The sequence below is a fragment of the Engystomops pustulosus genome, chromosome 3 (assembly GCF_040894005.1).
Source record: "Engystomops pustulosus chromosome 3, aEngPut4.maternal, whole genome shotgun sequence".
Taxonomy (NCBI): domain Eukaryota; kingdom Metazoa; phylum Chordata; class Amphibia; order Anura; family Leptodactylidae; genus Engystomops; species Engystomops pustulosus.
In genome coordinates, this window is record NC_092413.1 from 205,159,716 (window position 1) to 205,230,122 (window position 70,407).

General features: G+C 45.5%; 2 protein-coding genes across 3 annotated transcripts; both read right to left on the reverse strand.

The window, feature by feature from the left end:
• Positions 1-9,308: 9,308 nt before the first annotated feature.
• Positions 9,309-30,826, reverse strand: MFSD2B (MFSD2 lysolipid transporter B, sphingolipid). Its single transcript, XM_072143630.1, has 14 exons — positions 30,727-30,826; positions 24,924-25,046; positions 23,721-23,845; positions 19,810-19,933; positions 18,502-18,580; positions 17,493-17,671; positions 15,912-16,002; positions 15,179-15,300; positions 14,806-14,892; positions 13,713-13,793; positions 11,527-11,636; positions 11,296-11,439; positions 10,713-10,889; positions 9,309-9,724 (listed from the first exon to the last, which is right to left on the reverse strand). Exons 1-14 carry the CDS (start codon positions 30,805-30,807, stop codon positions 9,688-9,690), a joined length of 1,560 nt encoding a protein of 519 aa, XP_071999731.1. The 5' UTR covers positions 30,808-30,826; the 3' UTR covers positions 9,309-9,687.
• Positions 30,827-37,598: 6,772 nt separating this feature from the next.
• On the reverse strand, positions 37,599-56,871 carry UBXN2A (UBX domain protein 2A). 2 transcript variants are annotated; one of them, XM_072143634.1, is made up of 8 exons: positions 56,749-56,845; positions 56,503-56,604; positions 47,387-47,447; positions 46,171-46,285; positions 45,914-46,023; positions 43,415-43,552; positions 40,865-41,014; positions 37,599-38,844 (listed from the first exon to the last, which is right to left on the reverse strand). In XM_072143634.1, the coding sequence occupies exons 3-8, from the start codon at positions 47,428-47,430 to the stop codon at positions 38,655-38,657; spliced, it is 747 nt and encodes a 248-aa protein (XP_071999735.1). In that variant the 5' UTR covers positions 47,431-47,447; positions 56,503-56,604; positions 56,749-56,845; the 3' UTR covers positions 37,599-38,654. The 2 variants fall into 2 exon arrangements, with proteins under 2 accessions (XP_071999735.1, XP_071999732.1); XM_072143631.1 differs by lacking the exon at positions 56,503-56,604 and having other exon boundaries at positions 56,749-56,871.
• Positions 56,872-70,407: the final 13,536 nt, after the last annotated feature.

The following is a 70,407-nucleotide window of genomic DNA, read 5'->3' on the forward strand; positions in this document are numbered from 1 at the left end:
TCTTTCTTCCCTTATCAAATGGAGGAATAAATATGTACTATTAATATGCACCATACCTGGAATATGCTGTCCAGTTCTGGGCTCCGGTCCATAAAAAGGATGCCCTGGAGCTGGAGAGGGTTAAACGAAGAACCATAAAAATGATAAGGGGTATGGAGGGTCTTAGTTATGAACTAGATTTATTTAGTCTGGAAAAGAGACGACTACGAGGAGACATGATTAATTTATGTAAATATATGAATGGTCCATACAAAAAATTAGGTGGTAAGTTGTTCCAGATTAAATCAAATCAAAAGACGAGGGGGCACTGTCTCCGTCTGGAGAAAACAAGGTTTACTCAGGCGCTGGTCACAGCAGGGAGCTTCAAGAAGGGTCTAGATGCCTTTTTACACCAAAATAACATTGACCTAAATTGGAGAGTGCAACAGACACACGGAGGTGTTAACTGAGCCTTAACGATGCAGCCCTTTCATTGTAAGCAACTCCCACTACCGTTTATAGAGTCGTATGAGGACTTATTTTTTGTGGGGCAAATTACACTTCCTATTGGTACCATGTAATATTCTTTTTAATGTAATTGGAAGCTGGAAAGAAATTTCTTATCCTAATTCCTTATCAATAAGATCACAGAGATAACAAATTAATTTAGTCAGAGCCGTAATTAGAATTGATTGGGCCCTTTAGAATACTATTATCTGCCTCACCCCCAATCCTCGTCACTGAACGTTTTGATGTGCCAATATACCGGGAACCACAGCAGGCAGCGAGTTTTTGCAGTTGATGTTCATGGTGTCTCTATGTGTGTACAGTTACACCACTGGGCAAACCCACAGTGTATGGTCAGTGGAGGCTGGGGATAGATCCTATACAAGGACATCCATGCCTTATAGCTTCTTTCAAGTGTATACTGCTTCATCTAGCATGAAGCAGGATTAAAAAAATATAGGGGGTCATTTACTAAGGGCCCGATTCGCGTTTTCCCGACGTGTTACCCGAATATTTCCGATTGGCGCCGATTTCCCCTGAATTGCCCGGGATTTTGGCGCATGCGATCGGATTGTGGCGCATCGGCGCTGGCATGCACGCGGCGGAAATCGGGGGGCGTGGCCGAACGAAAACCCGACGGATTCGGAAAAAACGCTGCATTAAAAAAAAAACATCTGTCGCAGAGCATGCACTTACCTTCACTCAGCCCGGCTCGGTGAACTCCAGGAACTACCTTAATGAATCCCGGCCAGACCCGAATCCACCGCAGAGAACGCGCCGCTGGATCGCGAATGGACCGGGTAAGTAAATCTGCCCTATAGTCTACAGCGATATTTCATCCCAGGTTTCCTTCTGGATGCTAAATATATTATATAGACTTCACCTGCCAGTATAAGTCTATGGACACATTTAGCCTTAACGCCTGGAGCTTTCCCGTTGTACATGCTGAACATGTCCAACAAACGGGCAATGCACATTGCTAGTCCTCCCTCCTTCGATCCTATTGCAACATCCCCCACCGGGGCCTTTTGTGGTGGCCTGGAGGCAGCCAGGGCCCAAAATACCGGAGTGGCTGGCTAGTGCGGCCTTGGGCACGCTGTGGTCACAGTGCTTGGTATGGGGACCGGAGGGCTGTCCTACAGCCTGGCAGGTCTCCAGCGGGTGGTGTGTGCAAGAAATATGGAGTGAGAGGCTGATGCAATGATTCCTCCCTTGGGCAACCCCTGAGGTGTCTGTAGGATGAGTCTCTAGTGATGGATGGGGAAGCCCATGATGGTAAGCAGCCTGGATCGAGGGATTAGGCAGAGGCAACGTTGTGCAAATCAACTTACAGTTCTTTATTCAACAGCAGGCAACGGCCAAACGATAACAGCAGATTTGCAAGCTGGAAGAGTCATGGAAAACTGGTCCACAGGAAGGTTACACACAGCCTGCTAGTAGCTTCTGGCTGAGCTGGTAGAGATGGAGTCCAGATGGGGGACCTCTGCTCTGGGGCTTAAGTGTCCGGACTTGCCATTGGTGCAAGACAGGCACCCGAGGGACCTATGGTTCCTGGTATTACGACATTGGCTGTTGCAGCACATACATGTGCTATTCTCTCTCCTGCTTACTGGAGCTGACATGTGTTCCAAGTCCCTCACTCTCCTGTGCTCCCACCCACCAGGGGTTTATATACTCCCTTCGTCAGCTGGTTGCAAAAACCTATGGAACCAATCTTGTATGTAACCAGGGGACTGCCTGTGTAGTCTATTTGGAGTACCACCACTTATGTTTTTTAATATGTGTGTTATTTATATCTATTTTTATGTCTTTTTTTTCTTAGTAAAGTATTGATTTAATTGGACCTGAATACAGACAGTCCCCGGGTTACATACAAGATAGGGTCCGGAGGTTTGTTCTTAAGTTGAATTTGTATGTAAGTCAAAACTGTCTATTTAATAATTGTAGATCCAGACAAAAAAATGTTTGGCCAATTAGAGCTTAAACATTTTTTGTTGTAATGGGACCAAGGATTATCAATAAAGCTTCATTACAGACACTTTACAGCTGATCATTGCAGTCTGGAACTATAGCAAAGCATTTAGAAAGCTTCACCAGAGGTCAAAGGGGTCTGTCTGTAACTATGGGTTGTCTGTAAGTCAGGTGTCCTTAAGTAGGGGACCGCCTGTACTCTTGATTCTTTTTTGGTTTTATATTTCTATGTAAAGAGTTGGTCATACAGATTTATAGAAGGGACATATGTGTGCCAGCCTATCTATATATAATATGTCCCTGTAATAATTGGTTGAGAAGCCTTGGAAATAGACTCTAGTGGCCTCCAAACTGGGTTGTTTCTTCTTGACCCCATGGGACCTGAGTGAAGTTGGCCCCCCCACCTTGTTCAAATCAAACAAAATTGGTGTCGAACGTTTGTGCTACGTTTGTGCTGGTTTGTGCAGCAAAAATTTTCGTTTGTGCCGCTATCGTTTATAAGATATTAATGAAAGTTTCTAGAGGTCATCAGAGGTCAACCAGCCCCTCCACATTGCCTAAACCAAACAAAACTGGTGCCGAACAATTTTGCTACGTTTGTGCTGGTTTGTGCTGCTCAAATTTTTGTTTGTGCTGCTATTGTTTTGAATATATGAACAAAAAATTAAAAGTCAAAAGTTCAAGCAGCCCCCCCCCCACATTAACCGAATTGAACAAAACTGGTGTCAAACGTTAGTGCTACATTTGCGCTGGTTTGTGCAGCAAAAATGTTAGTTTTTTGTGCACAAACCAGCACAAACGTAGCACTAAAGCTTGACAGCAGTTTTGTTTGATTTGGTTAATGTGAGGGGGGGGGCTGCTTGAACTTTTGACCTTTAATTTTTTGTTCATTTATTCAAAACAAAAGCAGCACAAACAAAAATTTGAGCAGCACAAACCAGCACAAAAGTAGCAGAATTGTTCGGCACCAGTTTGGATTGGTTTGGGCAATGTGCGGGGGCTGGTTGACCTCTTATGACCTCTGGAAACTTTCATCAATATCTTAAAAACGACAGCGGCGCAAACGAAAATTTCGGCTGCACAAACCAGCACAAACGTAGCACAAACATTTGACACCAATTTTGTTTGATTTGAACAAGGTGGGGGGGTCAACTTCACTCAGGTCACCGTGGGGTCCAGTATTAGGTTAGAGCCTATTGGGTTAGACACGTGCAACACCCCTACCGATGCATAGGCAGAGGAGTAGTTGCGAATAAGCCCCTTTGTCTGTGTGTCCTCAGTAGGAGAGCCTGTACAACTCACTTCAAGGTCATATAGTTAGATAGAGGTAATTACGCAGCGGTAGATTCTGCCAGGACAGGCAAGGGTTAATTCTGTTTAATGTTATTATCCAATGATGTTCCACCTTTGTAACTTGCGTGTGATTGGAGAGTGAGACCACCTGACCAGAGTGTAACAAAATCCCTGGACAGGAAATGACAAGTCTCTCTTTAGGCCCAGCTCTCAGCACATGAGGAGCTCTTAGGCCCCAGCTCCTGAGACAGGAGCATCTCTTCTACAACACTGAGTGACCAGGGACAGTGTGAGATACACCTTCAGTGTCTCACACAGGGCTACCTCATAGGATTAAAGCTGCAGCTTCCAGCATTGGACACAGCTACATCCCAGTCTGTATCTGCAACCAGGCTGGTGACCCAACTCCTGAGGTTCACTCTCCATGACCACTCCCAGTAATCCGGACGATCTAACAATCCGGCCTCTGTACAGAATCGTATGGCGCGTTGCCTGCTGTTGGTTGAATAAAGAACTGTAAGTTATTTTTGCACAATGTTGCCTCCGTCTGGTCCCTGCTACGGCTGTCACCATCAAGGGCGCCCCATCCATCACTCAGGGACTCATACTACAGACACTAAGGGGCTGCCCCAGGGAGAACCAGTACCACAGCCTCTCCCTCATCTAATTTCTTGCACTCACCACCTGCTGGAGACCTACCAGGCTGTAGGACAGCCCTTCGGTCCCCATACCAAGCACCGTGACACTAGCATGCCCAAGGCGGCAACCGCCAGCCACTCCGGTATTCTGGGCCCCGAATGCCTCCAGGCCCCAAGAAAAGGCTAGGCCCCGGTGGAGGATGTTGCACATGGTAACTTCTCTGATTGACCAGTCCCACACTGTTTACCTCTCACTTAAGGCCGATGTATTGTGCTTTCAGGTGGCTTTCCAATTTACATATCAATTTAAATATCAATAGAGCAGAGCAAAACTATTAATAGATTTATTTTGGTAAAATGCTGCCAAACCCCCCCCCCCCACACCCCCCCACACACACACACTTACAAACACACTACAAAAAAGTGAGGTAAAGTGCACAACCCTTTTAAATTTTGAACCTTCAGCTATGAGACATTTCAGCCCTATCCATGGTATAAGTGTACATAGCAGGAAAGCCTCTTTGACCATGTATTTTGTCAAATATTTTCTAGATTGTCTGAGGCAGAATTTATTTCCCTTTTTCTCTGGGACTCCTGTTCCCTCAAGCTACGAATCACTGACGTAAAACAAGCCAGGACGCTCATTGGAAATTCATCTTACAGACATGCGACTGACACTTACTAGTGCAAACTAAAGTCTGCTCAACGGCCCCCATCCTACAAGCCGCTATTGCATGTGACCCCCCCCCCCTCCATTATATATGATATGATGAATGTACTCATTGGAAACTCGTGGGAGGTTGCCAGGAGCTAAACATCTATGCCAAGTATCCTGAGACGCTGCGTGATGCCTCAGGATGGGAGGAAGTAGAAGTTTATTAATGTTATTTCCCGCTGATAAGTTATGAAAGAGGAGAAAACGGTTATTGCTGAGCAAGCGTCACATCCTATACTGTGTGCGAAATATTACAGGTACGGGCAAGTTTGGGAGAATTAGAGCATCAGATATATCATCTGTGGGTCATCGGATATATCTTCCCATTCATGTAATTCAGTTCTGGAACCTTGAGATATGATGAGTCACAATATCTGAAGCTTGGAAGTGAATCAACCATAAATGTGAATGAGCAATCTGCAAATATAATAACGTTTTAAAGGAAAACCCTGGCCTAAAGGGATTCTTATAAGATTAAAATATCAATAGCCTATGCTCAGGATGTAAGCCTGAAGAGGGGGCAATGGCTATGCTGCGGCAAGTGAATGAGGCTAAGCTGCAATACCAAGAACAGCCACTGTACAATGTATGGCGCTGTGAGCAGTGAAGAGGCTTTATCGCTCATCCATCGCTGATTAGTGCGGGTGCCAGGCATCAGACACCCGCTGATCTGGTCTGGTGGTCTAGTAGGGAATAAAACAATAAAATAATAACAAAGGGCCCGATTCGCGTTTTCCCGCCATGCTACCCCAATTTTTCCAATTTGCGCCGATTTTCCCTGTATTGCCCCTGATTTTTGGTGCACGCGATCGGATTGTGGCGCATCAGCGCCGGCATGTACGCGACGGAAATCGGCGGGCGTGGCCAAACGATAACCCGATGGATTCGGAAAAAACGCCGCATTTAAAAAGAAAAAAGTGTCGCGGGACTCGCGCTTACCTATATATAGGATGTATAGGATGGTGCATTCCGGCGGACCTCGGGGAACTTCAGCGCAGCAGCGACACCTGGTGGACATTGGAGGAACTGCCTTAGTGAATCACCGGAAGACCCGAATCCACCGCAGAGAGCGCGCCGCTGGTTCGCGAATGGGCCGGGTAAGTAAATCTGCCCCAATATGTCACAAAAAGATATTAGAACTTTATGCACTGATTAACCCTCGGTGTTGATGGAAGCAGAGCAATCCGGTATGACTAACTCTTTTATGCTTAAGAATAGGGATGAGCAGACCTGTTCAGCTTTGGGGTTTGCCAAGTGTGTCTGAACCCGAACCTAAAAGCTAAGTTCCGGTAGCTTTGCCAGCTTCGTTTCAAAAAGCTACAAATGTCTCAAGTACCAATTGAGGGCGTTATTGGTGAGGGTAGAACTTGAACGCCTGGTACAGGAACCCACATTGTTCAGCATGGACCTTAATGTGTGGGTTTAGGTCCTCTCAACCATACTGTTGTAGCACAGTTTGTAGTTTTGCGATGCCTCAGTTTGCACAGTAGAATATCTTGAACTAAATTGCATAAGAAAGTGATTCAGGCCATGATTTTTCAGGGAAAGGAATATGCAAATAAGATTTCCTGGATGGGAAAAGGAAACTCCGCCTCCAGTGGTATATTGATGAAGGCAGTTTCCTTGAGGAGGTGGATTCCCCTTTCTGAATTGGGACACTCCAGTTTTTGTAACCCTGTTTTATTAATGAAAATATATTACATATGTATACTATATGACTAACTGGTTTCCCCTTTGTACAGTGCCATGAACAGGTTTGAACAAATTTAACTGTGGAGACTGGAGTTAGCTATGATGCTACGACATGTATTACCTGAAAATCTGTATATAGTACTACATACAGGGGGGAATAAGACTGTCCTGGGCTGTATGAATATTATAGCCCCTGCAAGTCTAGAATCATTTCCTACATATGGTGCTAGAATTAGCTTCTTGGGGAATGGAGAAGGAAGGTTGTACGAAGCCTGGTAGTAGCTTCAGGCTGGGTTGACAGAGATGGAGCTAAGTCCTGGTGGTGGACCTCTGCTCTGGGCTTAAGTCTCCTGACTTGCCCTGGGTGCTGGGCAATGGATTGAGTCACCAGTGGTTCCTGGTATTAGGAAATTTGCTATCGCAGTCAGACAATGGGGTCTGGTTCTCTCAAAAGACCATGACTTTAGAACTAAGACCAAGACCAAGTGCTCCCGCCCACCAGGGGTTTATATACTCCCTTGGTCAAGTGGTAGCACTTGTCCAATTAGCTTCCAGCTTGCTTTACAAGAACATCATTGGACAGTAACATCTCACAGTGTTAATTATTGCCTTACCAGGCAGTGGCTACAGCTGCCATCACTAAGTTCTCCTAGCAGTAGCATCTGGATGAGTTGTGCAGGCTCACCAGATATATCCTGACAAGGAGAGGGCGCTATTTGCAACAACCACCTGGCCTACAAGGATTTCATGGGTGAAGTTCATTCTCAGTATAGAATATGGTGGGTGGCTTGGGTGACAATGGGCCCCCTAGAAGGCTTGGAATTGAGGGTACCGCCCCAAACCGCCTATATTTTAATCCACTATTGACTACGTATATCTGTATACAGTAGAGGAAGAAAATCTTCTGAATTCATTAGCGCGGACCAGATTCCCAAAATATGAGTTTAAGAAGGTCCCAAAACAGATAAACATTCATATGCATAACAGTGATCAGACCATACAAGATATTTCAGCATCTGGATTTACCATATTACTGGTTTATAGTCCACATGACTTTTGGTTTACCAGGGACCATAGGAGCTTCCAGTGAATATAATAGATAACTACAGGAGGCTCCTGCAACCAAAAAAAGTGATAACATAATTCTACCCCACAGTTCTTATGTCATGTCTTGTCTACTCATATATTCTCAGTCTCAATTTCTGCTGCTTTGAAGGTATTTTATATTTCAGAAATGAATAGGGCAAGTGATACTATTATATTTTAAAAGTAAAGCAGCTTCCTGGTGTCTTTTTTCTGATTCTTTTTCCTGTAGTGAGCAGTGGCTCTGCAAGCCTTCAGAGCTCTGCCCACTTCAGACAGATAAGGAGGCTAATATTTAATTCTTTCCATACCTAGAGAATATTTCCTCTGGTGATTCAGCTCTCTGAGGAGACTACACTATCCAGGGACTGGCTGTAAAGATTTAAGTCATTATACACTTTATCAGATTTTTTTTTAACTCTCAGGTGGCGGTGGATATAGGAGAGATCTGATTTACACAACCTGCTTAGATATGGAAAAATGGCAGAGGGAAAAGAAGGAGAAAGGAACAGATTTCTATAATAAAATATATGACAAAGTTTACTATTATCATCCGCACTATGGATTTTCCAAACATAAAAAGTTTAGTTCCACTTTATGTTTCTAGAAAACAATGCAATGTCTACCAGACCCTTAAGTGGTTATCTTAAAGGGGTTTTCATAATGAGACTGCCACCTAAATTTATAGCTTTTAAGATTACATTCAGTGGAGCTTTTAGGGTAGAAGAGCAGTAGACCGCTGAAGTAGCAGGGTTGATGTAACAGAACTGTTGTACTTATGTTGTGTTAGAGTTGATACATTAGCAGTCACACATCATTTTCAATCTTCCGCTCACCACAGTAACACATCTGCCTGCCCCTGAAACTAAACATTAGCCCTCACCTGCAGTTATCAGCCCACATTACACATCAGCTCGCCCCTGCATTTACACCTCGGCCCGCCCCTGCAGTCGCACTTCATCCTGCCCCTGCAGTCGCACATCAGCCTGCCCCTGCAGTCACACATCTGCCCGCCCCTGCAGCCGCACATATGCCCGCCCCTGCAGTTCCACATCAGTTTGCCCCTGCAGTCCCACATCAGTCCGCCCCTGCAGCCGCACATCTGCCCGCCCCTGCAGCCGCACATCTGCCCGCCCCTGAAGTCCCACATCAGTCCGCCCCTGCAGCCGCACATCTGCCCGCCCCTGCAGTCCCACATCAGTTCGCCCCTGCCGTCGCACATCTGCCCGCCCCCTGCAGTCCCACATCAGTCCGCTCCTGCAAGTGCCCATCAGCCCGCCCCTGCAGGCGCACATCAGCCCGCCGGTCATACATCAGCCCGCCCTTGTTCACTATGAACATTATAACTCATAAAAAACAATATGTTGTTTTATTTTGAATTAATAAGACCATTAAAGGTAAATAGATAATAATAAAAATTGCCCCCCCCCCATTTTATATATAATGTCCAAGCTGCCTCAGAGACCTTCATCATTGGCTGTGACTCAATGCGATAAATATGTTTTTAGATGTCCCTCAAATCTTGACAGAACTTGTCCGTGATGTAAATGTAGCCCTGATGTAATAATTGTACCGGTACCCAAAACTGACGTCCATATATTATCTTCTAGTCAGATTTTAGGCACTAAAAGTAATCTCTTCATGTTTCTCCATGTCGGCCTCTAACTGGACTAGAAGGGTGATGATAGCGCACAGCGGCCACGGCTGATGGTTTCCATACTCCGGTTACTCCATGGACGGAGCAGATGGGGTTCATGGTGATCATGACAAATGTTAGACTTGTCCATCTAGTGCAGGACATTCACGTTATTATATGACAATAAGGGTCGAGCGTCGAGTCTGTAACCTGGAAAATATAGATGAGGTGACATTTTACATTACATTATGTTATAGAGATAGAACGCAGCAGAGAAGGGAACGGCTGTCATTTCATGGCTACTCCTGCAACTTGCCTATAAGGTCCTACTCGGGGGTGAGCAATAACAGCCCTGGAGGCTAGTGGCATCAGTGCGAGTACTAGCTGGGTGGTCAGGGGGCACTCCGAAATTACATGATGGCATCCGTACAGGAATAGGACAGGTCTGTGATGAGAGGAGAAAAATGCTAGCACCTCAGGAACCTGTAAGGGGTCTCTTCCCCACATATGGGATATTATAAATCGTCTATATTATGGGACCTGATGCAAATTTTGCATTGAGATTAAGAAGATTTTTACACTTCTTTTTACACTGTTTTCTTGATTATGTTATTTTTATACTGGAATAAACACTAATGGTGGATTTAAAACAAACACATTGCTGCACATTAACCAAGGGTCCGTGGAATGCATTTCTGTCGGGCTTCCCGAATTTTTTCGATTTCTGCCGGTTTTGGTGCACGCGCTCGGAGTTTGGCGCTGGCTTTCATGCAACACAAATCGGGGGGCATGGCCGTCAGACAACCCGACTGATTCGGACAAACCACGGAATTTAAAATTCAAATTGTGCCTCAAGTCATGCACTTACATGCACCAGGAAGAAGGTGGTGGGACGGGACAGGTAAGTAAATGAATTCCCCATTGTGGGAATTCATCTTTTTTTGCACCAATTTTAAGGTGGTTTCACCAAAACTTTACATTATTTGAAAAATTTTATTTGGTGCACATCGGATCTTAAGACAAGCCCCCTTTACATTGTACCCCAACCATTTCCAGCTAAACCACGCCTTTACATTATACCACGCCCATTTCCAGGTAAGCCAGTCCCCTTTGTTAGACAAATTGTTCATAATTCTAAGAATATTCGTGCATTTTTGGTTAATTTCTTCCGATGTATTGAAGATTCATCACTTCTTACCTTATGTTATTGAGTGCGAGCTCTGTTTCCCTCCTTGTGTCTTCTGTGATTGGGTAAAAAATGAGGATGATCAGTCCTAGGATGATGAGGATACCCGGGGCGGCACCAATGAGTATCTGGAGCGTCAGCACAACGAGGTAGGGCTGTCTACACGCTCCACTGCTGTAACCTGCGAATCTGTCGACAGCATTAGTCAGGGACGTTAAAAATCTAGGATCTTTGTACAATATTGCAGTACAACTGAGCTGCAATACCAAAGACAACCAGTAGCCAAGTCTGGCGCTATTCCTGGATATACACAGCTATATTTTTTATAATACTGGACACCCCCAGTCATATTTATGATCTAAGGTTTGTGGGTCTGTCTAAATTTAGGGTTCAACATTACTTACATTACTTACTTATCTTGGGACCTATCTTTTAGGGACAGATAAAGGGAACAGAAGTACTTGTCTAGCTGCATTCATTTTAGGGGGTCATTATAGAAAGGGGAGTGGCCTATAGAATGGGGTGTGGTAAGTGTGTGTACACAACCGTCACCAAACACCCAGGTCGCCGAGAGATAAATGGCGCCACCACTTACTGCAGGCTCAGGGTAGAGATCCCTAGTGAGATCCCTGCGGACAACTTCGTGAAAAAGACAAAAGAGGAGTAAAAAATGGCTTCCAGTCCGGCTGCAGAAGGATTCATCTGTTGGAAATTGTCAACTACGTCAGGAAGCATGGACCTGGAGAGGGGAGACAAGGTGTGTTGTTGTATTTGTCCCCATGATACAAATTTATCAAATGTGTTCTATGTGTTAATGTGTACGAACCACGGCAGGAGCAGAGAGGCGGCGATGCTGAATCCTGACGACACGGCCACCGTGTACCCTACAATCACGTTTGGTAGAGTGACCAACAAGATGGCGAACGGGATCATCCACTGCAAAACCAAAAACATCCAAATGCTGAGGATGTCACAGCAACATACATTGTACAACCCCACACCCGTATCTTACCCAACTCTTCCATATTGAACGGGACAGTCCTGGATTAATGGATTTGTCCCGCTGTCCAAGGAATATAATGGTGAAGCAGAGAGCCATGTGCTCCCTTCACCACCATTGAGTCTATGCTGCTGTTGGGTTTATCAGAGGCCGGCAAGAGTGTGATGATGTCATTGAGTCTGCCTGCTTCATATCATAATAATATTGGGCCTCAAAAATGGGAGTAATATTAATGGGGGTGCTACAAAACCGCTTTCCAGATGCCAAAAGTTGTGAGACAACAGACATGTACCAAGGGGCGTAACTACAGCAGAAACAGCCATAGCACCTTCTATGGGGCCTGCAGTGTCAGGGGGGCCCAGCAATCAACCGGACACCCTAAAGAATGGAGGATTATACATGTTATGCTAACAGTGCACATCTTCCACAGTATACACCTGAGGCAGCAGCTCAGATAAGAAATGTTGACAGGACTTGAATCTCTCATTTCCTCTTCCTGCCTTCTACCGTATATACTCGAGTATAAGCAAAGTTTTTCAGCACAAAAAATGTGCTGAAAAACGTCCCCTCGGCTTATACACGAGTCAATACACGAGTAAAAAATAATAAACTTGTATACTCACCCTCCGGTGTGGCCCCGATGTGCAGCGCTGCTTCCCCAAAGTCTGTGCAGGTCCTCTTCTGGCTTCTGTGCTGTAACTCTGTGCTGGGCGCCGCCATGTCTCCCGGGCGGCACCTAGTATGACGTCAGCAGCGGCGCATCATACTATGCGGCTGCCGTAGAGAGCAATGGCGGCGCCCTGCAGAAGAAAGAAGATGGGCGCGGCAGCCAGAAGACGAGCCGCGCGGACATCATGGGAGCAGCGCTGCACATGGGGGCCACCGGACGGTGAGTATATAAGTTTATTTATTTTTTTAGATGCTGGGCTAGCTGTATACTACTGGGGGCAGGCTGTATACTACTGGGGGCAGGCTGTAAACTACTCGGGGCTGGCTGTAAACTACTGGGGGCACGCTGTATACTACTGGGGGCAAGCTGTATATTACTGGGGGCAGGCTGTATACTACTGGGGGCAAGCTGTATACTACTGGGGGCAAGCTGTATATTACTGGGGGCAGGCTGTATACTACTGGGGGCAAGCTGTATACTACTGGGGGTAGGCTGTATACTACTGGGGGCAGGCTGTAAACTACTGGGGGCTGGCTGTAAACTACTGGGGGCAGGCTGTATACTACTGGGGGCAAGCTGTATATTACTGGGGGCAGGCTGTATACTACTGGGGGCAGGCTGTATACTACTGGGGGCAAGCTGTATACTACTGGGGGTAGGCTGTATACTACTGGGGGCAGGCTGTAAACTACTGGGGGCTGGCTGTAAACTACTGGGGGCAAGCTGTATACTACTGGGGGCAAGCTGTATATTACTGGGGGCAGGCTGGGGTGGCTGTATACTACAGGGGGCAGGCTGGGGTGGCTGCATACTACTGGGGGCAGGCTGTATACTACTGGGGGCAGGCTGTAAACTACTGGGGGCAGGCTGTAAACTACTGGGGGCAGGCTGTATACTACTGGGGGCAAGCTGTATACTACTGGGGGCAAGCTGTATACTACTGGGGGCAAGCTGTATACTACTGGGGGCAAGCTGTATACTACTGGGGGCAGGCTGTATACTACTGGGGGCAAGCTGTATACTACTGGGGGCAGTGCTGTATACTACTGGGGACAGTGCTGTATACTACTGGGGGCAGGCTGTCTACTACTGGGGGCAGGCTGTATACTACTGGGGACTGGCTGTATACTACTGGGGGCAGGCTGTAAGCTACTGGGGGCAGGCTGTATACTACTGGGGGCAGGCTGTATACTACGGGGGCAGGCTGTATGCTACTGGAGGCAGGCTGTATACTACTGGGGTCCCTTTCAGAAGTCTGCAATGCTGCCCAGCCACCCATAGTTATGCCCCTGCGTGTACCCCATGGGTTCCCAGTCTTAGAAAACTTCGGGTAAAAACTTACAGAAATCCCAAAAGCTGCTGTTTTCTTGCCAAATCGTTGCAGGAACCACTGCCAGAAGGGTATACTCAAGACAGCGGAAATCTAGGAATAATAAAAACATATACAGTAGATACAATTACTGAAGGTGATTTCACATCTATCTATCACCTTATATACATATACTATTGATGATCCTATTGGGGACAGGGACTGATGTGACAAGCTCTGTGCAGCGCTGCGTAATCTGTGAGTGATATATAAAGAATTACTATTGTTATTATCTAATTGCAGCTGGGGTTGTTGTAGGGACAATTGCCCCTACAACACAGGTTATCAGAAGACAAGAACAATAAGGCCTCTTTCACGCACAGACAATGCATGTGAAAAAGATCCATGACTGGGGTCTATCTTTTCTATTGCGATTGATCATCAAAAAACTTATTGCATGTGTCTCAGAGTGCAATGCATTTTTGATGCGTCGACATAGGCTTGTATGGGGCGTTTTTCATACACGTGACTTGCAAAAGTAGAACATGCTGAGAGAGTCAAGCGCTTTGAAAAAAACGTGCATGGGCGCATGAAAAAAGATGCAAGTCTGATAAAAACTTTTGAATATAATGGGGCTCATGCTGCACTATTGTTAGACTTTGCACCGTTTTCGGGGTTTGCACAGCTTTGACAGGTATTTAACAGGTGTCTGCGCTGGGATTGTGTTGCATGGGATCAGATTGTGGCACAGCTGCGCTGCTTTCATGCAACAGAAATCGGGGGGCGTGGCCGTCGGACGACCCGACTGTTTCGGACTGAGCGCGGGATTTAACTTTCAAATTGTGTCACAAGCCATGCACTTACATGCACCAGGGAGAAGAAGGTGAACTCCTGCGGACCTGAGCGGGGAAGCGACACATGCAGGATATTGGCGCACGATCTTAATGAATCGCGGCAGAGTGCATTATACACGGACAATGCCCTTTCGGGGAACTCGCTGGACCGGGTAAGTAAATGTGCCCCAATGGGTCAGAATGCAATGCTAGTAGGACTCGTACAGTATCCATGCACGAAAATTAGTGAGAAAGGGGCGAGAGCATTACAAAGGAGTCATAAGAGAACTCACCAGGATGGTCAGCACCAGGTTCTGGAAGTGATCCCGCAAGTCTCCTGCAGCATGTGTGCAGAAAAGGACAAAATTGCTCTGAAGCAGCTGATAAGCAGAGAGAAAAGTGTAAACGTGAATGTAGTTATACACCAGAGACTAGAAGACTTACTATTACTGCTGCATCATCTGTCTATAGCATGAAACTGGATTCACAGCAACAAGCACTTTATAAATAGGGATTCAGTCAAAGGTATAAATAAGTTACATCCAGTCATAAGGTAAGTGCATAGATATATAAGGATAGATGCATGTCTATGAGTGGAGTATATACTATGTATATCCAGAATAACCCCCCATTCTAGACCTTGTAGCACCATGATGTCCCATTTACCTGAACGGCAGCTGATATCAGCAGGAATGACGCTATGAGGTACACGTACGGCCCGTGCCTCATAGACTTTTTGAAACCGCTACAAAATGGCAAAACTTTCCCTGAAGACTTGGCAAAGAGGTCTGGAAAATATACCACATTATTCATAGATTATCAATAGCAAGAAGTTGGGTAACCCCTTTAAACAAAATATACCATTTTCTTTTATGCATTATGAACCAAACATACCTTGAGAATGCTGTAGCTACACTGATGCAGAAACATATCTTGTTTAATCCCTGAACTGAGTGGTTTTGCTGAAAAAACTATTATAAAATGGAGCTTCTCCTCACCCTAATTATGCATTGCTTCAGAGAATGATGTAATCACTGTGTTGTCCCTGACAGGCAGAAGTAATCAATCGCTGCACCATCCCCCAGCTGCTGTGTATGAGTCATCCAGCTCAGGTTGATTAGTCCTGTCTGGACAGTTCAGGCAGCTCTTTTATATACGACAGCCATTCTTCTCCCAGCTTTCCCAAGGCCCTGAATTTTATAATTGTTTTTTGAGCAAAACCACTCGGATCAGAGATTAAACAAGATATATTTCTGCATCAGTGTCGCTACAGCATTCTTAAGGTTCTTTACTATTGTGGCATTCTTAAGGTATGTTTGCTTCACAATGCATAAAAACAAATGGTAGGTTTCCTTTAAGTAATGACTACACATAATACTGAGTGTAGCTCAGGTCTCACCATTTCTCTCTTTGACTCCCAGTGACAGGACGGCGGTGCAGATCACGTATATAGAGCCGATCACACCAGCAGCGATCATATAGACCTTCCTCTGGACATACATGGGATACAAATATTATATAGACCCATTATCAATGCAACTTTTATATAGATGAACTTGTAAAACTTTCTGACATACTTTATTGTTTAACTTTCACCATTCTCCATGCTATGGTCTTGCTGTCAGTGAATGAGAAGACTCCTGGTTTCATTCAGAGGCAGTAATCCTGTACATAACTTGTCCTGCTCTCAGCTGGGATGTGGAGACAACTCTATCTGGTCTAGACAATGCTCTGTGAGCTAAACAGCCTGGACTGCAGACTGATACATTGGGGCAGATTTACTTACCCAGCCCATTCGCGATCCAGCGGCGCGTTCTCTGCACAGGATTCGGGTCCGGCCGGGATTTATGAAGGTAGTTCCTCCGCCGTCCACCAGGTGGCGCTGCTGCGCTGAAAATCATCTGAACGCGCCGGAATACACCGAGCTGGACCAGGTGAAGGTAAGCGCTTCCCAAGCGACACATTTTCGGTTTTTAAATGCGGCGGTTTTTCCGAATTTGTCGGGTTTTCGTTCGGCCACGCCCCCCGATTTCCGTCACGCGCTTGCCGGCACCGATGCGGCACAATCCGATCGTGTGCGCCAAAGTCCCGGGGCAATTCAGGGGAAATCGGCGCAAATCGGAAATATTCGGGTAACACGTCGGGAAAACGCGAATCGGGCCCTTAGTAAATGACCCCCATTGTAGCAAATTGCTAGCAAGAGAGGCAGATTACGTTCTTGCTGTCAGTGAATGAGAAGACTCCTGGTTTCATTCAGAGGCAGTAATCCTGTACATAGTTAGTCCAGTTTATAAGTGAAGACGACTGTATCTGTTCTAGACAATCCTCTGTGAGCCAAATGCATCAGCAGAAGCTTCATAAATCTCTATGTTAGTTTGCTACAATGGGGGCCCGATTCGCGTTTTCCCGACGTGTTACCTGAATATTTCCGATTTGCGCCGATTTTTCCCTGTATTGCCCCGGGATTTTGGCGCACGCGATCGGATTGTGGCGCATCGGCGCCGGCATGCACACGACGGAAATCGGGTGGTGTGGTCGAACGAAAACCCGACGGATTCGGAAAAACCGCCGCATTTAAAAAAAATTGTTTCGAAGGACTCGCCCTTACCTTCACCAGGTATAGGCTCGTGCATTCCGGCGGACCTTGGGGAACTTCAGCGCAACAGCGACATCTGGTGGACGGCGGAGGAACTACCTTAGTGAATCGCCGGAAGACCCGAATCCACCGCAGAGAACGCGCCGCTGGATCGCGAATGGACCGGGTAAGTAAATCTGCCCCAATGTATCAGTCTGGTGTCCAGGCTGTTAAGATCAAACAGCATTGTTTAGACTGGATACAATGGTCTCCCCTGCGAGCAGGACGAGCTATGTACAGGATTACTGCCTCTGAATGGAACCAGGAGTCTTCTTGTTCAATGACAGCAAGCACATAGCATGGAGATAGCGAAGAACTGAAACACCAATGTCTTCCCATACTTACAGCGAGCAGCTTGTAATCTGCTGACCCTGGAGTCAAGATGGTGACATTCGCTGGGGGGTAAGTGGCATTCATGGAAACGTTCATCTCTGCCCGGCAGTGATGAGAGGTGTGAGCGCTCGCCACTATCTGCCCTTGTAGAGCCGCTCCAACCAGAGTCCCCAGCACCTCCATGGTCATTCCTATAGAAGAACATTTCATAGTATTTTTGGCACAGTGTATAACAGTCTCCAGGTCTACCATAAAGATATCCAACTAAAACCCAAATAGGATTTCTATTAGACAGTTTTTACACTATATGAAGTCACCTTCTCAAGTATTACAGCAGGACTAAATACAGTTTTTGGGACAAAAAGTCTTCGCCTGTACACCCAAAAATGACATAACTGAACAGTGCAGACTGTACTATGTTCAGTTACCTGTGTAGTGTGCAGGGGGCGCCAGATTCAGGATTTGTGGCGCCAGTTCTTCCTGAATCTGGTGCCCCCTGCACTTCTCCGACAGAGTGCACCACTTTTTTTTGGTGCACCTTTAGCATGGGGTGTGCGACACAATTCTGTTGGACTGTGAATGTTAAATGGGGTGCACGGTCCGACTGAGCACCAGAACACCCATTTTAGTGATGCAATTTGTTTCACGTGAAGAAACAAATGGTCGCGTGCGACACACAAATATGGGACGGACACTTCTTAAATACCTGTGCAAGCAGTTTACACCTAAAAGAACGTGCAGAGTATGACAGAAAACTGGCGCACAGCCCTTAGTAAATGTGCCCCATTACTGCACCTCCCAAATGTGCTCTAAAAGTCAAATACAACCCAGTATGGGACCAATCACAACACATCCTATAAAAAACAAGCCCCCCTTAAAAAAAAAGATAAGGGAAGGGCAGATTTATTAAGAACTGAGAAGGATTCAAGAAAAAGGAAAACTATGGGCCACAGGAAGGTGACAAAATGATGCATTCCACTTAATTAACATTCCCGGTTATTCCCTGGTGTCTGGCACTTACTGTACGCAGTTGCTGAATCCCTTTCCGTCTGGTCTGTACTAAGAAACATGGTCAGAGTTGTGTACGGTACATGATATATCTATAGGGGGAAAAAATCAGCCATTTAGAACCCCCCAGATCCACGTGTGTAATTCCTACAGCAGCAGGAGGGGGCGCCATATTACACAAACGGTGGGTTATTCCATTACTGTGAAATATAAGTACAGCTGTTCTAAAAGCCCAATTTTGGTTCTGACAAAGGAATCTCTATATCTCGATGGCTTGCATTTTCTTTTAATCAGTCACCAAATCCCTTCAGTATTGACAACTGGGCGTTTACTTTCTGAGCCCAATAGTGTCAATGCTGAGTTAAGGTCACTGCAGATGAACTAACACTGATGGTGTAAACATTTACCCATGTTGTTCAGGTTTATGAGCACTAGATGGCACCAGAGCACCACACACACAGCAGCAGGAATACACTAGAAAGGAGCTTACCAAATTCTGCAACTTCTTATCACTGTTCAATATCATCATGCGGCATTTAAATTATATATACAGGCGATCGCCTACTCAAGAACACCCGACTTACAGACGACCCCTATTACAAACCGACCTCTGGATGTTGGTAATTTACTGTACTTTATCCCTAGGCTACAATAATCAGCTGTAACAGTTATCACAGGTGTCTGTAATGAAGCTTTATTGTTACTCCTGGTTCTTATGACGACCCAAAATTTTTTAAATCCAATTGTCACAGAGACCAGAAAAAATTTGGCTGGGGGTTACAATAATACAATATACAGTTCTGACTTACATACAAATTCAACTTAAGAACAAACTTGGGTCTAAAGTTCGGTAGATGTCTCAGGGCCTGTAGGCTATATCAGCGAGAGGGAGGTCTGTCTCAGTGGGATGGGGGTCTGTCTCAGCGGGATGGGGGTCTGTCTCAGCAGGAGAGGGGTCTGTCTCAGCAGGAGAGGGGTCTGTCTCAGCAGGAGAGGGGTCTGTCTCAGTAGGATGGGGGTCTGTCTCAGCGTCTGTATTCTGTCTCAGCAGGAGAGGGGTCTGTCTCAGTAGTATGGGGGTCTGTCTCAGTAGTATGGGGGTCTGTCTCAGCGGGATGGGGGTCTGTCTCAGTAGGATGGGGGTCTGTCTCAGCGGGATGGGGGTCTGTCTCAGCGGGATGGGGGTCTGTCTCAGTGGGAGGGGGTCTGTCTCAGTGGGAGGGGGTCTGTCTTAGCAGGAGGGCAGTCTTTCTTAGCGGCTGTAGTCTGTCTCTGGTGGAGGGCAGTTGGTGTCTGAATGATTCTGGTGTATGATACTCACTGTGCTCAGGGCTTGGAAGGAACAATAGAAGAGCAAATACCACAGGACTCTTCCGGTCACAAAGGGAGGAACAAACCACAGGAAGAAGTAAGAAAGCACGAGAAACGGGGTGCACCCCACAATCCTGCAATGCAGACATAGATGATATAGAATGAAATTACCTCTAATTATCTACTACCTATGACCTCATACCCAGAGCACCCACTGCTGCCCCTTATAAGATATGACTGAGATCAGGGGCATGGATGACATATAATGGAGAAATTCTCCGGTGCCATGACTGTAAGTGCTCTGGAGGCGGACCCTAAATGTCCATATTTCCTGGTCTCTCCTTTTAAAGCGAAGTTAAAGAGTCAAACCTTTAATTCCCTTTAAGAATGTATTGCAGTCACATCTTGTCTTATTTTTGTCTCTTTTAAAGGGAAGGACAGAAGGATTTTTAGTCCCCATAACTCTGAGTCTTGGAATTTGGACTGCTGGTGAACTTTTCCCCTATTCTATAGATACATGAGGTGTTACTTGGTGAGAAAATCTTCGCTGCATCTTATTTTGTATAGAAACCACCTCCATGTCATTGCCTGCTGCTGAAGCTGATCATTTTCCAGATCAAGAGCTGTAAAAAAAAACTAAAATTCCAAAAACAAAGGGACAATGCGGGTCACCAGTTCTGTGTGACAATGATGCTTTGAGTAAGGTTCTATGACCCTCTGTGGGATAATGGGCGACGGGGATGAATGTGCAGGGATAATGGAAGCGGTAAGTTCTAGCAGAGTCTCCCCCGGATCAGCGCTGCCATGTCTGATGTATGAAGCTGCTCCTAGTATGAGGAGCATAACACTGCCTATACTGGGAGACCCCCATATTTGTGTTAGATAACAGCAGATCGATGGTGGTCCGAGAACCCACGTGCCATTAGTACTCCCCATCACGCAAACTGTGCGGTTATCACTGTCCCCATCTCCTCTCTCTCTTGTCCTAACCTGGCTACTAACCATTATAATCATGTTCTCAAAAGTGCCCTGGATAAGATGGCACCACCCTCAGTCCCTGCCTTTTGACACAAATTTCGGCAACCTTGGCACACGCCCCAAACCCGTTTCCCTCTGCAGTGCTCCAGGAGGGCCCAACGTCTGTGGAGAAACTCGTGCACATCTGCAGACTACCTACACATCAAATTTATGCTCAAATCCTATAACTCTGCCCTTCACCTTGCTTTAAAAATCTAATATACTCTCTCTCTAACAACCCCAAAAGGCTCTTTGATACTCTGCACTCCTTACTAAAACCAAAGGTGTTAGTCACAGACAACACAGATTGTGATGAAGATCCGGCCGCCTACTTTAAAGACAAAGTCAACTGCATTTGCCAGGAAATAATTTCTCAATCCTTTCACCCCACTAATCCCATCCCTCCGGTGGCTTATCTTGTTCCCTCTCTTCCAAGAAGCCGGTCACAGAGGAAGAAGTGTCCAGACTCCTTTCCTCTGCTCGCCCCACTACCTGCATCAGTGACCCCATCCCCTCACATCTGGTACAGTCTCTCTCCCCAGCAGTCACTTCTCACCTAACTAAAATCTTCAACCTCTCTCTCTCTTCTGGTGTCGTTCCCACTTTCTTCAAGCGGTTGTAATTATTGCTCCAGTACTAGAAAAATCTTCCCTGGACCCATCCAGTGCTACTAACTACCAACAAGTTTCTAATCTCCCTTTTATGTCCAAACTCCTGGAACCCCTGGTCTATTCTCTATAACCCGCTATCTCTCAGCTAACTCCCTCCTGGACCCCCTACAATCTGGTTTCCGCTCTATGTATTCCACTGAAACTGCTCTTTCTAAAGTCTCCAATGATCTCCTCACTGCAAAATCCAAAGGTGACTATTCTCTCCTCATTCTCCTGGATCTATTGGCAACGTTTGATACTGTGGACCACCAGCTCCTCCTCGGGAGGCTTCGCAATGGAGCCTGAAGCCACTCTCTTGGTTTTCTTCCCATCTCTCTGACTGCAATTTCAGTGTCTCCTTTTCTGGGTCTTTCTCTTCTCATCTTCCTCTCAGTGTCGGGGTTCCTCAGGGATCAGTCCTAGGTCCTCTTCTCTTCTCTCTCTATACTGCCCCCATTGGATTTGGTTTCCAGTATCATCTCTATGCTGATAATACCCAACTATATACTTCTGCACATAATATCACCCCTGCCTTACTCCAGAACACTAGTGATTGTCTCTCTGCTGTCTCTAACATCATGTCCTCTCTCTTCTTGAAACTAAATCTTTCTAAAACTGAATTTCTTGTCTTTCCACCATCTACTAACCAAGTCTATCCTAACTTCTAACCAAGTCTATCCTAAGCTCTTGTGTCACCCCCTCATAGACTGTAAGCTCTTGTGTCACCCCTCATCCTCATAGACTGTAAGCTCTTGTGTCACCCCTCATCCTCATAGACTGTAAGCTCTTGTGTCACCCCTCATCCTCATAGACTGTAAGCTCTTGTGTCACCCCTCATCCTCATAGACTGTAAGCTCTTGTGTCACCCCCTCATCCTCATAGACTGTAAGCTCTTGTGTCACCCCCTCATCCTCATAGACTGTATGCTCTTGTGTCACCCCCTCATCCTCATAGACTGTAAGCTCTTGTGTCACCCCTCATCCTCATAGACTGTAAGCTCTTGTGTCCTCCCTCATCCTCATAGACTGTAAGCTCTTGTGTCACCCCCTCATCCTCATAGACTGTAAGCTCCTGTGTCACCCCCTCATAGACTGTAAGCTCTCGTGTCACCCTCTCATCCTCATAGACTGTAAGCTCTTGTGTCACCCCCTCATCCTCATAGACTGTAAGCTCTTGTGTCACCCCCTCATCCTCATAGACTGTAAGCTCTTGTGTCACCCCCTCATCCTCATAGACTGTAAGCTCTTGTGTCACCCCCTCATCCTCATAGACTATAAGAACTTGTGTCACCCCCTCATCCTCATAGACTGTAAGCTCTTGTGATCAGGGCCCTCTCTCCTATTGTTCCATATGGCTGTTTGTACTATGTAGTGTAATATTATATTAGTATATGTTCCCTATGATTTGTAAAGCTATGGAATATGATGGCGCTAGATAAATAAAGATTATTATTATTTCTACTGCAAGTGAAATGGCCCAAACCTGATGCTTAGACTGTGTCCTGGCGGATCTTACCTATAGTCTTATCTAAGAAAGTTAAGAAAATCAGGAAAGATCATCAGAATTTGAATTGTGACCTCGCCAAGACACAGGAACATGTGACTGATGTCAAAGAGGACCGGGTCCATGTGGAGTGGTGGTCATTGTAAACAGTGTCGGGCTGACTCTCCAGAAGATCCTCTGTTGGGCCCAAACTTGAACCTAATACTGGACTCCAGAGGGGATTGGTGGACCCAAGGATCTGATGCTTCTGGAGAATCCAGCTTGCCTCCTCTCAATCTGGATGAAGTGGTGGTCGCACATGACCACCGCCACCTCATCCAATTCCTTCAGGTATAGCCTGGTGCCATGCCCAGCTTCTCTTCATAGATGCAATGTCTACAGGACTCTGGACTGGTGGAAGGGGGGGATCAGTTGTTAGATCTCCATTATTTGGATATTTGACTGAGAAGTTTTGTTCGTGGTATATGAAAAAATATCTGCTATCCTCACATATTACCACACATATTGTTTTTGGTCAGAAGAAGACCTTTTCATGGCTCATCTTGGGAGCTGTACATTTTCGAACATGATAACATTTGTGACCAAGACTATCCTAGCGGATATATAATATATGCTGACCAGCAAAGCCACATATACTGCCCTAACTTATATATATATGGGGCCATATATGTCTGGACCATGCATAGTTATTAGCCCTCAACCTTGCACATCCAATCAAGGTTCTACAAGAGGCAGTGAACATCTCACCCACCATGGCATCAGCCGTCCGATTACCGTCCATTTGCTTTTGTTGATGCAAAATCCTACAATAGGATCAGTGATTCCACCCCAGGTTTTCCCAAGGCACAGAACCAGAGAGGCCTCGAAAGGAGTGATCTAGAAGAAGCAGGAGACAAGATTAGTGGATTCGATGAATGAGTGCAGAGTCGGACTGGCCCACCAGAATATCAGAAGATCCCCCGGTGGGCCCTGGTTCAACCCAATACTGAACCCCTGAGGTCCTTCAGAAAACACAACAATTTGGAGGCTACTCGAGTATATTTCCAGGGGGAAAATGAAGAGTGGGCCCCCAAAATTGATTTTCTCTGGTGGGCCTAAGGAAACCCAGTCCGGCACTGAACGAGTGGGTCTATGTGGCTGAGCACCGGTGACCGGTAGGAGGGCACACCATCACTTCATGGTCTATATAACATTGTGGCATCATGTCCCGGGTCTGTGTGTACCTGTGATGCTGCACTATCGCTATCTACATTGCCATACATTGCTACGTTGCCATAAAGTTAGAACACACCGAGCATTGGGTGAACACACAACTCACCACACAACCACCTAAACCTACAAGATTGATACCTACATTTTCTCAGAAATGGTAAAAAAATCTCTAGTTTTGTTCTTGGATGTGACTTCTCAGTGTTTGGATTATCCGCTGAAGTATCACATAAAGTTTCTCCAGATAATAACATTCTCTCCGTGTCCTACAGCAGCCACGTCACACAGAGAAATATTTCTCCAATCTTGTCAGAGTCCTAATAATATTTATCCAGATACTTATTTTTTATGTTTTTTATCATCACAAGAACATTTTATGGTCTTTGCCTTTAAGATTAGGGTGAGATGATGAAACATTCTGCAGAATTCCAACAGATAAGCCACCAAAATCAAACCATTTACAGGAGAGGTGATATGTGCCCCCAGCAATCACACCATAGGGGGGTCCCATGTTCCTTCTTCACATGTAGCAATGGTGGTACATACACATCTCCACGAGTCTGATGGAGAAAGCCTAGCACAGCGCTAGGGTATAGTCCTCAGTCCCATAAACTTGTATGGAGCATCATCTCACAAGTGACCACTGCTAAAGTCAAGGGTGGACGCAGTATCCTGTTCTCCTGGCTGGTGGGACCATCACTATTCAGGAACCAGATGGGTGATAGGTTATGATTCTGGTTCTTACCTGAGCTACATCCAGGAGGTAAATCTGCAGGAAGAAGGCTGCGGCGCTCCCCGCCACCTGGTTTGGGGCTCCACCTATGGCATAACACGTCTTCCTGAAGACGGAGAGTTTGTAGTGCTTGAACTGGAAGGAGGTGATCAAAAATGGACATTAACATGAATATCATATAACATGAACATAAAAAGCGTAAGAAGATCACGCCGCGGTGATACTATATCTCAAACTATTTATTGGAACAAACCAGCGCTGGGTGCACCCCCCACACAAAAATGTCACCATAACTTGTGCTCAATTACATCTGACAACTACATTTTCTGCTGTTCACAAGGCAATAATTGTCTGCTGGGGCTCAGGCCATGTTCACACATATTGGCCAACATTCTTCAAAAACAGCAGGCAGCACAGTGGCTCAGTGGTTAGCATTACAGCCTTGAAGCACTAGGGACCTGGCTTCAAGTCCCAGAGTCAACATCTGCAAAGAGTTTTTATGTTCTCTCCGTGTTTGAATGGGTTTCCTCCCACACTCCAAAACATACTGGTAGGTTGATTAGATTGTGAGCCCCTTTGGGGACAGGTTTGGCAAAGCTCTGTGTGCAGTGTCCTGTGTAGTGTGCAGGGGGCACCAGATTCAGGATCTGGCATACGTTCTTCATAAATTTGGCGCCCCCTGCACTGCTCCACTTTTTTTTGGTGCACCTTTAACATGGGGCATGCGGCACAATTCTGTTGGACTCTGCATAATAAATCTGGCGCATGGTCCAACTGAGCACCAGAGCGCCCCCTTCAGAATAGTGCAGCCGCGCCGCAAGTAGTCTGCACTGAACGTGCAAAGTCAGACAGAAAACTGGTGCAGGGGCTTTAACCCCTGAAAAGCCTCTACTGACCGGACATTTTTAGCGAATTTTTTTGCGTGCTCCCTTAAAAAAAATTTTTGCGGTGTATTTTTTGGGGGGACACAAAGAGCTAGTTAAAATGTAATAAAAGTTAAAACATTTTTTTTTTTATTTTTAGTTTTATTTGGCTTTAAAAGTGTTTTAGCTTTACATTAAAAAAATGTACATTTTCAAATTATCTCAAAATGAACATTTATTAATGAATTCCCTATTTTGTTTCGGTCGTTTTGATATATTATATGTATAGCCTCAGGCAAACGGGACGACTATGGCAAGGTTTTTTTTTTTTATTATATGGGGAAACGTGAATGTATTTTTATGAATATTTCTAATATTTTATATTTTTTGTGTGTTTTTACTTTATATGTCTCCCATGAGGTGACAAAAGACCCCTGGGGGACAGTTTCAGTTACAGAGGAAAACCACCACCTGTCACTGGTGGTGCTGTTCAGAGCTGTACTGGGTCTAATTAGGCCCAGCAGCTCTGATTAACCCCTTTAGACCCAGCGGGCATGTGACCGCCAAGTCTGTAGAGCTGGTGGAGAAGCGGTAATAAACATTCAAAACGCAGGGTGCTCCTAAGGGTGCTGTCACATAGTGTATCCTTTTAATTTTTTTTGCTGTAATTTTAGACCCTCTAGGGTTCCAGTTCCCTTGGGGGTCTAAAATTACAGCAAAAAAATAAAAAATAAAAACAGATACTGTATTGCAGGTTGTACAACCTTACACAGCCCTGTACACCAACATAATAACTAAAAAGTTATTGGCCTCAGAATATGACTTCCCTTTCAGTTTCTTTTTCCTTCTAGAAAAATATTAAACCATCAATAGAGATGCCTAATAGGCTCCTCCCACTTTACTTTAAGTAGGAAGTGGGAGTGGCTGTTGCTTCTGAAAACTTGGTTTATCAGCCGTATATGGTATCAGTCAGAACACATTACTTGCCGACATCTAGATTTAAAGGATACTTTTGTCCCGCCTCTCTTCCGAATATTCCCTTTAACACCACTTTGCGTAAATTCCACATTTTTGGAAGGTAAATTTGCCCATTTTTTAAAAATAAAATATACACATATTTTTTTTTACATTCACAAAAACTGTCAACACTAATTCCTATATTCTATCAGTATTCAATTTCTCCAGTTATTACAATTTGTACGCCCTCATGCAACCTTACCACTTTTATACTTCTTACACCACTTCAACTTTTTTTATTTATAAAGAAAACATTCACAGAAACCTTCAACACAAATCCGAATAATCTATCAATGCTTAGTTTCTCCAGTTGTTACTATTTGTGCGCCATCCTCCAAATTTAATATTTTTTTCCTTACTATTTTTTCTTGCTATCATAAAACCAGTTAGGGTCTATTCACAAAGCATCTATTTGGCCGATCTGTCACACTTGTCTATAGTGTGGACAAGATCCTATGGACAAGTGTGACACTTAAGCCCCTTCCACACTGGCGTTTTTCACGCGCGAGTTCTGCGCGTGCATTTGACGCGCAGAACTTGCATTGCACTCTGTCCCATTGTATTCAATGGGTCTTTCTTCATTAGCGTTGGTTTTCACGCGCGTGCTAGCGTTCGTTTTTCACGCCCCATTCAAGTCTATGGAGATGCATCAAGAACGCATTGCACTCGCAATCATTGCAAGTGCAATGCGAGTGCAATGCGTTTTAAAAGTAAGGGTTGCTAGGTGACCAGAATAACAGTATTTCCCCTGCTCGCGAACGATCATTTAATTAAAAAAACACAATGAAGAACAGTGAAGAATAGAATAAAAACAGTGAACACAGTGAACACAGGATCATTTAAGAGAAAAACACAGTGCAGAACACAGTGCAGAATAGATTACAGATGTTCGGCACATCTGCTTACTTGTCGGGAGATACGTGCGGAACGGTGCGAACAAAATAGCATATGAAGAACAATATGTATGTGTGAAGAACACATTGCAGATGTATTTAAACATCTGCAATTTGTTCTTCACACACATATATATATTGTTCTTCACATGCTATTTTGGGCGCACCGTTCCGCGCGTATCTCCCGACAAGTAAGCAGATGTGCCGAACATCTGTAATCTGTTCTGCACTGTGTTTTTCTCTTAAATGATCCTGTGGTCACTGTTTTTATTCTATTCTTCACTGTTCTTCACATCTGCTAACTTGTCGGGAGATAATATACACGGGGAACAGTGAAGAATAGATCGCAGATGTTTGCAACTTATCAGAAGACATTATTTTTCAATTAAATAACCCATTTTAATCCCAAACCATGGTCCCTTTGAAAAATGCTCGAGTCTCCCATTGACTCGCGCGTGAAAAATGCGCCGAAAACGCAAAAAAAACGCTAACAACATGCGCGGGAAAAACGCAAAAACGCTAATTACTCCAAGGAAAAATGGAACAAAAACGCAGCCAAAAACGTCAGTTTTTCACGCATTGCACCCTGACGTGAAATGCAACGCTAGTGTGGAAGGGGCCTTAGACGCTGTGTGAATAGGTCCTAAATGGTTTTATAACAAGAAGGACAAAATTGCTAAAGTTGTAGGATGGTGCACAAATACTAATAACTGGAGAAACACTGATGAATTGTAAAAAAAAAAGCAATGTCCCTTCATCAGCTGAACGTTACAGCTGTGCCCCCAATGTGACAGTAGGGTGACCCCGCTGCCTGGAGTAGCTATGATGTGCCTTTATCTGCCAGGCCCATGAATTTGTGAGCAGTCAGTACATAAGAACGTATCCTATATGAGGCTTTCTATGGGAAGGTGCAGCCGACAGATAAGAGGAGGCATCAACATATCTGCTGCCAGGCGTTTCCCGGAATCCAGAGTAAGCAAAGCCACCACGAAACCAGATGGGGGTCAGCAGCCGCACACCCCACAAAGATAGTCACAACGTAGCGGGGGCATAAGGGTAAAACAAGTAGAATAGAAGGGGCTATAGATGAAGATGACGTATGCCCTATCCATAGATAGGGTGTAAGAGGTGGGGGAGTGGGGGGGGGGGGTCAACAAATAGGACACCCACTGCACCACGCACCCACCGTTTATAAGAATGAGGGTGCTGAACTGTGCCATGTCAGTGAGTCCACAGTACTCTCTATGAGACCAATGAAATAGATGAGTACAGTGTTGGCTATCTTCATCAGTCTCATAGTGGAAACACATCTGATCGACCATTACTTCACAGACTGGGGGTCCCAGCAACTCTATGTAGATGGAGGGGATATATAGATGAGTGATGTATAATATATAGATAGATAAATAGATACATACATACATATGATAGTGTATACAGTGCTGTACTGGAGGGGATATATAGATGAGTAATGTATAATATATATGATAGTGTATACAGCGCTGTACTGGAGATGATATATAGATGAGTGATGTATAATATATAGCATAGTGTATACAGCGCTCTACAGGAGGAGGATATAGAGATGAGTAATGTATAATATATATGATAGTGTATACAGCGCTGTACTGGAGATGATATATAGATGAGTGATGTATAATATATAGCATAGTGTATACAGCGCTCTACAGGAGGAGGATATAGAGATAAGTGATGTATAATATATATATGATAGTGTATACAGCGCTGTACTGGAGATGATATATAGATGAGTGATGTATAATATATAGCATAGTGTATACAGCGCTCTACAGGAGGAGGATATACAGATGAGTGATGTATAATATATATATGATAGTTTATACAGCGCTGTACTGGAGGGGATATATAGATGAGTGATGTATAATATATATATGATAGTGTATACAGCGCTGTACTGGAGATGATATATAGATGAGTGATGTATAATATATAGCATAGTGTATACAGCGCTCTACAGGAGGAGGATATAGAGATGAGTAATGTATAATATATATATGATAGTGTATACAGCGTTGTACTGGAGGGGATATATAGATGAGTGATGTATAATATATAGCATAGTGTATACAGCGCTGTACTGGAGGGGATATATAGATGAGAGATGTATAATATATAGCATATTGTATACAGCGCTCTACAGGAGGAGGATATAGAGATGAGTGATGTATAATATATATATGATAGTGTATACAGCGCTGTACTGGAGATGATATATAGATGAGTGATGTATAATATATAGCATAGTGTATACAGCGCTCTACAGGAGGAGGATATAGAGATGAGTGATGTATAATATATATATGATAGTGTATACAGTGCTGTACTGGAGGGGATATATAGATGAGTGATGTATAATATATAGCATAGTGTATACAGCGCTGTACTGGAGGGGATATATAGATGAGTGATGTATAATATATAGCATAGTGTATACAGTGCTGTACTGGAGGGGATATATAGATGAGTGATGTATAATATATAGCATAGTGTATACAGCGCTCTACAGGAGGAGGATATAGAGATGAGTGATGTATAATATATAGCATAGTGTATACAGCGCTCTACAGGAGGAGGATATAGAGATGAGTGATGTATAATATATATATGATAGTGCATACAGCGCTGTACTGGAGGGGATATATAGATGAGTGATGTATAATATATATATGATAGTGCATACAGTGCTGTACTGGAGGGTATATATATATAATAGTGTATACAGCACTGTACTGGAGGGGATATATAAATGATAGTGTACACAGCGTTGGACTGGAGATGATATATAGATGAGTGATGTATAATATATAGATGGGGATATATAGATGAGTGATAGTCTGTACAGAGCTGTAAGATGATGGATACAATTTATAGCAAGTAAATAACTGATGTGCATGTGATGATGGTGAAGGTTCCCCTGCATATAACTGATAGTGTGTACAGTACCCACCAGTGACTGATGATTTGTCAGGGTAAAAGGTAGAACTACAGGGCTCAGCTCACCTGTCGGGCTGAGTTGTGTCGGGGCAGCCTCCTGGAGTTGGCGCTCGGTGTCCTCAGCAGCTCCACGTCTCTCTCATCCATGTCAGGAGCTGAGTGTGCAGGAGCGCACTGCCGCCACCAGAGGGCGAGAGGGAGGCGCTGCCGGTCATCACTCCGCAGATATACAGTGCATATATTTATACTAATAATACAAGAAGTATATATATACACCCCAATTATACAGGCAGTATGCACACATACATTTATACAAACATATCATTTTCTAGGGCTCCTCTCTCTGTATATGTGATATATATATATATATATATATATATATATATATATATATATATATATATATATATAATAGCACCAGTGTGAACAGAATCAAAAACGAGAGAAATCTATGTCGTCCCCCCCCCCCCCCATCTTCTGGTCGGTATCCACCGAGTTGTAGGGGTTGACTTCCTATAGGTTGATCCCATTCACCACTTACTATGTGTGGATGACTATTGAGACTTGTTGTCTGTGAGTTGAGTTGCAGTAATGCAGCTCTGCCACTATAGCGAGAATGGAGCTGTTCTTCCCCCTCCATTCTCTGTGCTGATTGACAGTTCAGCGGCGTGTCGGGAGGTTATAAGTGTCAGTCCCCCATTAATCTGGTATTGATAACGAATCTAATGGAAAAGTCATCCATACCAATAAGCTGGAGGACCTTAGCAGGGGGTCTGCCAGGTGTATTGGCCTCGTCGGCCCCTATGGGGAAAGCATTGGCGCATACACAGAGCGGTGCCTGTCACACCGTTGTACGAACTGCTGGAGTATGAAATAATCATTGCTGATTATCAGTCGCAGCCGCCATAAAACATAAAGGGTTAAACTGTATAATAGCTGATAATGACCGATCCACTCTATTATTCGTGTCTTCCCCCTGACAACCAGAAACACAACCGGACTCCGTACCAGAGTCATAGACTATAAATTAAAAATAAAATTAATGTAAAAAGTCCTCTTATTGTCTGCCAATTAAAACATTCTCCCCCTGCAAAAAAAACAAGCCTCCCCTGTGTAGTGCACGTGTCTAGCACAGTAAATTCTGTAATGTGCTTAATTTTTTGGAACCCAACGTTCCAATAAATAAAAATTTTAAGTAAAAAAACAAAAAAAGTCCCTGAAAACAACATGATGTAGCGCACATTGTACATACAGTAGAAATCCATGTGAGAATTTGTGTATTAGGCCACAGATGCAGCTTTGTGACAATGTTCTAGGGCAGTTATTAGAAATCCAGGACTAGCATAAGGCAAGGGCCATGGGCCGATAGCTCCGACACGTACAGGCGGTCCCCTACTTAAGAACGCCTGACTTACATACAACCCCTAGTTACAAACGGACCTCTGATAATTGGTAATTTATTGTACTTTAGTCCTGGGCTACAATAAACAGCTATAACAGTTATCACTGGTGTCTGCAATGAAGCTTTATTGTTAATCCTGGTTCTTATGACAACCCAATGTTTTTAAAATCCAATTGTCACAGAGACCAAAAAAATTTTTAACTGGGGTTACAATAATAAAGTATAGGGTTTCCGACTTACATACAAACTCAACTTAAGAACAAACCTACGGAACCGATCTTGTATGTAACCCGGGGGACTGCCTGTGTATATGCAGCCAAAAATGTGGCATAGGTGTGTAGTCATTTGTGTAGATATTTAATTTTTTTTTTTTTTTAACTGCTTTATTGAACAGAATCATGAAATAAAAATATACAGCTGCATTATACACAATTATTTGGTACACACAAAAAAAATAATTGTAACAGTATTGGAAACACTTTCTTCCTTACGTTTAAATTACATTTTAGATACTTTTCCAGCTTTAAAAAAAAAAAAAAACACATTCCAAAAAGTTTCTAAAAATGTAAATATAGTCACAGGACACCATTTATAACTAGAGATGAGCAGATCCATGGTTCAGCCATGTGACAGCCATGCAAACAACCAATCCGTCAAATTGATGCCCCCCCGGATTGGCTGTTTAACCTAGTTATAACCATATAGATCGGACCTTAGGCATGGTCCACATGATTATTTTTGTGCATGGACATTTAAAAGGGTCGTCCACTTTCAGCAAATCATTAATATGGTTTGTATAATGAAAAGTTCTACAATTTTGCAATATATTCCAATATATATTCTAGATCTCTGCTTGCTGTCATTCTATTGGAAGCTTCTATGTTTACTTCCTGTGGATAGAAACCTGACCATGGTCACACAGGTGGACGGCTCATGGTTTCCTAGGTGATGAGATATTCCACTGTTCCACCTCGTATAGCTGTGCATCCCTGGGAACGTTCCTAGTTGTTGTTGTTGTTGCAAATTCTGGAGGGAATTTATGAAGACCGGTATTTTATGTACAAGATGTGTTCTGTAGGTTGGTACATAATTTGAATGCAAGCCGGGACTGGTATATTTTATAATTTGACTAAAAAATGTTGCCCTGGTGACAATTGGATTTCCACAATTTTTTGCTGTAATGGGACCAAGGATTATCAATAAAGCCTCATTACAGACACCTTACAGCTGATCATTGCAGTCTGGGACTATAGTAACATCCAGAGAGCTTCACCAGAGGTCACAGGGGTCCGTCTGTATCTAGAGGTCGTCTGTAAGTCAGGTGTCCTTAAGTAGGGGACTGCCTGAATCTACTAAGCGGTTCCGGCCTCTCATAGTAGATCAGGCCCAATCTCCACGAGGTTGACAAACAAGACCAGGTCTGATGTGGCTGTTATAGTCTCCACCCTGTGCCAGCTCCTTCATACACCAATAGTATAAAAAAAATGGAGGAGAAGCCATAATAGATCTCCTCCTCCACAAGAGATATTACCAATCTGAATGTGGCAATGGATTCCTGAGACAATTCTGATCTTTGATGTCACATGACCTCCTTCCCATTGGGAACACTTACCCTTACAGCCGTATTCCTGTACATAACCTACAAGACAGAACCCCTCCCCTCCCGCCCATTACTTGCTGGGGTGTCAGATAATTCATGTTTGTGTTTGAAATAAAATGGGGGTCTGAGACTTATCACCCACCAGATATCTATCCATCCATCTTATAACTATCCATCCACCCATCTCATAACTATCCATCCATCCATCTCATATCATATCCATCCATCCCATATCATATCCATCCATCCCATCCCATATCATATCCATCCATCCCATATCTATCCACATGTTGCACATTTCCTATGGGACCTTTTGTACATCACACAGCCCATCGATCTGATGCACATGAGATACCTGGGCCCAGGGGCGTCGCTAGGTCAAAAGATCCGGGGCTCGTGCCCCGGATCTTTTGGCCAGTGCCCCGAATCTCCTCGGGTCAGCAGATCATCTGCCCGGGAGATTCCTTCCCTCTCGTTCTCATCACGATCTGTGTCCTCAGATCGTGATGAGAACGAGTGCAGGCGCTGCTTTCCCCTGCAAGGACCTTACCTCCGGGAGTTCCAGAGGCTCAAGGACCTGTGATGATGTCATGATCACATGACCTGCAGGGGAAAGCAGCGCACAGAAAGAGAGAGAGAACTGCATCTGTGAGGTGAGAAACATGACAGGGACAGGGGAAGGAGGAGAACATTGTGGGGCACATTATTTCCTGGGGGTCTGTGTGGGGCACATTATTTCCTGGGGGGCTGTGTGAGGCACATTATTTCCTGGGGGGCTGTGTGGGGCACATTATTTCCTGGGGGGCTGTGTGGGGCACATTATTTCCTGGGGGGCTGTGTGGGGCACATTATTTCCTGGGGGGCTGTGTGAGGCACATTATTTCCTGGGGGGCTGTGTGAGGCACATTATTTACTGGGGAGTGTGTGAGGCACATTACTTACTGGGGGGCTGTGTGTGAGGCACATTACTTACTGGGGGGCTGTGTGAGGCACATTATTTACTGGGGGGCTGTGTGTGAGCCACATTACTTACTGGGGGGCTGTGTGAGGCACATTATTTCCTGGGGAGCTGTGTGGGGCACATTACTTAGTGGGGGACTGTGTGAGGCACATTATTTACTGGGGGGCTGTGTGTGAGGCACATTATTTACTGGGGGGACTGTGTGAGGTACATTATTTCCTGGGGGGCTGTGTGGGGCACATTATTTCCTGGGGGGCTGTGTGAGGCACATTATTTACTGGGGAGTGTGTGAGGCACATTACTTACTGGGGGGCTGTGTGTGAGGCACATTACTTACTGGGGGGCTGTGTGTGAGGCACATTACTTACTGGGGGGCTGTGTGTGAGGCACATTACTTACTGGGGGGCTGTGTGAGGCACATTATTTACTGGGGGGCTGTGTGTGAGGCACATTACTTACTGGGGGGCTGTGTGAGGCACATTACTTACTGGGGGGCTGTGTGAGGCACATTATTTACTGGGGGGCTGTGTGTGAGGCACATTACTTACTGGGGGGCTGTGTGAGGCACATTACTTACTGGGGGGGCTGTGTGTGAGGCACATTATTTCCTGGGGGTCTGTGTGAGGCACATTATTTACTGGGGGGCTGTGTGGGGCACATTATTTACTGGGGGGCTGTGTGAGGCACATTATTTCCTGGGGAGCTGTGTGAGGCACATTATTTCCTGGGGGGACTGTGTGAGGTACATTATTTCCTGGGGGGCTGTGTGAGGCACATTATTTCCTGGGGGGCTGTGTGAGGCACATTATTTCCTGGGGGGCTGTGTGAGGCACATTATTTCCTGGGGGGCTGTGTGAGGCACATTACTTACTGGGGGGGCTGTGTGTGAGGCACATTACTTACTGGGGGGGCTGTGTGTGAGGCACATTACTTACTGGGGGGGCTGTGTGAGGCACATTACTTACTGGGGGTGCTGTGTGAGGCACATTACTTACTGGGGGGCTGTGTGAGGCACATTACTTACTGGGGGGCTGTGTGAGGCACATTACTTACTGGGGGGCTTTGTGAGGCACATTATTTCCTGGGGGGCTGTGTGAGGCACATTACTTACTGGGGGGGCTGTGTGTGAGACACATTATTTCCTGGGGGGCTGTGTGAGGCACATTACTTACTGGGGGGCTTTGTGAGGCACATTATTTCCTGGGGGGCTGTGTGAGGCACATTACTTACTGGGGGGGCTGTGTGTGAGGCACATTCTTTCCTGGGGGGCTGTGTGAGGCACATTACTTACTGGGGGGCTGTGTGTGAGGCACATTCTTTCCTGGGGAGCTGTGTGTGAGGCACATTCTTTCCTGGGGGGCTGTGTGAGGCACATTACTTACTGGGGGGGGGGGGGGCTGTGTGTGAGGCACATTATTTCCTGGGGGGCTGTGTGAGGCACATTACTTACTGGGGGGGGGGCTGTGTGTGAGGCACATTATTTCCTGGGGGGCTGTGTGAGGCACATTACTTACTGGGGGGGGGGCTGTGTGTGAGGCACATTATTTCCTGGGGGGCTGTGTGAGGCACATTACTTACTGGGGGGGCTGTGTGTGAGGCACATTACTTACTGGGGGGCTGTGTGAGGCACATTACTTACTGGGGGGCTGTGTGAGGCACATTACTTACTGGGGGGCTGTGTGAGGCACATTACTTACTGGGGGGCTGTGTGAGGCACATTACTTACTGGGGGGCTGTGTGAGGCACATTACTTACTGGGGGGCTTTGTGAGGCACATTATTTCCTGGGGGGCTGTGTGAGGCACATTACTTACTGGGGGGCTGTGTGAGGCACATTACTTACTGGGGGGCTGTGTGAGGCACATTACTTACTGGGGGGCTTTGTGAGGCACATTATTTCCTGGGGGGCTGTGTGAGGCACATTACTTACTGGGGGGCTGTGTGAGGCACATTACTTACTGGGGGGCTGTGTGGGCACATTATTTACTGGGGGGCTGTGTGAGGCACATTACTTACTGGGGGGCTGTGTGTGAGGACATTACTTACTGGGGGACTGTGTGAGGCACATTACTTACTGGGGGGCTGGGTGTGAGGCACATTACTTACTGGGGGGCTGTGTGAGGCACATTATTTACTGGAGGACTGTGTGAGGCACATTATTTCCTGGGGGGCTGTGTGAGGCACATTACTTACTGGGGGGGCTGTGTGTGAGGCACATTACTTACTGGGGGGCTGTGTGAGGCACATTACTTACTGGGGGGCTGTGTGAGGCACATTACTTACTGGGGGGCTGTGTGAGGCACATTACTTACTGGGGGGCTGTGTGAGGCACATTACTTACTGGGGGGCTGTGTGAGGCACATTACTTACTGGGGGGCTTTGTGAGGCACATTATTTCCTGGGGGGCTGTGTGAGGCACATTACTTACTGGGGGGCTGTGTGAGGCACATTACTTACTGGGGGGCTTTGTGAGGCACATTATTTCCTGGGGGGCTGTGTGAGGCACATTACTTACTGGGGGGCTGTGTGAGGCACATTACTTACTGGGGGGCTGTGTGGGCACATTATTTACTGGGGGGCTGTGTGAGGCACATTACTTACTGGGGGGCTGTGTGTGAGGACATTACTTACTGGGGGACTGTGTGAGGCACATTACTTACTGGGGGGCTGGGTGTGAGGCACATTACTTACTGGGGGACTGTGTGAGCTGTATATACCAGAAGTAACCTTGTTATTGGCACAACCACATGAGGGGGTTATGTACAGGAGGGGGCATTACTGAAAGTGCAATACACATGCATTGGGGCCCGTGCCCCGGATCTTTTACCACCCTAGCAACGCCCCTGCCTGGGCCCAGGTTTGGAGTATTCTGGACCCATCAGACACCACCGATTTCCAGACATCTTACTCTACGCTTATCTATCCTAACAGCACAAGTAACAAGGACACTTAAAAGGAACAACAGGAAACAAAGAAATCTTTTAAAATATTTAATTTATAAAAACAGAACCTAAAAATGCGCTGCAATCTATACAGGACAGCATGCCGATCAATAGACTCCAGCTCCCATGAGCCATCAGCCAGAGGAGAGGGGGCGGGGTTGACGAGTCATGGACGTGTAGCGGGGTGCAGGCCCCCTGCTGGTGAGCCGGAGTACAGCTGTGATTATTCAGAAGAAATCTGCGTTCCCTTTATACCTCAAATAAGAGACCCTGAATAAAAGAAGGGGAGGGGAGCGTCTGTGTCGTCATGATATTACTGGAGGGGTGCATGTGTTACAAACAGGTTTCCCTTTACCAAAAATAAATTAAAAGAAAAATCACCAGACTGGGGAGGTTAACGATTTGCTTAAAGCAGTCACGTGACAGCAAACAGACTACTGGATCGGCAGGGGGATCATTTAAACTCTCTTAAAGGGATTTCCTACTAGTTTTTGTCGTGTCAGGCGTGTTATTATTGAGCAGCCACAGTCCTTTCCTCTTCATCTATGGCGGCCATATTTGAAGGTGCCAAAATAACCAAACATTTTGTTACTAATTTCTCTGGATATTGGGCTGACTGTTGGAAAAGGATCAGACCTAATAACATTTTTCATGCCCGATCCTTTGTTAAAAGACTGGAAGTGCTAACCATGCATTTCCCTCCTTCTCCCTCAGGACACATGCATACTCAGCCAAGCCAAACATTTGGCTACAGAAAGATCATGGTCTGTGTGTGGCTGTATGGAACTTGTTTTAGGGTGTTTTGTGTTAGATCCCTATAATCTAGCATGCCCTACCATGACGGCTATCCCTTAATTATCTACTTATTGCCTGTACAGAATACTGTAAAGCCACGGGGAGCAGAGAGGTCTGTGGAAGAAACCTGAGGGGTGTGAGCGTTGTATAAGTAAGTGCACCCTGCACACAGCAATCCCGGAGCTCACAGTGTAACGCAGTGCAGGAGGAGCAGTGCGCGGCGCCGAGCGGATATGTACAGTCACAGTGCTTATCCTAAGCGCTAATCTCATGCCCTCTGGTGCCCGCTGCCGGACTACGAGTCCTTGAAAGGTTGTGAGATCTTCTGCAGCCTCTGCACCAGGACAGCGTTCTGCAGCCCGGCGTCCTGGAGGGTCACCGCCTCATCCAAAAGATCCCTCAGCGGGAAGGAGGTCGCCAGTATGAAGGGCATCTTCTCCGCCTTACAAGGGACGCCCTCCACGAAACTCCGGACATCGCTGATCCTGAGAAGAGAAGAACGCACAAGGGGGGTTACAGGACACTCAGATTTATAGTTTGATTTGAAAAAGAAATCTTAATAATCTGGGATATTCCAGTCTGAAATATTAGCATACAGCAGAGTTTAACCCCTTCACAACTGCCATACGGCTACATACATATTATTTTCACATGTCCCATGCAGATAACACGTCAAGACAGTGTCAATTTAAACAAATGTATCTCCCAAACTGTGGCACCTAGAAAGTCCATTCTAGTGTCATATTAAAGGGGAGAGTCTTAAATGTAATGATTGTATTTCTAGATGACAGAACTGGAGATATCCGCTGTTAAAAAAATCTAATTTTTACTGCAGCTTTAATTACAGCTTTTAATTCCCATCTGTAAATTTAACAGTTGATATTTAGGGTACGGTTTCACCTAGAAACACAATCCTGATCCCAATCCTTTATTAAAGGGGAGATGCTCCTCTTTAACCGAGTGCCACAGATCAGGAGATATGACCCTTTGAAGTGAGCCACAGCTGACTGCAAAATGGAGAAGGAGCTGCCCGGAGACACTGCAAAAGTAAATGCACCCTCTGCCCTGCAAAATGGTGATGGTAATTATTCCTTAATTAAAAAACTAATTTAGTTATTTGTCGACATTAAAGAAAGTTTTTAATAACATTCTATCAAGTTAAAGTCTCACAAACAAAAAATAAAAAAATTGTGATGATAGGTAAAGCTGTTCCAATGAAGAGCAGAACAGAACTGGGCATTCAGACAACAATAATCCTTGTGTCATGAAGTGGTTAAATACATAACATACAGTTTAACCCTCTAACCATCTTGGTTCCAAACAGGAAAGTCCTGATTCATTTGGCCTCTGAAAGATTTAAAGGACATCTACCCCCAGGATGAAATACTGTATGCAAATGAGCCCGAGGGGCTCCAGGCTCCATAGGTGTTAATGGAGCCTGGAACCCCTCAGGTTCATTTGCATACAGTATTTTATCCTGGGGGTAGATGTCCTTTAAACAGGTTTTAATTATCACAACTCCACTCTGAGATTGTTACTGGTACTACAATTGTACCGAAAGTCAATAAAACTGGCACAGAGAGCCCGAATCTGATAAATATCCCCCTTTCCGTTCATTTTTGCTCATAACCCTTAGTCCACTTTCCGAGATAGAAATTTGGACTGTATGTTTAGTGCGATTCCCAGACCCAAAGCCCTGGGCTCCCAGCATCATAGTCTAAGTGATATATCACATCTATCAGTCATCTATAGAGCAGTTCTACCTCAGACACTTCTGATAAATCGCCCCCATTATATTTTGAGTAATGAGTACTCCAGGGAGAGATGTTACACAAATGGACAGTAGGGGGCACTGGCAGGAAAACTAACAAGCTGCTCAGAACAGGGCTATAGCAGTGATGGCGAACCTTTTACAGACAGAGTGCCCAAACTACAACCAAACCCACTTTAAATGCAAAGTGCCAACATGGCAATTTAAGGAGTAACATGTTGCTACCTGTTCTGTGCCCTGACACCAATAGTTAAAAGAAAGAGGAGAAATTCAGATTATCATTGTAGCTTCCTCCCAGGGGCCCCTGAACAGGAAGAATTACAGGGGCCCTTGAACAGGAAGAATTGCAGGGCCCAGAGCAGGAGCTCCAATAATAACACAGCCTTGTCTGCACCTCCTGTAGTCCCAGGCAGCTAAGGATGTGTACACAGCACATCCTGTGTGGCCAGGGACTGCAGGAGGAGGTTTTGAGTCCTGTCTGGAAAATCTGTGGTGGGGTGATGGCATGAGTGCCCACAGAGTGTGCTCCGGGTGCCACCACTGGCACCCGTGCCATAGGTTTGCCACCGCTGGTCTATAGGGCTGATAGATATATATATATATATATATTTATTATATATATATATGATCTGACAGGCTCATTAACCCTTTACTACAGTGCTCTACACATAACGTATAACTACCCAATCCATATGCGAGCAGGAAGCCAACCTCTCCTCGTCCCCTGCCATTACCTGTGTGTAGTGTTGAACTCCTGGACGATCCTCTTGCCGTCATGGAGCCAGATCTTGACCTTGGTCAGAGGTTCCTGGGGGTTCAGCTCCACAGTCGGGAGACTCTCCTCATTTCCGTCCGTTGCTTTGGTGATTACTTTTGGGGTTGCGCTGAGGGAAGTAATAAAAGGACTTTATTACAACATATTCAATTTTTCTCCAGACTCCAAGTTATAATTAGCAGCAATGATACTGTTCCAGTGATCCAGAAGTTAATGGAGTACAGGACTGAGCACCATCATGTGCTCCACTGATTTCTGGAAGTATGGAAGTCACCATCCTATAGAGCAGATTGGTGCGATAGGTGATCCCCTGTTCTGCTAGTTTCAGAGGGGTCCAAGAGCCGAGATCCCCCCATCATCATACATTATCCACTTTAAGACTCAGATACAGGCAGTCCCCGGGTTACGTACAAGATAGGGTCCGTAGGTTTGTTCTTAAGTTGAATTTGTATGTAAGTCGAAACTGTATATTTTATAATGGTAGACCCAGACAAAAAAAATGTGGCCCCAGTGACAATTAGAACATTTTTTGCTGTAGTGGGACCAAGGATTATCAATAAAGCTTAAAGGGAACCTGTCACCAGGGACCTCATTTTCACTAAAGACAGGTTGCAGAAGCTTATTACACGTGCCGTGCAAATCTGCCTTTTCTAAGCATTTGCATTACTATATAATTGTGTGTTATAACTTACTCTTGCACCCTGATAAAATCCTGGGGTAGTCACAGGGGCTGGACTTTGGTTTGGATGCATTTCAAAAAACAACATGTGCCTTGTCTTTGTTACTCACTCCTCAGAGCTTGGCCCCCACCTTTGTGCTCCTGTCTAGCTCCACCTCCTGCTCTTTCTCAGAGGTCAGAGCCTGGTCAGCCTGACATCAGTGGGGGAGGGACAAGCTGTACAGGAGCACAAACATGGAGGCAGCCTGCAGCTCAGACAAGTCACATGTTGTTTTTTGAAATGCATGCAAACCAGTGCATGCAAGTCCAGCCCCTGTGACTACCCCAGGATTTTGTCAGGATGCAAGAGTAAGTTATAACACACAATTGTATAGTAATGCAAATGCTTAGAAAAGGCAGAGAGGCAGATTTGCACTGCATGGGCTTTTACAATCTGTCTTTAGTGAAAAATGAGGTCCCTGGTGACAGGTTCCCTTTAATTACAGACACCTTACAGCTGATTATTGCAGCCTGGGACTATAGTAAAGCATCCAGAGAGCTTCACCAGAGGTCAGAGGGGTCTGTCTGTAACTATGGGTTGTCTGTAAGTCGGGTGTCCTTAAGTAGGGGACCGCCTGTACAGAGCACAGCGAGCAGCAAACTGAACCCTCTTTAGTCTTCAACCTGATTGGGTACAATGTACAGGCGGTCCCCTACTTAAGAACACCCGACCCCTAGACGTTGGCAAGTTACTGTACTTTAGCCTCATGCTACAATAATCAGCTATAACAGTCACCGGTGTCTGCAGTGAAGCTTTATTGGTAATCCTGGTTCTTAACCAACATTTTTAAAATCCAATTGTCACAGAGACCAAAAAAAATTTGTCTGGGGTTACAATAATAAAATACACAGTTCCGACTTACATACAAATTCATTCATGAGAACAAACCTACAGAACCGATCTTGTACGTAACCCGGGGACTGCCTGTATTTACGATGGGCTGTGGTGGACTTATATAAATTTTTTACCTAAAATAATTTAAAAAAATTAATAATTATTGTTTGATTTGAGACTTTGCACCTTGTGTATGAGTAAAGGCTGTGTAACACACTCCTAGCACTAAATAGAAGCCATTGGAGAGCGGGGGATGTTGGGTTACATTGTGCTCATCTGTTATTCTGAGTTTCCTTTATTTTTTAATTTTTGTAGGTATTTCTTTAATTATTTTATACATACAGAAAAACCCACACTTTAATTGGACAACAAAAATGGAGCGAACTTAAGCTGTGTGATCAGACATTACGAAGGCCATTGAGGAGCAACCAGATCTCTTAGGGAACAGAGTGTCCCCTGTAGAGGAATAAGCTCAGTATATAGAAACAGACCCGTGTGAAGGTCAGATCCTATTGGATCTCCCCAGTGGATGGGAGTCCTTGCATCATATTTCTCTATTATGCACAATGGGTGGGATCTCGCCAGCACACAGGTCTGTTTCCACCGACTGAACAAGTTTAGAGATATATACCGCAACCAAATATGCCAAGTACCAAAATTGTGTGTGTTTTGTGCCCTGCAGTGATACACTACTACACAGGGGATACTCCCTCTAGTTGCCAACATTGGTGTGTATGTGTATTATAGTTTGCCACTGATGTTCCACAGGAAAGCAGGGACTCCTTGTAGCATAGATCACTATGATGTTGGAGTTACATCCTTCGCACCTTGTTTGGACCAAGAACAGGCACCGAGATGAGTATTCTGACACTTAATAAATCTGCCCATAGCTTGTGGACCGTGTTACATTTACCCAGGGTCATCTGACCATATGGAGACCCCGGGACAATCCCCACCTGCCTAGACGGTGACCCGGCCCGGAGAATGGGTCGACACGCTTCTTTCTTATCGCGTACTCTTCACTTTTTCTGTCTTCAACATTCACCGATAACTCGTTCTTAGCAAACGTCTTGTGTAACTCTGGGGGGAGCTCCCTGATGTACAAGAACAGAAGACATCAATCAGTCCCGTACAGAAGACAAGAATAAAACATAGCACAGATAGGAAAACATGACAATTATAATTCTCATATATGGAATGCAGCAAATAGTAAAAGACAAAAGTCACTAAATGCCATAAAAACTCCGGTATTAAAGCTCATGTGTCACCCCCTCATCCTCATAGACTGTAAGCTCATGTGTCACCCCCTCATCCTCATAGACTGTAAGCTCTTGTGTCACCCCTCATCCTCATAGACTGTAAGCTCTTGTGTCACCCCTCATCCTCATAGACTGTAAGCTCTTGTGTCATCCCCTCATCCTCATAGACTGTAAGCTCTTGTGTCATCCCCTCATCCTCATAGACTGTAAGCTCTTGTGTCATCCCCTCATCCTCATAGACTGTAAGCTCTTGTGTCACCCCCTCATCCTCATAGACTGTAAGCTCTTGTGTCACCCCCTCATCCTCATAGACTGTAAGCTCTTGTGTCACCCCCTCATCCTCATAGACTGTAAGCTCTTGTGTCACCCCCTCATCCTCATAGACTGTAAGCTCTTGTGTCACCCCCTCATCCTCATAGACTGTAAGCTCTTGTGTCACCCCCTCATCCTCATAGACTGTAAGCTCTTGTGTCACCCCCTCATCCTCATAGACTGTAAGCTCTTGTGTCACCCCCTCATCCTCATAGACTGTAAGCTCTTGTGTCACCCCCTCATCCTCATAGACTGTAAGCTCTTGTGTCACCCCCTCATCCTCATAGACTGTAAGCTCTTGTGTCACCCCCTCATCCTCATAGACTGTAAGCTCTTGTGTTACCCCCTCATCCTCATAGACTGTAAGCTCTTGTGTTACCCCCTCATCCTCATAGACTGTAAGCTCTTGTGTCACCCCCTCATCCTCATAGACTGTAAGCTCTTGTGTCACCCCTCATCCTCATAGACTGTAAGCTCTTGTGTCACCCCTCATCCTCATAGACTGTAAGCTCTTGGGTCACCCCCTCATCCTCATAGACGGTAAGCTCTTGTGTCACCCCCTCATCCTCATAGACGGTAAGCTCTTGTGTCACCCCTCATCCTCATAGACTGTAAGCTCTTGTGTCACCCCTCATCCTCAGACTGTAAGCTCTTGTGTCACCCCTCATCCTCAGACTGTAAGCTCTTGTGTCACCCCCTCATCCTCATAGACTGTAAGCTCGTGTCACCCCCTCATCCTCATAGACTGTAAGCTCTTGTGTCACCCCCTCATCCTCATAGACTGTAAGCTATTGTTACCCCCTCATCCTCATAGACTGTAAGCTCTTGTGTCACCCCTCATCCTCATAGACTGTAAGCTCTTGTGTCACCCCTCATCCTCATACTGTAAGCTCTTGTGTCACCCCTCATCCTCATAGACTGTAAGCTCTTGTGTCACCCCTCATCCTCATAGACTGTAAGCTCTTGTGTCACCCCTCATCCTCATAGACTGTAAGCTCTTGTGTCACCCCCTCATCCTCATAGACTGTAAGCTCTTGTGTCACCCCCTCATCCTCATAGACTGTAAGCTCGTGTCACCCCCTCATCCTCATAGACTGTAAGCTCTTGTGTCACCCCCTCATCCTCATAGACTGTAAGCTCTTGTGTCACCCCCTCATCCTCATAGACTGTAAGCTCTTGTGTCACCCCCTCATCCTCATAGACTGTAAGCTCTTGTGTCATCCCCTCATCCTCATAGACTGTAAGCTCTTGTGTTACCCCCTCATCCTCATAGACTGTAAGCTCTTATGATCAGGGTCCTTCCACCTATTGTACCATATGACCGTTTGTACTCTGTAATGTATTATTATATTTGTATATGTCACTTGATTTGTAAAGCGCTATGGAATATGATGGCGCTATACACATAAAGATTATTTTACTTCTGTAGCAGCTGGGATGGGAACTAATGTAAATTCCATGGAAACTCTTTAAAAGGTATTTATCTACTTGTACTAGCTGCTAGCACATAGGGCTATGTCCACACGTCATCCTTGTTGTCCAGCTGCTCCTTCCATGCCAAAAGTTCACTTTCACAATATGCAAATTAGGATGAAGTACTTTGGGGGGGGGGGGGGGGTTAGTGGAGCACATCAAGGGTCCAACTCAAAAGCAATAACATCGACCCCTGATAAACTTCCCCAGCCCAGCACCTGCTCTCATCCTCCCCCTTCAGCTAGGTCACACCTGGGTTCAGTGAGAGGTGCTCTGCTAACAACCCCTCCCACTTAGCACTTCAGCCTAATTTGCATATTTCTAAAGTGAAGTTTTGGCATGGAATGGGAATGTAGACAAAAGCGGTACTGCAGAGCCCTTCTAGGTCCAGTTTCTAAGCCGTGCGCTCACCCCTTTCTCATAGAGTCCATGAACTGACGATTTGCAGAATCTGTATAGTCCCTGAGTTGACCGTCGTTGATGGTAAAGCCGTTCTTCCACATCTTTATCACAACCTCTGCCTGGGGGGGAAAAAAAATTAAAATTTTTTAAAGTCATTGCAATAAAATATATATATATCTCCACATTTACCTCTTCTCTATCCACAAATGGAACACCTTCTACTTGTACAGTTCATAAGAATATAACGTGACAACCTCCTGTCATACCTCATCTTCCGGTGAAGCGTTAAGGACGCCCGCGTCTTCTGCTTCTTCGAACAAGCTGTTTACAAAGGAATCGCACCTCCTCCTCTCGCTGCTCCTACGCCCCATCCTTAAAACCCTGAAACAAAGTACAGGAAAATCAGAGGGATATGGACAGGGATCATCCGCATATGTCCTGCTGCTACATTAAAAACATGGGGCGGGGCGGAAATTACAGAGCACAGCGCTCAGATATCTTCAGAACTCACATTCAACGTCTATGGAAGAGTTGGAGATTCCAGAGCGCTGTGCTCAGCAATGTCCATTGCTTCCATAGTATTGAATGAAGCAGAAGCACATTTCCTCTACATGCTAGAAATCTACATGGATGTGAAAAATATGGCTGACACACGGCGTATCATCTGTATTTACGTTCTGTGTGGTTCTGCAAATACGGAGGGCATAGAGGTGACATGGAGTCAGTTTTTGCACACAAGGGGGGGGGGGAATACTGTTGACACATGGGCCCCAAAAATGGCTAAGAAAATGTTTGTGTGCAGGAATCCTTACCGCCTGTGAAGCTACAGCACAGAGGGTCTCTGGTAACAGGCTCATTAGCATAAATTATAAAAGTTTTAGAAGGCAGGAGATCATAGATAACAAATATGAGAAGATACCACAGTCCCGATGCCCGGATCTATGAGTAATGTCCCTGGTTTATCAGGATGGATTTTAATGTCAGATTTTGCTTAGAGGCAAATAACAAGTCAGACCTGACACAAGCTGTGGATTGTAAAATGTACATTGTGTGGCCATTTCTGTGCAAAATAAATCTGCAGTGATATTTTAAAAATCCTAAATCACTTCCTTCCGCAGGGGATGTTCAGCAGATAACTTGTACCTTGTGCATCTATTAGAGGTACATCACCAGGGGTACATGTGCTGCAGGGTCACACAGATGTGGTAGATGCAGAAGGCAGGAGTGACCACTAGGTGGCGACCTCTCCTGGAGGACTGGAAAGGAGCCATCGTGATCACAGCTCTGATCTTATCCCATACCCAGTTTCATGTGGCAGACAGCGTCTGATCATTGCCTCGCACTGGAATATGTGGCAGCCATTTTCGGAAGAAGAATCCCATTATTGCTGGAAGTGGGATCACTAATGACCTTACTACACCAGGAGATGCAATATACAGTTGTCCCATTATACATGTGACCCTATGAGGACGCTCTTTGTACCTGTCTTGAGGCTTCATGGCGTCAGTCTTGTCAGCTTCCCTCATCTTTGCATCGCGTCATCCTTGTGCAAAGGAGAAAAATTGTAAAAAAATAAGTTATTGTACTAAAAGGTAAATTTACAGGTAGACGGGTGCGCGTGGTCATAAGATCCCAGCTGTCTGAATCTAAGGGGGCGGTTACACGGTGCAATTCAAAACACCAAAAGTAGTTCAATCCAATAGTGTTTAACTTTATTCATCAGGGGTATGAGGACTATGCTTAAAGGGAACCTGTCACCAGGGACCTCATTTTCACTAAGGACAGGTTACAGAAGCCCATTACACCTGCAGTGCATATATGTCTTTCTGCTTTCTCTAAGCATCTGCATTACAATATAATTGTGTGTTATAACTTAACTTGTACCCTACCAGAATCATTTGTGTAGTCGCAGGGGTTGAGCTTGGGTGCATTTCTAAACAGCCTGGAGAGCTGATAGGAGCACAAAGGTGGGGGCCGAGAGCTGAGGAGTCTGCAGCACAGACAAGTCACATGTTGTTTTCTAAATGCATCCAAACCAAAGCCAAACCCCTGGGACTACACAGAGGATTCTGTCAGAAAAACAGATTTCTACTGCAGGTGTGAAGGGCTTTTGCAACCTGTCTTTAGTGAAAATGAGGTCCCTGGTGACAGGTTCCCTTTAAGGCAGGCCTGTGGGTCAAAATGTTGCATCATACCCCTGATGAATAACGGAACAACTAATGAATTGAACTATTGCCTTTCTTCCTCATCATTACATGACACATAGAAAGTGACAGTGATAGCCCTGATCCCGTGTGCTATATACAGGTAATTATAGGGTTACAGAGCATCCAGATGGCAGCGCTGGCCACGTGACAATCACACACAAGCAACAGACGGAGGGGAAACGCTGAGGGGACGCCGAGTCACTGGGATTACATGGGGATCCGGTGACAGTACATCTATATATACACAGTCACTGTATACGGCTGCCCTAGATAACACCATCGGATCAAAAGTACCCAGAATTACCCTGGGGTGTGAAGTCTTACGCCAAATCTCTATGGGGAAAAGGGGAAATATTCTGCTACATCACCCGGGACCGTACTGGACACCGGTTATTTTTACTTGTATTATGGCCGAAGTGAGGAACAGGGCCCAGGGCTATGGAGTGATAACACAGACCAATAACACAAACATATAATAAATTATCAAATTTCCTTTAACTGTTCCTAATCTAAGGCCCGGTGTAAACTGCATTTATGCGTCTGAGGGATTTAACTATTGCTCAACTTTAAAAGGCCACATCAGTAACCAGAGAACAGCACAAAATGCCACCCCAGAAACTATAAATGCCAGCGAAATACCCCCCCAGCAGATAATAGTGCAGACCCCAGAACAGAACAAAAAAAATAAATAAATCCGCCCCGCCACAGCCTCCACCTCGCCTCCCCGCGCCCCGCCACAGCCTCCACCTCGCCTCCCCGCGCCCCGCCACAGCCTCCACCTCGCCTCCCCGCGCCCCGCCACAGCCTCCACCTCGCCTCCCCGCGCCCCGCCCCGCCCCGCCACAGCCTCCACCTCCCCTCCCCGCCACAGCCTCCACCTCCCCTCCCCGCGCCCCGCCACAGCCTCCACCTCTCCTCCCCGCGCCCCGCCACAGCCTCCACCTCGCCTCCCCGCCACAGCCTCCACCTCGCCTCCCCGCGCCCCGCCACAGCCTCCACCTCGCCTCCCCGCGCCCCGCCACAGCCTCCACCTCGCGCCCCGCCACAGCCTCCACCTCTCCTCCCCGCGCCCCGCCACAGCCTCCACCTCGCCTCCCAGCGCCCCGCCACAGCCTCCACCTCGCCTCCCCGCGCCCCGCCACAGCCTCCACCTCCCCTCCTCGCGCCCCGCCACAGCCTCCACCTCCCCTCCCCGCGCCCCGCCACAGCCTCCACCTCGCCTCCCCGCCACAGCCTCCACCTCGCCTCCCCGCGCCCCGCCACAGCCTCCACCTCGCCTCCCCGCGCCCCGCCACAGCCTCCACCTCGCCTCCCCGCGCCCCGCCACAGCCTCCACCTCGCCTCCCCGCGCCCCGCCACAGCCTCCACCTCGCCTCCCCGCGCCCCGCCACAGCCTCCACCTCGCCTCCCCGCGCCCCGCCACAGCCTCCACCTCGCCTCCCCGCGCCCCGCCACAGCCTCCACCTCGCCTCCCCGCGCCCCGCCACAGCCTCCACCTCGCCTCCCCGCGCCCCGCCACAGCCTCCACCTCGCCTCCCCGCGCCCCGCCACAGCCTCCACCTCGCCTCCCCGCGCCCCGCCACAGCCTCCACCTCGCCTCCCCGCGCCCCGCCACAGCCTCCACCTCGCCTCCCCGCGCCCCGCCACAGCCTCCACCTCGCCTCCCCGCGCCCCGCCACAGCCTCCACCTCGCCTCCCCGCGCCCCGCCACAGCCTCCACCTCCCCGCCTCGCGCCCCGCCACAGCCTCCACCTCTCCTCCCCGCGCCCCGCCACAGCCTCCACCTCGCCTCCCCGCGCCCCGCCACAGCCTCCACCTCGCCTCCCCGCGCCCCGCCACAGCCTCCACCTCTCCTCCCCGCGCCCCGCCACAGCCTCCACCTCGCCTCCCCGCGCCCCGCCACAGCCTCCACCTCGCCTCCCCGCGCCCCGCCACAGCCTCCACCTCTCCTCCCCGCGCCCCGCCACAGCCTCCACCTCGCCTCCCCGCGCCCCGCCACAGCCTCCACCTCGCCTCCCCGCGCCCTGCCCATGTTAGTATTCATGAATACAAGTCTAAGGTCCTGGAAGGTAGATTACGGACAGTTAGAGATCACAGGACCCTCCATCCTCGGTCACTTTACATATCAGGGAAGTGGTGCAGAACATTTCATAGATGTACAGTATATTGATAAATTACCTTATATCAGGCCCCCCACACATTACAAAAAAAGGAAATTGGCCAACCCCTTTAATAAGTGTTGTGTGCAGGTGGCCCAAAAATTCTGCTTACTTCTAGAGCCATGGATAGTCAAGCATAGGACTGATACCTGGAATAAGGTGCCTAGCGCCTGTACACATTACATAAAACCCAATCATGTCAGAGTAAAGATGGATCATGTAGCGTGGATTTTAACTCAAAGGGAACCTGTCACCACATTTGCACATATACAGCCAGTGACAGGTTCCTATAGAGCCCCAATAACTGACTGACCGCCTTCTTTTAGCTAAATAATACCTGGTATCAGAGGGGGGAGTGCACAGCCGGACCCTCCCATCTAACCCTTCCCATTTCATGTTATGTGACATCACAGGTCCTTTAGCCTCTTAATAATATCAAACTGTACCCCATGCATGTATCTGATCATATGAAGTCACAACAGCCTCCATAGACTTCTACTCCTCTCCATCCTCCATGGAGGGTGCTGTGATTTCATGTAATCACATACACTCACCGGCCACTTTATTAGGTCCACCATGCTAGTAACGGGTTGGACCCCCTTTTGCCTTCAGAACTGCCTCAATTCTTCGTGGCATAGATTCAACAAGGTGCTGGAAGCTCCTCAGAGATTTTGGTCCATATTGACATGATGGCATCACACAGTTGCCGCAGATTTGTCGGCTGCACATCCATGATGCGAATCTCCCGTTCCACCACATCCTGGAGTATCTCACTGTGCACAACATTATAACCCAGCGTCAGCATGGGTTTATGAGAGATCGGTCCTGTCAGACTAATCTGATTGGTTTCTACGAGGAGGTAAGTTCAAGACTGGATCTGGGGGACGCTGTGGATGTTGTATATCTGGACTTTTCAAAGGCATTTGACACCGTGCCACATAAAAGGTTGGTATATAAAATGAGACTGCTGGGAATAGGAGAAAATCTGTGTATCTGGGTAAGTAATTGGCTTAGTGATAGAAAACAGAGGGTGGTCATTAATGGCACATTCTCAGATTGGGTTGATGTTACCAGTGGAGTGCCACAGGGGTCAGTATTGGGGCCACTTCTTTTTAATATTTTTATTAATGACCTTGTAGTGGGTTTACACAGTCAAGTTTCAATATTTGCAGATGATACTAAGCTGTGTAAAGTAATAAATACTGAGGTCGATAGTTTAGCATTACAGAGGGATTTGTGGAAGCTTGAGGGATGGGCAGAGAAATGGTTGATGAGGTTTAATGTAGATAAATGTAAAGTTATGCACTTGGGCCATGGAAACAAAAAGTATAAATATGTTCTAAACGGTCAATTACTTCCTAAAACTGAAGCTGAAAAGGACTTGGGCGTATTGGTGGATGGTAAACTTAATTTTAGTGACCAGAGCCAGGCGGCTGCTGCTAAAGCAAATAAAATAATGGGATGTATCAAGAGAGGAATAGATTCTCATGATAAAGACATAGTTCTGCCCTTATACAAATCCCTGGTCAGACCACACATGGAATATTGTGTACAGTTTTGGGCACCAGTATATAAAAAGGATATAGTAGAGCTGGAACGGGTGCAGAGGAGAGCAACCAGGATTATTAGGGGAATGGGGGGACTAGAATACAATGACAGATTACAAAATTTGGGATTATTCAGTTTAGAAAAAAGACGACTGAGGGGAGACCTTATTACAAAGTACAAATACCTGAACGGACAGTACAAGGATCTCTCCAAAGATCTTTTTATACCTAGGCATGTGACCAGGACAAGGGGGCATCCTCTACGCCTAGAGGAGAGGCGATTTTACCATCACCATAGACAAAGGTTCTTTACTGTAAGAGCAGTGAGACTATGGAACTCTCTGCCGCAGGAGGTTGTTATGGCCGACTCTATGTACATGTTCAAGAGAGGCATGGATGCCTTTCTGGAGAGCAAAATTATCACGGGTTATGGGGATAAAACATTTATTTAATTCTTGAAGGTTGGACTTGATGGACTTGCGTCTCCTTCCAGCCTTATATACTATGATACTATGATCCCAAAGATGCTCTATTGGATTGAGATCTGGTGCCTGTGGAGGCCATTTGAGTCCAGTGACCTCATTGTCATGTTCAAGAAACCAGTCTGAGATGATTCCAGCTTTATGACATGGCGCATTATCCTGCTGAAAGTAGCCATCAGATGTTACAGGGTACATTGTGCTCATAAAGGGATGGACATGGTCAGCAACAATACTCAGGTAGGCTGTGGCGTTGCAACGATGCTCAATTGGTACCAAGGGGCCCAAAGAGTGCCAAGAAAATATTCCCCACACCATGACACCACCACCACCAGCCTGAACTGTTGATACAAGGCAGGATGGATCCATGCTTTCATGTTGTTGACGCCAAATTTTGACCCTACCATCCGAATGTCGCAGCAGAAATCGAGACTCATCAGACCAGGCAACGTTTTTCCAATCTTCTACTGTCCAATTTCGATGACCTTGTGCAAATTGTAGCCTCAGTTTCCTGTTCTTAGCTGAAAGGAGTGGCACCCGGTGTGGTCTTCTGCTGCTGTAGCCCATCTGCCTCAAAGTTGGACGTACTGTGCGTTCAGAGATGCTCTTCTGCCTACCTTGGTTGTAACGGGTGGCGATTTGAGTCACTGTTGCCTTTCTATCAGCTCGAACCAGTCTGCCCATTCTCCTCTGACCTCTGGCATCAACAAGGCATTTCCGCCCACAGAACTGCCGCTCACTGGATGTTTTTTCTTTTTCGGACCATTCTCTGTAAACCCTAGAGATGGTTGTGCGTGAAAATCCCAGTAGATCAGCAGTTTCTGAAATACTCAGACCAGCCCTTCTGGCACCAACAACCATGCCACGTTCAAAGGCCTCAAATCACCTTTCTTCCCCATACTGATGCTCGGGAGAACTGCAGGAGATTGTCTTGACCATGTCTACATGCCTAAATGCACTGAGTTGCCGCCATGTGATTGGCTGATTAGAAATTAAGTGTTAACGAGCAGTTGGACAGGTGTACCTAATAAAGTGGCCGGTGAGTGTACATGGTGTACAGTTTGCTATTATTAGAAGGCTGAGAGACCTGTGATGTGGTCACTGGTCAAATGTCATGAATACAACACAAGGCACCATATAAAAAGGTTAACACAATATTTCCCATCTGTACATGGAGCTTTATATGTCTGTAACTGAATATTAGCAGACGGTCCCCAAGTACAAGGAGGCAGAGCAGATGTGAGGAGACACAGAGCGGTCAGTCACAATAATGGAGCGTGGCTCACTGCTAGTCAGAGAGAGAAGAGTCACAGATACCAGACATGAGTCAGGAAAGCTAATGTGCATATTAGAAATATGTCTGTAATTAAGGTACAGTACTCACTGGCAGCTAATTTTAAGTGATATGGGGAGGACTTGTAACCCTTCATCAGCAGGCATTGTTACTCAGGGGGGCAAAATCTGGTGACAGGTTCTCTTTAATGCTTGGTTCTTGTGCGAGACCGGGTACTGCTAGAGGTTATATAAAGTGAGAGTAAGAGGATCCTGCATCCCGTATACAGGCGGTCCCCTACTTAAGAACACCCAACTTACAGACGACCCCTAGATGTTGGTAATTTACTTTACTCTTAGGCTCCAATAAACATCTATAACAGTTATCACATGTGTCTGTAATGAAGCTTTATTATTAATCTTGATTCTTATGACAACCCAACATTTTTAAAAATCCAATTGTCACAGAGACCAATAAAATTTGGGTGGGGTTACAATGATAAAATATACAGTTCTGACTTACATACAAATTGAACTTAAGAACAAACCTCCAGAACCGATCTTGTACGGAGGACTGCCTGTATATGAAGGGAAGGGTTTTTCCCCCATAGGACTGTAAGGAGGAAACTACCCACCAACATGTTTTATTTTTTGCAGAATTATCCGTGACGCAGATTTGCAGCAGTTTTGGACCCTTGTGATACAACATATAACAGACTGCGGAGATCAATTTTTTGAACCTCTCTGCTTCCACAACAAAACTGTGCAGCATCTCCCCGCTGGGTCCAAGAAACCTGGCCCATGTATCTGCCGCATTTACCAGACTGGTCACAGAACTGAGCCGACTCCATCATAGCAGGCGGCCCAGCGAGCTCCGCAACAGCCAGAGCTACTGTATCAACCACACACAAAGCTGCCAGGGTGCTACTCAGGCACTTTAGACATCACTTCTCATCTGCTGGGCAATAGCTTGGTGTCACCAACCACCCTTAAAGGGGTTGTCCACCATCAGCAAATAATTCATATAGTCTGAATAGGGAAAAAATTTAAACGCTCCGTATCAATTCCCCACTTTTTTTTAATATTTCTGCTTGCTGTCATTCTATTGTTATTTTATTGTTAATTCCAGTAGATATACACCGGTCCCTGGTCATGTGACATCACACAGGTGCACAGCTCCTTATATCCTTGGTCATGTGACATCACAGAGGTGCACAGCTCCTTATAGTCTTGGTCATGTGATATCCCACAGGTGCACGGCTCTTAAAGAGAACCCGTCATGCAAAATAACCCCCTAAACTAAGTATATTTTTATAAACTGCCATTAGAGAGCATTGCCTCTATCCCTTCATTGTCCCTCTACATGCCTGTAAACCTAAGCAATGAGGTCCTAAAGCTGTATGCAAATGACCTGTGAAATGTCCAATGAAGCATTAACATATTCAAGCTGTCCACTCTATTCATGAGTGGGAGGTACAGCCACACCCCCAGTGCATGACTGACAGCCTATATAATGGTGTGAGGCTGTATGATGATGTGCTTCCTGGTGCTGGCGCCCCCTGCAGCCTGTGTGTGTGTATAGGAGAGATACAGCAGCTCCAGGCAGCCATGTTACAGCAGAACATGTCAGATTCATGTGTAGCTGATGTCTGTGTCTCTCACCTGTATATTAGGAGGATGCAGCATGTCAGCAGATGCAGCACACACACTAGCAATGCTGTACTATACATTACACACAGACATGAGCAGGGGGAGGAGAGGGGAGGGGTAACAGGGGTGACATCACTGCCTCTGACCATGTGACCAGCCTCATTTACATAAAGAATAGATGATTTTACAATGAATAATGTATGAAATGACTAGATAAAGGCTGGGATGGGATCCTTGTGAGCTGCTCCAACAGGTAGAGGTGACAGGACTAGTGGCAGAGACCTGATGACAGGTGTCCCTTAATATCCCTGATCATGTGATGTCACACATGCGCATGACTCGATATATCCCTGGTCATGTGATGTCACACAGGCGAACAAATCTGACCACGGAAGGATTTAAATCCACAGGAAGTAAACAATGAAGCTTTCAATAGCAGGACAGCAAGCAGAGATCTAGAAAACTAGTAATTGATAAAAAAAAAAAAAGTATATTGGGAAATTTTATAACTTTTATTTACACATACAATATAAATTATTTGCTGAAAGTGGACAACGCCTGTAATAGGTCTCCTGTGAGTTTATCCCCATGACCGGAGGTGCTGAGCAGTGATTCACAGGAGTAGAAATAATCTACAAACAAGTCATCAGCCAACAATAACAGTAACCAGGAGAAACAAACACTGCAAGTAGCTCAGCACGTGCTACAGGAGGCTGCACTGATAGGTGCTGCTCCGCCCACCCCAGGGTCACAGAGAAATCCGATATCCAGCAGATTAACCCCGCCCATCGACTAGCATATGTTTAATCCCATTCTTGGATTTTATAATATCCATGTAAAAACTAAGGTTTAAATGCTGAGAAAAAAAATCAACCGGGGGAACTTACTCATAGATCCAGGCAGGAAAGAGGCCATGGATAATAACTAGAAGAAGATAACACAGTCCTGGTGTCTGAACCTTGCGGACCAGGGATTAAGCAAGATATGTTTCTGCACCAGTTTAGCTGCAGCATTATCAATGTATGTTTGGTTCACAATACACAAAAAAAATGGTAGATTTCCTTAAAGACCTTTGAGATATGTAAAATTAAAATAATGCAAAACATAAACCCTATAGAAAAACTGAACGGCTGTAGTGGCAACAAAGCATCATATGATTATTACTGACAACAAATCCTAAAATAATAATGACTGACCCCAATAAGAGTAACAAGAGCCGGCACATACATGACACTTGCCCCAATATGTGTCCTCTATAAATACAACTCTGAGAACGATATTCACCAAAATGTTAAAAGGTTATGGCTCCGCGGATGGTAAGTGACATCACTTTGAATGCAGTCCTGAAGCCATGACGTCACACTTTCTGAACAGCATTCTTACAGTCTATAGATAAACAAATAACGCAATGACGTCACAGCAATAACAAAGCCTTCACACTGCAGGCAGGTGACATCACCGCTGGGTTATAAACCCCCCGCCGCGCTCCACGGCGCCCCCCAGAGACCCCACCGCACCCTGCGCACTCACCATTGTCACCGCAGCCGCAGCGCTCGGTAGGGACCCGCTCCCATGTCTCCGAAACTGCCAAATGCCGGAAGTGACGCACATTCCTGCCATTACTCCTCCTCCTCGTCTAAAGGGTAGTCTCGCGAGAGGAAGCGGGAGCGCGCGGCCGCCATGTTTACTACTGGCAGGGGCACTCCTTGCCAAGAGAAGATGTATAATGATATTGGATTTGCACCTAACATTCCTCTGTGTCTTTCATGCATACAAGGTCTTTTTCAGTTTAGATATCCCCCCCCCCGTCACATAAAATAGAACCTAATGACAAGTTCCTTTGTCTGCGTTCAGACGTTGTGTTTAAACTAAGTTTTGGAAAAGTATTAGTAGAATATCAGGAGTAATTCTTCCTGGAACACTGATGCATTGAGACAAAAACGCTTGCGATTGGCATTGAGCACAACATGTTTTGCCGACAATGCTAAATTTGTTGCGCTTGTCAGATTGCAAGCATTTTGGCTGTGTTTACACGTTGCGTTTTGTTTGTGTTAACACATGTGTTTTGTATATGCAATGTTGACAGTAATGTAATCTCAGCTGCTGTGATGCGTTGACGCCGCGTGTGAATGCAACACATGGGAAACTGATGTTTTGCCTGTGATTTTCGTTAGTTTCTGATCTGATTCATAAGCGTTTTACGTTTTTCATACACATTTTCTGTTGCAAGCAGACAAAGTGCGTCTGAAGCACACGTAGAACACGTGTGTGAAAGGAGCCTAAGGGTGAAGACACACATGGCGTTTTTGGGCCGTTTTTACTAAGTGCGTTTTCTGATCGTTAAAAACGCATGCGTTAAAAAACGCATCCGTTTTTTGAAAACGCATGCGTTTTTGTCCGTTTTTCCGAAATTGTGCAATGAAAAACGGACAAAAACGCATGCGTTTTTAAAAAACGGATGCGTTTTTTAACGCATGCGTTTTTAACGATCTGAAAACGCACTTAGTAAAAACGGCCCAAAAACGCCATGTGTGTCTTCACCCTCAGGCTGGTGCCACGTGTAACACTTTGTCTGCGTTTGAAAACGCAAACGCAGACAAAGCCGCACCCACCGGGGCGGGCTGCGGCCCGATCGCCTTGGCGTTTCTATGGAAACGCATGGGATCGGGAACGAGCCGCCGGTGTTTTGCATTAAATTAACGTATAACACCGGCGGCTCATTCCCGATCGCAGGCGTTTCCGTAGCCCGGCCCGCCATGGTGGGTGAAGCTTTGTCTGCGTTTGCGTTTTCAAACGCAGGCAAAGCGTTACGTGTGGCACACGTTCAGTATTTCAGATGCAGTTTTTGAAGCCAAAAGCAGGTGTGGATGGGTGAGACAAATAATTTAAAGGTGCTGCTCCTCCTCCTACTTCTACTCCACTCCTGGTTTGGGCATCAAAAACTGCATCTGAAAAACTGAACGTGTGCCATCACCCTAAGGGTGGTGACACACATGGCATTTTTAGGCCATTTTCGGGCCATTTTTGGGCCATTTTTAGTTTTCATATCGTAAAAAAACGCATGTGTTTTTGACCAGTTTGAATTAAGATAATTTGTCAAACCTGTCAAAAACGCATGTGTTTTTACAATCTGAAAACGCACTAACTAAAAACGGTCCAAAAAGTGCCTAAAAACGCCATGTGTGTCTTCACCTTAGGGTGAAGACACACATGGCGTTTTTGGGCCGTTTTTGGGCCGTTTTTACTAAGTGCGTTTTCAGATCGTTAAAAAAACGCATGCGTTTTTTAAAAACGCATGCGTTTTTTGAAAACGCATCCGTTTTTGTCCGTTTTTCCGAAATTGCGCAATGAAAAACGGACAAAAAACGCATGCGTTTTCCACCCTTAGGCCCCTTCCACACTCGCGTTGCATTTCACGTCAGAGTTTGATCAGGGTGCGATCAGGGTTTGGTCAGTGAAAAACGCGCATTTTGCATCAGAGTGCAATCAGTTTTCAGTCAGAGTTTGTTCAGTTTCTCAGTTTTTCACGCGCGTTTTTGATGCAATTGCAATGCAATTTCAATGCGTTTTTCACGCGCAGAAAATGCGCGTGAAATGGACTCAGGACTGAGCTCTATCTTTTCTATGGCAATTGATGCGTGAAAAACACATTGCACTTGCAAGTGTCTCAGAGTGCAATGCGTTTTTGATGCATCTCCATAGACTTGTATGGTGCGTTTTTCACGCGCGTGACTTGCAAAAGTAGAGCATGTCGAGATTTAAACGCGCGTTAAAAAAAACGCGCGTGTGTGCGTGAAAAAAAATGCAAGTCTGAAAAGACCCATTGGTTACAATGGGTCAGAGTGCAATGCAAGTTCTGCGCGTGAAAAGCACGCGCAGAAAACGCGCGTGAAAAACGCAAGTGTGAAAGGGGCCTTACTGCATTGCAATTATCTTTGTACCTGTGTGATGGTAACCAGTACATTCTCTAAGGCCCCTTCCACACTCGCGTTGCATTTCACGTCAGAGTTTGATCAGGGTGCGATCAGGGTTTGGTCAGTGAAAAACGCGCATTTTGCATCAGAGTGCAATCAGTTTTCAGTCAGTGTTTGTTCAGTGTCTCAGTTTTTCACGCACGTTTTTGATGCAATTTCAATGCAATTGCAATGCGTTTTTCACGCGCAGAAAATCCGCGTGAAATGGACTCAGGACTGAGCTCTATCTTTTCTATGGCAATTGATGCGTGAAAAACGCATTGCACTTGCATTGCACTTGCAAGTGTCTCAGAGTGCAATGCGTTTTTGATGCATCTTCATAGACTTGTATGGTGCGTTTTTCACGCGCGTGACTTGCAAAAGTAGAGCATGTCGAGATTTAAACGCGCGTTAAAAAAAACACGCGTGTGTGCGTGAAAAAAAATGCAAGTCTGAAAAGACCCATTGATTACAATGGGTCAGAGTGCAATGCAAGTTCTGCACGTCAAAAGCACGCGCAGAAAACGCGCGTGAAAAACGCAAGTGTGAAAGGGGCCTTACTCATTGAAGCTACCTATTGAATGACAGCAAGCGGAGATCTTGATATTATATTCTTTGAATATATCGATAATGGAGCGGTATGTGTCTACGTATGGTATCAGTTGTCGTACATAAATGAACATGAAGTACCACAAGCTGTAACACGGAGAAGCTCTGTAGCGCTCCTTTCTGATTTGGCAGCTGAACTCCGTGCCATCTGGAGCGCTCTGCCTGCCTCCACTGGGGAATTACATCATCCGCTTTTCTTTACTTGCAGCAGGAACAGGTCTAGGACTCCAGCTGATAATAGGAAGACTCCTGGGATAGAGCAAAACCTTAGATCTGAGGGTCTACGTTGATTCTAATAAAACAAATGTCATGCTTGACAAGTGCCGCCAAGTACAGCAAAACTCCTGTATTGTAGCTGATGACGTCTGCCAGTGTGTGACGTCACAATGGGCGGGGGGGGGGGGGGGTCTGGTGCTAGGTCTCTATGTTTCTGTACCTATGGAGGGGGGCTTCTTTGAATGATCCAACCAAAATTTAAAATGCAAAATAAAAATATACAAAGTGTTGTATATTAGGTAAGTATTAGGCTGGGTTCACATTACGTTTTGTGCCATACGTCGTAAGGACATGGGGGGGGTTCCGACATGCCCCTACTACATATGGCACAGACATATCCCACTGTATGCTTATACAGTGTGACAGGATCATCCAGGGTTCCTCTGAATGCAGAAGGGGGGGGCGCACAATGGCAGCAGCCGGAAATTGGCTGGAGCCGATGTATGGGGTGTTTCCTTAGTGTTGTCACTGTCCTTATATGGACACTGACATCACCGGGTCCACCACTCCTGCTGAGCTTCATATGCAATACGATACATCTGTTCCCCATAGCCTTCTATTGCCTCCGTTGAGCGTAAAACGTCACTCAGCAAGAAGCAGCAGGATCCTGACTTATTTAGTACTAAAAAAAATAACTATTTTGAAAGTTTATTTAAGAACAAAGAAGGCCATGGACAACAAATGTAAGATTACAGTCAAGGTGTCACAGAGTCTGGCCATTTGTGCTGTTACTTGTCTAGTGGCTAGTGGTCAACCGATCAAAGTGGTCTCGATATACCGATAACATTTTTATTTTTGCAACAATGAACATTTATTTCCAAAAGAAAATTACTCTGAGAGATACCCCACTTTTATTTTTAAGTTTATATATATTATTTATTACACGTACACTGGGGCCCTGAGACATTTACATATTTTTAAAAGACCTTTTTTCACTAAAAATAAGACCCTAACAGCTAAATGAATACTGGATTCTGTTACCTCCCAACCACCTTGGATCCAGCGGGAAAGTCACAATATCTGGGTTCTGTCCCGCTCTCCGGGAGTATGTGCTCAGCTCAGCTCATACTCCATATGCTGCTGGGGGGGCCACAATAATGGCGCAAGCTGCTGGGGGGGGGGGGGGTACCATATAAGGGGGCTTTAATAAAAGGGGTAGCTGGGGCACAATATCAGAGGGGCTACAATGTGATAGGTAGCTGGAGGGACACATTTACTTACCCGGTCCTGCGCGTTCCCCGATCTGGAGTGCAGACGAGAGTGCCCTGTGCCGCGATTCACTTACATTGTGCGCCCCATATCCTGCATGTGTCGCTCCCCACTCAGGTCCACCGGAGTTCTTCATCTTCTTCCTGGTGCATGTAAGTGCTTGGGCTTGTGACACAATTTTAAAGTTAAATCCCACACTCTGTCCGAATCAGTCGGATCGTCTGACGGCCCTCCTCCAGATTTCTGTCGCATGAAAGCCGGCGTTGAAGCGCCAAAACCCGATTGCGTATTACATAATCCCCTTCCAAATCCCTATCCCAGCACCGCCATCCTCAAAAACGTCGGAAAACCACGGAAATGCGGCCACGGGACCCTCAGTAAATGAGCCCCAATGTAAGGGGAGATAAACACTAATGGGAAAATTATATTGTGTGGGGGTGGAGTAAAGGCAGAGCAAAAGGCAAGCATGGTGCACTGTATCACGGGATCTCAGGTCGCGGGCTCACCCGTGATCCACCGTGTGCCCCTGCACCCCGCACTAAGAACTTACCTCTCCTCGTTCCCGTAACCTAGGGCGTGTGCGCACGCCAACCTCAGGAGGTTTAAAGGGCCAGTGCACCGTTGATTGGTGCTGGTCCTTTCAGGAAATAGTTAAAATCTGGTGTCTCCCAGCATTTTCGTGCTCTTCGTGCTCTTTGCCTTTGAAAAAGCATGTATCTTTGCCTTGTGCCAGTGATTTGATTTCCCTGGACCTGTTCTCGCTGCCTGACCTTCTGCTTTGCCTCTGACCCTGAACCTCTGCCGCCTGTCTTGAACTCCTGTCTGTCCCCGACCACGAGTCTCGCCTGCGGAAAGACCTGCTGGTAGAACGCTGCAGCAAGTCCAACTCGCTTTGCGGCGGCTCTGGAGAAAACCGGGTACCACTTAGACTCTGGTCCCAGGTGTCGGCTTGTGTCATTGTCCGCGGTGGTACAGAGGATCCACTGCCACTGGAGTCTGACACGCTATTTCTTTTGATTCTAACCCAAGCATAGAGGGTATGCTTGGGTTACAACTCTGAAATCCATGTGGTTGATTTCCTTAAAGAGAACCCGTCATGCAAAATAACCCCCCTAAACTAAATATATTTTCATAAACTGCCATTAGAGAGCATTGCCTCTATCCCTTCATTGTCCCTCTACATGCCTGTAAACCTAAGCAATCAGGTCCTAAAGCTGTATGCAAATGACCTGTGAAATGTCCAATGAAGCATTAGCATATTCAAGCTGTCCACTCTATTCATGAGTGGGAGGCACAGCCACACCCCCAGTGCATGACTGACAGCCTGTATAATGGTGTGAGGCTGTATAATGATGTGCTTCCTGGTGCTGGTGCCACACCCCCTGCAGCCTGTGTGTGCATGTGTGTGTGTGTGTGTGTATAGGAGAGATACAGCAGCTCCAGGCAGCCATGTTACAGCAGAACATGTCAGATTCATGTGTAGCTGATGTCTGTGTCTCTCACCTGTATATTAGGAGGATGCAGCATGTCAGCAGATGCAGCACACACTAGCCATGCTTTACTATACATTACACACAGACATGAGCAGGGGGAGGAGAGGGGAGGGGTAATGGGTGACATCACTGCCTCTGACCATGTGACCAGCCTCATTTACATAATAAAGAATAGATGATTTTACAATGAATAATGTATGAAATAACTAGATAAAGGCTGGGATGGGATCCTTGTGAGCTGCTCCAACAGGTAGAGGTGACAGGACTAGTGACACAGACCTGATGACAGGTGTCCTTTAATATTTAAGATTACCTGTGACAAAGCCCACTAGTAGGGCAATATGGATGAGGACTTGGTTTCTTTCCTTCATTGCTGTTCACCTCCACCTGCTATTTTTATCCTCTTCCTTCTGGGCATATACTTGTTTATTTAGGCGGTCGTGAGTTGCTTCTGTGTACACTAGATTGTTGCACTGAGTTCGCGTTCACATGAGGTGTTTTGACTGCTTCCAAAAACTCGATCAGTGTGATGTTACCTCAACAACTTATCACTAGTGGATGCTGTGCATTCTGTTTCCAAACACAACCTAAACACATATCTGGGTGATTTTGAGAATGTCTTTCTCATGACACATTTTACTTCCTGTAATATGTAAAATTTAAATTATAAGTTTTGCGTTTTGTTCTGAAAAAAAAAGAAAATTTGGCAAAAGTTTGGAAACTTTCCAGGCAGATAGTTAAAGTACCCCAAAAACTTGATAACTAACATTTCCGGGATGTCTGCTTTATGTTGGGATGATATTATATGCCTCCTCACATTTTTCTAGGATGTTATGAGGTGCAGAACTTTAGGTGCGATTTTTCGCCAAAACTCTATTAAAGGGGTATTCTCGCCTGGGCATTCACATTCAGTTTCACTAATCTTCCATTTATAAACATTTCTTCAATTGGATGTTATTAAAAAAAATGTTCCTGTGTGAAGATAATTTCTCATAAATGTAGTCATTCTGTCCCTTAGAAACCAGATAGCTTCCTCAGTTACGACCACGTCACACTCAGCGCAGCGGTGGCCAGACATGCGCTATTGAGTACTGACTGACCTCCTGGATTCAGCAATCATTACCACAGGACGGCTGTGGGTCATGTAGTAAATCCCGGACATTTCATATACAAAAACAATTTGTTTCTTTGTGCAATCCCTCCAGCAGAGGTGGCCGTATCCGAGGAAGCCATCTCGTTTCTAAGGGACAAAATAACTACATTTATGAGAAATTATCTTCACACAGGAACTTTTTTTTTAATAACATCTAATTGAAGAAATGTGTATTTATGGCAGATTTATCAAACTGAATGTGAATGCCCAGACGAGAATACCCCTTTAAGTCTATTAACCCTTTAAGTGTTTCACATGGGTTAAAACGAAATGGAAGTGCGTTTTAGAAACTTTAGATTTTTTTTTTTTTAAATACATTCATTTAGACCAAAAATTACACTTTCATAATGAATAAAATGATGCAATGCCCTGCAAAGTTTGATTTCTCCCAAGTGTACTGATACCCCATAAGTGGTGGTTAACTGCTGTACGGGCGCACGGCCGGGCATGGAATGGATGGAGCGCTATTCACAGCAGATTTGTATTGTCACATTGTATTGGTTATAAAATTATGGTAATGCGAACATGAGGGTTTATCATTTGCAGGGTGAGATACAGTGGGGGTAATTTACTGAGGGCCCGATTCACGGTTTCCCGACGTGTTACCCGAATATTTCCGATTTGCGCTGATTTCCCCTGTATTGCCCAGGGATTTTGGCGCACGCGATCGGATTGTGTCGCATCGGCGCCGGCATGCACGCGACGGAAATCGGGGGGCGTGGCCGAGCGAAAACCCGCTTACCTTCACTTGGTCCAGCCCGGTGAACTCCAGCGCGTTCAGATGCTTTTCAGCGCAGCAGCGCCACCTGGTAGACGGCGGAGGAACTACCTTGATGAATCCCGGCCGGACCCGAATCCAGCACAGAGAACGCGCCGCTGGTTCGCGAACGGACCGGGTAAGTAAATCTGCCCCAATGTATAGATAATTCATTTTTGAGGGTCTATCGCTTCATGAGATTTTACTAAGTATTTCAAGGGGAACACAAACAAAATTAATTTTATTTTGGATTTTAAGCACTTTTCCCCCCTCACCATAACATAAAAATAATATTTTATCTTTACAGGTAGTCCCCGGGTTACATACAAGATAGGGTCTGGAGGTTTGTTCTTAAGTTGAATTTGTATGTAAGTCGAAACTGTATATTTTATAATGGAAGTTCTAGACAATTTATTTTCTTTTGCCCCAGTGACAATTTGAGTTTCAATATTTTTGGTGTAATTGTACCAAGAATTATCAATAAAGCTTCATTACAGGCATCTTACAGCTGATCATTGCAGTATGGGACTATATTAAAGCATCCAGAGAGCTTCACCAGAGGTCACAGTGGGCAGAGGGGTCCGTCTGTAACTATGGGTTGTCTGTAAGTCGGGTGTCCTTAAGTAGGGGACCGCCTGTATTCTCTGGTTCACTACGATTATGGTGATACCTCATTTATATAGTTTTTCTAATCTTTGCTTAATTTTACTAATATTCCAATATTGAACATTTTTTGTGAGAGTATTTGATGTAAAATTTTATATATTACGGGAAGTTTGGAAGTTTTTTGTGTTTTTTTTAGATCATTTACCGAGTGGGTTCAATATTTTTTTAGATTTATTGTACAGATTAAAGCAGATGCGGTGATACCAAATATGTAAATTTTTGTGTTTTAAATACTTTATTTGGATTTTATTTGTAACTGTGTTGATTAGGGGACTGTTGTTTTATTTATTTATTTAATTGGTATCATAACATTACTTTTTTTTTTAATTTTTAAAATTTTCCAGACTGGGGCTTAAACAAGCGTTCACTAATGTTGGTAACCGAGCATGCTAACGCATGCGCAATTAGTTACAGCCGCTTCCCGCTAGGAGGCGGAACCTGGTGTGAAGAGGAGGCGGCAGTCTCGGCGTACAAGCCGGACTCCAGGGCTGCCGCATGAAGAATCAGATCCCCGGTAAGCTCACCGGGTTGTCCAATCCCCAGGGGAAACACACATTGCGGTCATGCTTCAGTAAGGGGTTAAACACCTGGGTCTTAGTGCGGGGTCTGTTACAGCCTAGCCCTGGCACCAGAAGTGCCTCATGTCCCGCAATCTTCTTCTGACATGCCGACGTAGAAAGGTAGCGTGTGAGAAAAAGTACCCTTAATGGTCGCCTTAAAAAAACATGACACGGCGGTCATTAACCCCTTATCACCGACACTAGTTTTCAGCTCAATGACCAGACTCGATTTTTCAAATCTGACAAGTCTCACGATAATTGGTTATAACTTCGGAACGCTTTAACATATCCCGGTGATTTTGAGAATGTTTTCTCGTGATACATTGTACTTCATGTTAGTTATAAAATTTAAGTGATAAGTTTTGCATTTCGTTCTGAAAAAAAGTGAAAATTTGGCAAAAGTTTGTAAAAATTCTTCATTTTCCAAGTTTGAAATGTTCTGGTTTCCAGACAGGAAGTAAAACTACCCAAAAAGTTTGATAATTAACATTTACAGAATATCTGCTTTATGTTGGGATGATATTTTATGCATCCTCTCACTTTTCTAGGATGTTATGAGGCGCAGAACTTTAGGTGCGATTTTTCTTATTTTCATGAAAATTGCCAAAACTCACATTTTGAGGGACAACTCAGCTTGAGAAGCCTAAATAATTGTAACACCCCATAAATTACCTCACTATAGAAACTTCACCCCTCAACGTATGTAAAACAACTTCTATTAAGTCTATTAACCCTTTAAGTGTTTCACATGGGTTAAAAAATATGGACCTGCGATTCAGAAACTATTGAATTTTTTTGGAAAATACATTCATTTAGGCCAAAACTGAAATTTTCAGAATAAATTAAATGATGAAACGCACTGCAACGCTTGATGCCCAATTCCTCCCGAGTACTGATACCCCATATGTGGTGGTAAACTGCTGTATGGGCGCACGGCCAAGTATAGAATGAATGGAGGCGCCATTCACAGCAGATTTGTATTGTCACATTGTACGACCTATACATTTTTATTTTTTTTGGTAATACAAACATATGAGGGCTTATTTTTTATGGGATGAGATACAATGTATAGATAATTTATTTTGGGAGTCTAAAGCTTATTCTTGAGATTTTATTAACTATTTCAAGGTGGGACACAAACATAATCATCAATTTTTATTTTGGATTGTTAGCATTTTTTTCCCCCGCTCACCGTAATGTAAAAATAATATTTTATCTTTATTCTCTGGTTCACTACGATTGTGGTGATACCTCATTTATATAGTTTTTCTTATTTTTGCTTAATTTTCCTGAGCAAAACCAATATTGGAGAAAATCGCATTGTTTTTACTATTGACAACTTTTCAGGGCCATAACTTCTGTATTTTTCTGTTGTCAGACCTGGTTGAGGGCTTATTTTTTGCGAAAACAGTTGTTCTTTTCAGTCGTATCATATTAGGGAACATAACTTTTTTTGATCACTTTTTAGAACATTTTTTGTGATGGTGTTTGATGAAAAATTGTATATTATGGGAAGTTTTCCGAGTTTTTTTTTACGTAGTTCACCGAGCAGGTTCAATATTGATTTAGATTTATTGTACAGATTAATACGGACGCGGTGATACCAAATATGTATGTTTTTGTGTTTTATTTACTGTATATGCATTTTATGTGTTACTGGGGAGATTATGGGACTTATATTTTATTTATTTACTTACAGCCGGGTCCTGCCAGGAAGGCAGGACCCGGCGAGAACAGGAGCCGACAGCCCCGGGTCACTCGTCGGAACCCGGGGCAGCGGCAGGAGGGATCGGATCCCCCGGTAAGCACACCGGGGGGGGTCCGATCCACGGGGGACACACTTGCCCGCCGCGGTCATGCTTGACCGCGGCGTGTAAGGGGTTAAACACCCGGGATCGGAGTTTTTCCGATCCCAGTTGTTAGTGCCGGGTCTGGGCTGTGATATCACAGCCCAACACCGGCACTATACTGACCCGATGTCCCGAAATCTTCTTCTGACGCGGCGCCGTAGAAAGGCGTCGCGTCAGAAGAAGTACCCTTAATGACCGCCGTAGATTCCCGATAGGGCGGTCATTAAGGGGTTAAGGGGATAATATATGATTTTTATAGGGGAAATTATGTCACTAACACAAGGGGGGAGATTTATTAGAAGTGTAAATCTCTAAGGGTGATGGCACACGTGGCGTTTTGAACATGTTTTTGGCCCGTTTTTAAGCAGTCTGTTAAAAAACGCATCTGTCTTTGACCAGTTTGAATTAAGATAATTGGTCAAACCTGTCAAAAACAGATGCGTTTTCAAAAAACGCATGCATTTTCTGATTGACTGCTTAAAAACGGGCCAAAAATGTGTTCAAAACGCCACGTCTGCCATCACCTTTAATCTGTCATTTCTGAGAGCAGAACTGTTCTAGTTGCCTATGGAAACCAATCAGAGCTCAGCTTTCATTGTCTTACAGCTGTTTATAAAATGACAGCTGAGCTCTGATTGGTTCCCATGGGTAACTAGAGCAGTTTTACCTCAGACACTTCTGATAAATCTCCCCCTTTGTGTTTGGGGAGATTTGTGGCCTGGACGCAGCTTCTGGCAATGTGTGCACTTTTTAAGTGTTTTTATATTCTGTGTATATTTGTTTGAATCGTTTACACATTTCTTGTCTTGGTTTCATGGAACATTTCTTTATGTGTCTTCCACTTCCAACACTTTTATTTTCACTTTTATTTTCCAGCGCCGGAACTATGGGAGGTCATGTTCGTTGCAGAACGAGTTGTTCTTTTCATTAGTTCCATATTTTTCGATATTTGTCTTTCTGATCACTTTTTATTTTCCTTTTTTGAGCTGGAAGCACAAAATGTCTTGTACCTTTTTATCAGATTTTTTTTTTCTTTATTCTAGACAAATAACACAAATTCCGATTTGTTTGGATTATTACGGACTCAGCATTTTGTATAGGAAAACTGGAATTGTTTTTGACAGTGGAAATTTTTCTTCAAACTTTATTGACATTTGTTAAAAAACTGTTTTATTGAAACATCGGATAATAAACGCACAGTTGCAATAAATACAAGTATCTTACATGGGTCCATAAAGTTGAGGCATTTAAATTTATATTTAGTTCTTCTTTCTCATCGCTCTTCTTCACAGTTTTACATGTAAATCCATAGTAAATGTACAATATACAGCTGAGACATATTATGTATAAGTCATAATACAGTGTAACGCAAACTAAAAACACTTTTTTGACATTTTTATAACTTTTTATAAACTTTTTTTTTAACAACTTTTATAAATCTGACCCTGGTTACAACCTGTGAAGAAAACAAAGAGTGGGGACTACCGTATATACTCGAGTATAAGCCGACCAGAGTATAAGCCGAGACCCCTAATTTTACCACCAAAATTGGGAAAACCTATTGACTCGAGTATAAGCCGAGGGTGGGAAATGCATTGGTCACATACCCCCCCCCCCCAATATAGCCAGCCAGCCCCCTGTAGTGTACTGCCTGCCCCCTGTAGTATACAGCCTGCCCGCAGTAGTATACAGCCAGCCCAGCCTGCCCCCAGTAGTATACAGCCACCCCAGCTTGCCCACAGTAGTATACAGCCACCCCAGCCTGCCCCCAGTAGTTTACAACCACCCCAGCCTGCCCCCAGTAGTATACAGCCACCCCAGCCTGCCCCCAGTAGTATACAGCCACCCCAGCCTGCCCCCAGTAGTATACAGCCACTCCAGCCTGCCCCCATGTAGTATACAGCCACCCCAGCCTGCCCCCAGTAGTATAGTATACAGCCACCCCAGACTGCCCCCAGTAATATACAGCCACCCCAGCCTGCCCCCAGTAGTATACAGCCTGCCCCCAGTAGTATACAGCCTGCCCCAGTAGTATACAGCCTGCCCCCAGTAGTATACAGCCTGCCCCCAGTAGTATACAGCCACCCCAGCCTGCCCCCAGTAGTATACAGCCACCCCAGCCTGCCCCCAGTAGTATACAGCCTGTCCCCAGTAGTATACAGCCTGCCCCCAGTAGTATACAGCCTGCCCCCAGTAGTATACAGCCACCCCAGCCTGCCCCCAGTAGTATACAGCCACCCCAGCCTGCCCCCAGTAGTATACAGCCACCCCAGCCTGCCCCCAGTAGTATACAGCCTGCCCCCAGTAGTATACAGCCTGCCCAAAGTAGTATACAGACACCCCAGCCTGCCCCCAGTAGTATACAGCCACCCCAGCATTAAAAAAACCCCCAAAACTTACATTCTCACCCTCTGGTGGCCCCGATGCGCAGTGCTGCTCCCCCGATGTCAGTGCGGCTCGTCTTCTGGCTTCCCGGTTCCTCTTCTTTCTTCTGTAACGCAGTGCAGGAGGTTACAGAAGAAAGAAGAGGAGCAGGGAAGCCAGAAGAGGAGCCCCAATGACATTGGGGGAGCAGTGCTGCACATCGGAGGGTGAGTATATAAGTTTTTTTTTAAAGTGCATTGACATATGTATTGACTCGTGTATAAGCCGAGGTGAGGATT

Bases quoted from the DNA above. Each gene is read 5' to 3' on its own strand.
- MFSD2B (XM_072143630.1), bottom strand. From the start codon at position 30,807: ATGGATGAGAGAGACGTGGAGCTGCTGAGGACACCGAGCGCCAACTCC. The intron at 14,893-15,178 runs GTAAATGGGACA...TCTGCTTATCAG, and splicing joins TGATATCAGCTGCCGTTCAG to CTGCTTCAGAGCAATTTTGT. The intron at 11,440-11,526 runs GTTCGTACACAT...TCCCCTCTCCAG, and splicing joins GCCTCTCTGCTCCTGCCGTG to GTCCATGCTTCCTGACGTAG.
- UBXN2A (XM_072143631.1), bottom strand. From the start codon at position 47,430: ATGAGGGAAGCTGACAAGACTGACGCCATGAAGCCTCAAGACAG. The intron at 46,286-47,386 runs GTACAAAGAGCG...ACTTTGTTTCAG, and splicing joins GCCATGAAGCCTCAAGACAG to GGTTTTAAGGATGGGGCGTA. The intron at 41,015-43,414 runs GTGGGGATTGTC...TACTTCCCTCAG, and splicing joins CCGGGTCACCGTCTAGGCAG to CGCAACCCCAAAAGTAATCA.